This window comes from Carettochelys insculpta, chromosome 15 (genome assembly GCF_033958435.1).
Source record: "Carettochelys insculpta isolate YL-2023 chromosome 15, ASM3395843v1, whole genome shotgun sequence".
NCBI lineage: Eukaryota > Metazoa > Chordata > Testudines > Carettochelyidae > Carettochelys > Carettochelys insculpta.
In genome coordinates this window covers 1,716,371-1,785,183 of record NC_134151.1, presented here as the reverse complement: position 1 = coordinate 1,785,183, position 68,813 = coordinate 1,716,371, and the positions used below count along the sequence as shown (strand labels likewise).

The following is a 68,813-nucleotide window of genomic DNA, read 5'->3' as shown; positions in this document are numbered from 1 at the left end:
GTTACCTTAGCTTTCATTAAAGACCACCCCAGGGTTACACGCATTTGTATTTTATTAAAGGCCAGCGTTGGATTAAAGGAAAAGGGGGCCTAGCTTTCAAGTGCGTGCACGCACACACACACACACGCACGCACACACACACAGAGGTGGAGCTGCAGAGGAACTCAAGACATAGCGGGTCTAGTGGGTCTGACTCCAGTCATGCATCCAGGGCGGTGAGCTGACTCCCTGACCCTGCATGTCAGCTTGGTCTCTGCTCAGCATAGTACTCAGGAGCAGCCACTACCATCCACCCGAGGGGCAGGGGGTGGCCCTCAAATGCCCCTTTTGGCCTTCTGTTAATCTGCCACTGATGCCCTCCCCACTGGCCTCCAGAGATAAAATGATTGCTAGGTGTGAACCACACGCCCACTTTTCCTCCAAAATCCTCCTCGCTTTGGAGCTCTCTGCTCATATTGCCTCTCTGCCCAGGCTCAAGGTGTGCCATGTGGATGACCTCTTTGCCCTCATTTATCCTGTCTCCAGACTCCAGGTCCTTGCCTCAAACTCCTCCGTGTCCTGGTTTAGAAGCCTGGGGGATGTCATACCTGGTGATTTAAGACAAACCAGCCAGTGGAGGATTAACCTAAGAGCAAAAGGGGCAGTTGCCCCAGACCTTCCAGGAGTCACCCCAAGGCTCCATAGCTCTGTTTTGTTTAAACCGGGACAAAAGAACTGTGTTCTGTCATTCTTATTGTTAACTGAACGTCGGTGTACTTCTATTGTGCATCACGAGTACTAACAAGCGTGGCTAGATTTTCACGCATAAATGATGTTAAGTTAATATTTAAATATGTGGCGGCGGGGGGGTTGTGCTGCGTTGTCCCAGAGCCCCACCTGCTCTTAATTCGTCCCTGATAGCAGCCTAGGTGCCTGCTGCCACTGATCTCGGGGGGTGCAGGACAGACCCGTCTCCCCTGCGTGCCCAGGGCAGTGCTCGGCTCTAGCGATGTCCAGGACTCGGCCACCTTCGGCCCCTTTGACACGTGCAGAGCTCGGGCCGGAATCGCACAAGGGCCGTGCTGTGGAAGCGGGTCTCTCGGTTTTGCCGTGTGACTTGAAGTGTCTCTTCCGCCAGCGGGCACCGGATCCGCAGCTGCAGCCTCCCTCTGCTGGTTCAAAGCCGGGGTTGCAGCCGTTTCCTCCCAAGCCCATCAATAGGGCTGACGGGGGCACACATGACCCAGCCACCTCCCACCCCGTTCTCCCCAGCGCCAGCGGAACACGAGTCAGGCTTGGACACCCACGTGCGAGTTTACCGCTTTTAAATCCAAATCAGCCTCGCTGGTTATTGACCAGCCGAGGCAGAGCGCCGGCCGGCTAGATAAGCAGTAACGCAGCGTTGCGCTGCCAAGGAACCCCGCAAGGACACGCATTTAACCGATCCCGTTGCCTCCTGTGTGCATTGCGGGGACGTGTCTTTTGGGTCTGCGGGGGACTCAGCCGGAAACAAAACATTCCAGCCCTGCCATTCTGCGATTCTGTGAATGGACTGCGTCATGCGCTCTCATTTCATTTGGTCCCGCCTCCTTAAGCTGACAGGAGAGACGCCTGTGGCCTGCCCAATCGGAGAGCAGCAGGAGTGTGACGTAAGAGGAAGCCGCTGGCGGCCCCGCTTCCCATAACGCAGAGGCAGTGGGAAGTGGCGTCTCCGCTGCAAAACGTCAGTGCCGGTTCCGTGCAACATGCGCTAGAATGTGTCTAGCGCGTGCGCGCGCCTGCACACACACGTGTGAAACACACGGGCCCAAACCTTGAGCTCCTGAGTCAGTTTGCAGTCGTTGTTTATGCGAGCTGGGTGGGGGGTAAAGTTTGAAGTCAATGAGCTGTTGAGAGGGTGAAGACTGATTCAAAGGGGGATGAGGATGTGTGTATTTGGCCCCCTGGGTTTCATTGTACTGATCCTCTAACGGTTGCGAGACGGAGACGTCCTACTTCCCTGAGTGCTTGTGCATACACCGGAGAGCTCACAAATGAAGGTAATTTTTCTCCGGGAAGGGTTTTTTTAACAGTATTCATAGTATAACTTTTTTTCCTCGTGTCAGGGATAAAAACCAATTGAGAAGGCATAAAACAGTGTCTCTAGGTGAGTTGATTTGTAGACTGTAAATGTGCATTTGTTGGGAGACCAATACAGCAGCACACAGACAACCTAGGAAGTTTTTGGAGAATGCTGGGGATGACTTGTTGGTACAAGTGCTGAAGGAACCGACGTGGGGCTGTGCACAACTTGACCTCTTGCTCACAAACAGGGAGGAACTAGCAGGAGAAATAGAACTAGGTGGAAATCTGGGCTGCAGTGACCATGAGATGAAAGATTTCAGGATCCAGACAAAAAGAAGAAGGGTGAGCAGGAACATACAGACCCTTGATTTCAAAAGAGCAGACCAACTCCTTGAGAGAACTGATGGGCAGGATCCTTTGGCAAACAAAGATGAATGGGAAAAGAGTTCAAGAGAACTGGCAGTATTTTAAAGAAGTCTTACTGAAAGCACAGGAACAAACCATCCTGCTGCATAGTAGGAAATTTAGGCTACCAGCTTGGCTTAACAGGGAAATCCTTAGTCAGCTTAAAATCAAAAAGGATGCATACAAGAAATGGAAATGTGGACAGTTGACTAAGGAAGAGTGTAAACATGCGGCTGGAGAATGCCAGTGAGTAATCAGGAAAGCAAAAGGACAACTGGAACTGCAGCTGGCGTGGGATGTGAAGGGTAACAATAACGGTTTCTACAGGCATGTTAACAGTAAATGGGTTATCAGCGGTGTAGGGCCATAAGTGGATGAGGGAGGTAACCTAGTGATAGATGATTGTAGGAAAAGTTGAAGTCCTCAATGCTTTTTTTGCCTCAGTCTTCACGGACAAAGTCAATTCCCACACTACAGTGCAAGACAAGGCAGTATGGGCAGTCCTCTGTGGGGAGGGAACAAGTTCTGAAATATGTAGAAAAACTAGATGTGCATAAATCCATGGGTCTGGATTTAATGCACCCAATGGTACTAAGGGAATTGGCAGAGGTCATTGCTGAGCCTTTGGCCATTATGTTTGAAGACTCTTGGAGAGCGGGAGAGATCCCAGATGACTGGAAACAGGCAAACGTAGTGCCCATCTTTAAAAAAGGAAAGAAGGACAATCCAGGGAATATAAACCCGTCAGCCTTACCTCAGTCCCTGGGAAAATAATGGAGGGGATCCTCAAGGAATTCATTTTGGAGCTCTTGGAAGAGGGGAAAGTGATCAAAAATAGCCAACATGGATTCACCAAAGGCAGGTCCTGCCTGACCAATCTGATTAGCTTCTATGATGAGATAACAAACTCTGTGGATATGAGGAAGTCAGTGGATGTGATATACCTTGACTACAGCAAAGCTTTTGATACAGTCTCCCACAACATTCTTGCCCGTAAGTTAAGAAAATATGGATGGGATCCTTGGACTATAAGATGGATAGAAAGCTGGCTTGATGGTTGGGCCCAACGGTTAGTGGTCAAGTAATAAATATCTGGATGGCGGTTGGTTTCAAGCGGAGTGCTGCAAGGTTCAGTTCTAGGGCCGGTGTTATTCAACATCTTTATTAATGACCTGGATGAGGGACTGGGTTTCACCCGCAGCAAGTTTGCGGCTGACACAAAGTTAGCGGGAGAGGTAGATATGTTGGAGGGTAGAGCGAGAATGCAGAGTGGCCTGGATAAATTGGAGGACTGGGCCAAAAGAAATCCGATGCGGTTCAACAAGGAGAAGTGTAGAGTCCTGCACCTGGGGCGGAAGAATCCCAAGCATTGTTTCAGGCTGGGGACCAACTGGCTAAGCAGTAGTACAGCAGAAAGGGATCTTGCAGTTATGGTGGATGAAAGGCTGGATATGAGTAAACAGTGTGCTCTTGTAGCCAAGAAGGCTAATGGCATGTTAGGGTGCATTAAAAGAAGCATTTCAAGCAGATCTAGAGAAGTAGTTATTCCCCTCTATTTGGCACTGGTGACGCCACATCTGGAATACTGTGTCCAGTTTTGGGCCCCCCAGTATAAAAAGGAAGTGGATGTGCTGGAACAGGTTCAGCAGAGGGCAACAAAAATGATTAAGGGGCTGGAGCACATGATCTATGAGGAGAGGCTGAGGGATTTGGGCTTAGTAAGTTTACAGAAGAGAAGACTGAGGGGTGATGTAATAGCAGCCTTCAACTTCCTGAAGGGGAGCTCTAAAGAGGATGGAGAGAAACTGTTTTCAGTGGTGTCGGATGGCAGAACAAGGAGCAATGGTCTGAAGTTTCAGAGGGAGAGGTGTAGGTTAGAAAAACTACTTCACCATGAGGGTGGTGAAGCACTGGAATGGGTTTCCTAGGGAGGGGGTGGATTCTCCATCCCTGGAGATTTTTAAGTCCCAGCTTCATAAGGTCCCGGCTGGGATGACTTAGTTGCAGTTTATCCTGGTTGAAGCAGGGGGCTGGACAAGATGACCTCCTGAGGTCCCTTCCAGCCGTATGATTCTTTGAAAGCAGTGGGCTCCTGGGCTTGCCTTTGCCTGGTCAGCAATCAGGCAGGAGCTATGACAATTAATAGGGCAGGGCAGTTTCTTGCTTCCTATCCTGTGGACTGAAATGTAACATGAAATTTTTTTCCTGGTCTGGTTTGCTGCTGTGGCTGGGTTTTCAGCTGCCCTGGGGCTGGAGTGAGCAAGCGATGGGAATAAAATAATCAGCAAGAAAAATAGCTTTTAAATTCGAGGTAGGGGCTCAGATCCTCACTCCCTCCGATCCATCTTCCTTTCCCGTTTGTCTCCATAATGCTGAATGTTGGATGGACAGGGATGATTGATGGTGCCTGCTGATGCGGGGACAGCAGGGGATTGGACTTGATGGTATCTTCAGGTCCTTGCCAGTTCTACATCTCTATGAACAGAAGAGTGAGGGAAGATTTGATAGTAGCCTTCAACTTCCTGAATGTGGGTTCTAGAGAGGATGGCGACAGGCTGTGCTCAGTAGCGACAGACGACTGAACTAGAAGCAATGGTCTCAAGTTGCAGTAGGAGAAGCTAGGTTGGGTTTTAGGAAAAGCTATTTCACCAGGTGGGTGGTGAAGCACTGGGGTAGGTATCCTCAAGAGGTGATGTAATCTCCATCCCTAAAGGTTTTTAATTCCTGGCTTGACAAAACCCTGACTGTGATGGTTTAGTTGGGATTGGTCCTGCTTTGGGCAGAGGGCTGGACTCACTGACCTCCTGAGATCTCTTCCAGCCCTGTGATTCTATGTAACTGTTCACTCTGGCTGCCTTTCATTCTCACCTCCTTTGGTCACCATTATTCTACATTCCTCTACCACAGCAAACTCCTCCATCGGCATTACAGCCCTCCTTCTCGCTGAGCCCTAGGTGGCCTTCTCTGTCCTCATCCTTCCTGATTAGTCCTGTCAAAAACAGAACTGAGGAAAGCGAGATCTGCCTACTCGTCTTTTGCTTCCCAGGTTTTAAGGGCTCCTAGTCCTCCTCTTAGGTCACTGACTTCTCCTTTTGCATCTCTTTTACTAGCTCATCTTCCCTTGTTTAGTTACATGGCACTCTGGTCCCGATCACCTTTTTGCTCTTTCAAGTATTTTATCAACTGTCATGCCTTCAACTCAAGCTTCCAAAATTTGCTTATCAACCCAGACTTCTCTCTACTTCTCCAATCTTTGTAGCTCTCTGTCTGACATTATAAAGGTTTTTTCCAAATCAGATATTGCATTTCTCCTAACTTTTGATATAATCTCACACAATCTTCTCATTGACAAACTAGGAAATACCACCTAGATAGAGCTACTGTAAGGTGGTGCATAACTGGTTGGATAACCGTTCCCAGGGAGTAGTTATCAATGGTTCTCAGTCATACTGGAAGACCATAACACACAGGATTCCACAGAATTGCATATCTGGAATCAAATGGCTATGTCTATATTAGACATAAGAATTGACCGCCAATATGCAATTTTAGCTATGCCAATTGTGTAGCTGAAATTGACTTATCAGCGGTTGATGTCAATGTCTGTCTGTATGGAAGAAGGTTGATGGGAGCATTTCTCCTGTGTAACTTCCTTAATTCTTGCTGCTTGCAAGGAGTTCTGGGGTTGACTTTGATCCCAGAATGTGCCATTTCACACATGCAGGTAACAAAACCCTGGAAGATCAACCCTGAGCAGGTTGCTCTTCCAGAGTGGTATGGACGTAGCCAACAAACCTCAAGTCAAATTTACTGCACAGGCCTACTGCGGGATGTTAACAGGAGAAACTCTCCCATTGACTTCCCTTAATCCTTGCAACAGCAAGGTGTACTGCAGTTGAAGGGGCCACCATCAGGGTTCAATTTAGCATGTCCCTACTTAGACTAGCTAAATCAAATCCCAGAAGATAAACCACCAACGCATCAATCTTCACGTAAGTATAGATGTGCCCAGAGAGTACACTTACAAAGTTTATGGGCGTTACTAAGCTCAGAAGGGTTGCAAGTGCTTTGGAGGATAGAGGATTATAATGTTAAATGATCTGAACAAACTGGAGGAATGGTCTCAGGTAAATAGGATGACATTCAATAAGGACAAACGCTAAGTATTCCATTTTAGGAAGGGACGATCTGTTACACATATGCAAAATAAGAAATGACTGCCTGGGAAGTTCTGCGGAAAGGGACCTGAGGGTCATAGTGTACCACAAGCTAAATATGAGTCAATAGTGTAACACTTGCAAAAAACAAACAAACAAACATCACTCTGGGATGTATCAGCAGGAGTGCTGTAGGTAAGAAATGAGAAATAATTCTTCTGCTCTACTCTTCACTGATTAGACCGAAATGGAGTATTACGTTCTGGGTATCAGGTTTCATGAAATGTGAATAAGCTTGAAAAAGTCCAGAGAAGGCCAACAAAAATGGTTCAAGGTCCAGAAAACATGACCTATAAGGGAAGATTGAAATAATTTGGTTTGCTTCTTCTAGGAGAGAGAAGAGTGTGAGGGGAGAATAGGTTTCAAGTACCTAAAAGGTTGTGCAAGTAGAAGGGAGAAAAAATATTGTCCTTAACCTCTGATGACAGGACAAGAAGCAGTGGTCGTAAATGGAAGTGAAGGTGGCTTAGGTTGGACATTAGGAAAAACTTCCTGTCAGGGTGATTGAGCTTTGAAATAAATTGCCTGGGGTGGGTGGGGGGGTGGGGAATTGTCGCAGCAGTGACTTGGATAAACTCTTGAAGTGCTAATACATTTAATGACTTTGAAGAATAAAATTTAGATTCTAACTCAGCATAGAGTAGATATTGGGCAGAGGGAATTTTCGATGCAGATGTCAATGAATTATTGGAAAAATTACTGTGGAGATATGTAAGAGCAGGTTATATAAATACTTGTCAGGAATGGTCTAGAAGATGGTGCTCAATACTGCCCCGAGTATAGGGGACAAGACTTGATGACCTCTCAAAGATCTGTCCAGGCCTGTGATTCTGTCTTTCTAATTCCTTCCCTGCGTTACTTCTCCCTTTCCTGAAAACCTGGTAGTCCCTCCTCTCTCCCCAGACTCTCACTGTAATCTCTGACTCCTTCTATAGTGTCTCAGAAAATCCCATTGCGTCCTTTTTAATGACACCATACCACCCCTTGCCACATGTATCCCATTGCTGATCTTTTGTCTCAATATTAATAATCTCCTGCATTGATCAGTGCAATGTTCGGTGTGCCCTCATGCGCCGGTAACTCTTCCTACTCCTGTCTGTGCCAAATTTGGATGATAAAATCTTCTCTTCCCACATTTCCTGGCTCTGGGCTGCAGAGGGATAGCGGCCAGGGGACAGTCATTGTGCCAGCACATAATTTCTTTGAGGACAGTTGAGGATTCAGTAGCGATCTCACCAATTTCCTACGTGCCATGGGCGAGCACCCCTTAGCAGGTGAAAAATAGAAAAATGGGAATTACAACGTTAAACTGAGGAAGCTACTCATGGGACTCAGAACGAGGAGAGACATATACCAGAAGAAAGCCGGGGCAGAACAGACCTCTCTGTGAATTATCAACACCATGAAATGTTTGACTCTGTGAGAGAATGTAGAGCTCAGATAAAAGAATTAGCCCCTTTGTAACAATATTATTGGATCAGGAGGCGCGATCTGATGCACCATTCCAAGGCTGAAAAGACTGAGCGGTACAAAGCCAAAATGTGGTGATAAAAGTCAGGCTGAAGTTTGCCACTCTCAGCTGCACAAGCCTTGGTTCTGAAGGTCGCCGGCTGGCGCAGCATTCTCGTCTGTCGTTCATGTTATGCCCTGGAGGTCCATCACAGCAGTGACCCGGACAAACTGCTGCAAGTGCCTTCATGCACTGAATGAATGCGAAGAATGAAGTTCGGATTGTGCCGACCCCCAAAAGGAACTATTGGGTAGATGGATTTTCAGCACAGATGCCAATGGATTGTCGGGGAAAAGCGCTTTGTGGGCTCTCTGGATGTTTAACACTTGATATTGGAGAGCTGTGGCTCTTCCAGACGATGGTGACCGAAACGGAGAAGCGTATGTCCCTCTAAATATGAATATCAGCAAAACCAGAACATTAATGTGGCTGCTGCCCAGGATGGCGTTGAAAAACAGCCCCTACAGGCTGCAGCTAAGAGGTAGCGATTCCTCTGGAGATATGGAGCATTTGGTGGGTACAAGAGAGAATTAGTGGTATTCCTTCCAAAACATGGAAGCAGAGAGGGAGGGGTTAGAGCTTTCGTGGGAGGCCAAATCATCCACTCGTGGGCAAACATCCAGCGAACTGCCACAAAGAAGGCCAAGTGGCAGAGGGCGGGCCAGGAGCTGACAATGCTGCAAATAAAAAAACCCAGGGGAAAGAATCGTCTCACTGGAGGGTGACCTTTGCTGTGATGTAAAGCACAGAGATCACTGTCTTCTAAACACGGAAGCGCTGCTCGGAGACCTGGGAGGTTTGGCTTGCCCATAAATGGTGCACGGGCGGCTTCAGCAACAGAGGATACAATCTGGAAAAGCAGCCAGCAGCCGCGCGCTCTGCCTGCTGTGACCAGGCTGTCCGCTGCCTCGGCTGGTTTCTTGGCCTGTGGTCTGCAGAGGGTGTCTGAGCTCTGGCTGGTACTTGCAGGTACTGTGTGACGTTTAGTAGCCACATGTGGGAAAGGGTTAGTATCAAATGGCTCTTGGGCTACCGTGAAAGAGCAACATCCTTTGTGCCGGGCTGTGCGTGGGCTACAGCGGGTACCAAACGCGCTTGCCGATTGCTGAAAGCCAGACACGTGTTCAGCGTCTTAATTTGAAAACGGCCAAACCACCGTACGGGGATGTTGGCTGAGCCATTTGCACGGGTTGCGCCCGCCCGCCCGCTTGCAGTTCTCGGTTTGGACACTGCGTGTCGCTCTTGCTGTACTTTCTGGCTGCTGAGACTCCCGGAATTGTCAGGCAGGAGGCAGCCGGCTCCACGCAGCCCCGCTGATGTCATGCGGCTGTGCAAACCCCGCTGCGGTGCTGTGTTCCTATTTGACCGGCTCCCTTTGGAGAGCAGCTGAACGCGTCGCTGCGCCAGGCCGTGCGAGGACGTCTCTCTCCCGCGGAAGGAGACTAGAAATGGGGCCGGAGGCAGAAGCCAGGGAAGGGAGGGGGCTCCCTGTTCCTCTCTCTGTCGCCTGATTCCTGGTGACCTGGGAGCTCGCTGCCGAAGACCTGGAATGATTCATACCCAGGCGGCTGGACGGTAAGATCCGAGTTAGTGCCGGTACAATGCACTGTTCTGTTTACCAGCGGGAAAGGGGGGAAGGCGCGAGTGGAGCTCAATGAGGGTAAAACATGGGGACTCCGCGTCCTTTTCGTCTGCGGAGTAACGAGACAGAAACGCAGAAGCCCTTTTTCCAGCGCAGACGGCGATGCTGGAGGTCAGGACCCACGCTCCGCAGTTTCCTGCCGGTCGCATCAAGCTGCTTCCCAGCTGTCAGCGCTGTGGACTGGCCAGGCTGGGAGCCCACACCAGGAGGTGGTAACAAGAGAGAAAACAACACAGTTACACTGGGCTTTAATTCCTGCCTTGGATGATGGACGTCCCCACACCAGCGTAGACTCAAGCTGCCTGCGCAGCGCGGCTGGGGGAGTAGGTGAGCGAAATGATCTTTGCACAGTAAATACGATTGGTGTGAACGCGGGAGGCGGAAAGGAACCCGTGGCCATGGAAGGGATAGGAAGGCAGCGCGTGCTTTCTGCCCCGAGAAGGGAGCCGAGTAAAACCAGCTCCTGATGTAAATCCGGGCTAGGAGACGCCTAGGTGAAACTCACAGGCTGCAGAACACTGAAGACACTGGCTGTTCTTACGTGCAAACGGGGCCCGGAAAGGGTGGATTTTGCAAAGTGCTGGAAGCCCAGAATAATGCTGTTCTCAGAGAACACTGAGTGTGAGGCGCTAGTGTGAGTCTCTGTAATGCGAAGGGTTTACAGGAGACTTTCTATCAACACGTGAGGATCCGCCTCGGTGCTAGAATTCAGAACAAAACAAAAAATGCCCTGATACTCGAAAAGGCCTTTGGCGGTGAAAACCGTGTGTACATCCTGGGCATATTTTCAGTGGAGAAGAGCTCACCTAAAGGGTTTCTTTGGAAACGTTAACCCAGCAAATTGCCTCATTTAGTCACAATTTCTGCATATTTATTCAGCCCTCATGCGCCCTGCACTGGGGAAGAAGCAACGGCCCAGCTGTAGGGATGATGTGAATTCTGCTGTTCTAGGTTGGCATCAGAAAGCCAATGTTAAATACTAAATAGATGGCAAGGGAACACTCTTCTACTCCCGTAAACTCTACAATGGGGACCACTGTGTGCTAGGAACAATGGATTGAGTATATAAAATCTTGCTGCATTCAGAACTGCAGACACAGGATAGTCCCTCCCGTGAAGCTCTCAAGTCACTGTCTCAGTTGATGATTCAGGAAAATGACCTTGTTTCCTGTTGTAGACTCTGAAGAACGGCGACTTCATCTCTCAAATCAGCAAAGACGGTTATATAGTTATGAAATCGATGGTGCCCGTTGGTGGATAACACTTCTCAGAGGCTCCCCTTGTCACATCTGCCGCTGAGAATACCCCCCCCTTGGTCTGCTTACAGCGAGATCTTGTAATAGGGGAGTGAGAACTTCGAGGCCGTAATAAATACCTCAGTTATAGCCAAGCGGAGGTTTCTTTTTCTCTCTAAAGACGATAAGCAAGCAAGCTGGTCAGTGAACTTGACTCTACGTGTTTTCCAAGCTAATGGATTTTCATAACACATATGCAATTCACGTGAATAAGTATGAAGGGAAAACACATTCCCGGAGGAGTTAGTAATGTAATTGGTTTGCAATGTATTTATGTAGTTCTGTCATAGTGATGGCTGCAGATCTTTATCGTACAAGAATTTGGTCTTACTGTGCAACATCTAAAACCACAGCAGAGAGACAATCTAGCAGTTCATTTGGACTCCAATCTCGCTTGGTTAAGCTGCTGTCATGGTGGTAATAGTCAAGGAAATTCTGGACCAGACTCCGGCGATGGACGCATCTGGGCACGTTGCTTTCGTGCGTGTAACGTCCCCGGTAACTGTACCCACTTGACTGATCCCGCATCTCTGTCCTACCCTTGCAATCATGAAGCTTCTCTAGACGTTCGCTCAGGCATCAGTGAATTCAAGTTCCCCGAACCTCCGGACCGCGTTCAGCTGGTGAATAGAGTCCTGCTGGGTGCATCCTGCAGCCGCATGGCCCTTCCCAGAGAGAAGATGACAAAGTGTCAGTAACAAAGGTTCAGGGATTGAAAGGGACGTGACGTCTCATTCCATGTGAGCAACCGGCCTGGTCCTGTTTTACAGAAACTCCACGGCAGTGTCAGCGCAGTGGCTGAGCGAGGGAAAGACCCTTTCTCATCGCTTCCCGTCCTTGCCTGTGCCTGCGCGCGAACAGACTGCAACCGCCTGGGGAGCCTCTGCCTGGCGCGCGCGTGTGTTCGCCCCGGGGGTTCTTCCGGCGCTTGTTCAGACCGGGCCCAGATTCCGGTCCGACTAGTTTTTGGAGCCGCCGATTGACCGCTTGGTGGCGCTGTTGGCCAATCTGCTGCCGCGACGGCGGCTCAGGCACGTGGGCTCCCGGGGTCCGAAGGCGTCATTGGGCGAGGAGGAGAAGTGTCGGGAGAAGGGGGACCCGGCCTCACCGCTGCGGCCTGGGCTCCCCTGGAAGGGCAGCGCAGCGCAGAGCGGCGGGCCTGTCTGGCTTTTCGCTTGGCGCTGCGTGCGGGGTGGGACCGCGCACCTGGCTCGGGGTGCAGGGAAGCGCTCCGCTCCCTAGGCCAGGGTCGTCCCCGCTCGGTCCAGCCGCGAGCGGCTGAACGCCACCGGGGGGGGTGGTTCATCCCTTGGGGCGGGCAGAGCCCGGCAGTGGCTGTGCGGGCCCCTGGGCCCCGGCACTTTGCAGGTGGAATCGCTGCGGGAAGGTGAACCTCAGCGACAGCGGCCGGCGGCCCCCCCAGGACGCTCTTTCCTTCTGCCTCCGGGGAGCCGTCTCTGGCCACCCGCGCTGGGCGTAAGGATCGTCTTCATTGTCACTTCCGCGTGGCAGCGTTACTCTCTTCCTGATTCTCCCCCGGCCCAGAGAGAAGCTGCTCTGTTCGCTCGCCAAGACGGACCCGAGCGCTTTGCACAACGGGGCGGGGGCTGGCCGAAGCGGATGTGCCCACCTCAAATGCTCTTCGGGCAGCGCTGTTAGAATTCAGACTTGACACTACGAGTTTTGAAAGTGTACAGAATAGACCACGGGATCGAAGCAGGTGCTTTGAGATGTGTCTGCGGCTCAGACCAGCTTTCCAAAGGAAAGCCCCAGATCAGGAGCTGCGAACTCTGCTGGCAAGGTCTGACCCGCTGCAAAGAGAAGAAGAGGAGAGTCTGACCGAGAGGGTGCGTGTCATCCCGACCCACACCACACGGAGGTGACCACGGCTGTGGAAGTGGCCCGACTGCAGCCTCCGGCAGCTCAGGAAGAACGTGGCCTCTCATAACGGATGGCAACATTGTGGGTCAGAGAGACTGGCCGAGGAGACAGCAGTCAAGGCGGAAGGAGAAGCCAAGGAGAAAAGCCAGCAATGATGAAAGGCCCACTAAGAAGATTGGGGGGAGGGCACGCGGGAGGCTGATGGAAGCTCAAGCAATGCGAGTCAAAACACTGCACAGCAAAAGGGACTTCTCCATCCTTTTGAGTTAGTCTCTTTCCCCCCATATCACAAGGGAATGGGAGGAAGTTTTCCCAGTTTATAACGAGGCTGACTCTTTATCCGAGAGCACCTGTCTGTCTCGGAGAAACTAAATGGGAAGAACGGTCTTCCGCAAGATAAACCAATGCCGATCCTCCTAGCCAGAAAAGCTGAGCAGGTGAGGCAGGGCTTTGATGATAAAGAGGAGGTGTGTGAGTAATAAAGCTGAGAAGGTGAGGCAGGGCTTTGATGATAAAGAGGAGGTGTGTGAGTAATAATGTAAAGAAAATTACCCCGACCTGTAGACTGAAGAATCCTCAGAATGACTAAATGTCTGGCACGCGGGATATGTACATAAAACGGGTCGTTTTCTGAGACAAGGGAGAGCGGGAGTGCGGCCTGGAGGTGACTGTGGGAAGCTGATCTGGTGGCCCAGGAGAAGTTGTTGGAAATCGTTAGAGGTAGGGTGAATGCAGCCATGTGTGACAACTAGAGAATCCTCCTCTGTTTCTGAGGCTACAGAAATCACTGCTAAATGTCTTCAATCAGGAGCCCATCAAAAGTACAGCTCCCAGGGGAAAGAAAACCCCCGACATCCTCGCAAGGAAAACAAGAGAATGTCACTGACCATCACATACAGCCCCCACCTAAGGCCTCTCCAGCGCATCATCAGTGATCTGCAACCCCTCCTGAACAATGAGCTTTCACTCTCACAGACCTTGAGAGGCAGGTCTGTCCTCGCCTGCAGACAGCCGCCAACCTTAAACAAATCCTCACCAGCCACTACAAATCACGAACCAGTGGCTCTAGGCCTGGAACCAGCCCCTGCAACGGTCCTTGCTGCCAACTCTGCTCACATATCTATGCCAGTGACATCATCACAGGCCCTAACACCAACCAGACCATCAGGGGCTCCTTTACCCGCACATCTACTAGTATAATAGATGCCATCATCTGCCAGCAATGCCCCCCTGCAATTTACATTGGCCAAACTCTCTCCCTAACAGAATAAACCGGCGCAAATCAGACATCAGGAACGGCGACGTACAGAAGCCTGTGGGGGAGCACTTCAGTCTCCCTGGACACTCAGTGGCAGATTGAAGGGTGACAGTCCTACAACAAAGACATTTCAAAAATCAAATGGAGAGAGACATCTCTGAGCTGCAATTTACTTGCAAATTTGACTCCATTAACCAAGGATTAAGCAGAGACTGGGAGCGGCTCACAGCTTACAAAGGCAGCTTCTCTCTCTGGATGCGAACAGCTCCCGGTAAGACTCTGACAAAGGCTCACATCCCCCTGTCTGATCTGACTTGTTTTTTCCTATTTTGATAAGTACTGTTGATACTGGGCCATTTCCATCTTGCTGAATAGACCTTGTCCTCTGGCCCTCCCTCTTACTGGGACCCCACTCTTTAAATACCCCTCTGAACCCCCACCCCACTCATGCATCTGACCAAGCGGGTCTTTGCCCACGAAAGCTGATGCTCCAAAATATCTGTTCGTCTATAAGGTGCCACAGGACTGCTTGTTGTCCTAGAAGCTACAGACTAACACGGCTCCTTCTCTGACACATATGCCCCATATCCTGGCGACGAGGGCTCGATCGGCCATCAAGCTGAGCCCCACTTTGCTTTTAAACACCCTCTAGCGTTTAAACCCTCCCTGCCAAAAGGGAAGGCGAATATTCTGCCACCGCTGTGGGGCTCTGGCCATGTAAAATCGAAGTCCCTGAAAAACCCCCATGATCTGTGCTCCGCGCCCGAATGCAGATCACCACCGTGCGTGCAGAGGGGCGGGGCAAAGCCCAGTGAACCAGACGAGGGCTGGGTCTTGGCAGGGTGCGGCAAAGTTTATTAAAAGGCGGAGGTCAATGGCCGAGATCGTTAGGGCTGGCGGCGCCCAGCCGCTCAAGTCACTTTCATCGGGCAAAGTCCGGGGAGCGGCGGGGAGAGACAGAGTTCCTGGGAAACACTTCGGCCAAATGCCCCGGAATGGTGTCTTCGGGCAAGGGCTACTTCCTGCCGCAGTTTTCACTGACACGAACGGGCTAACCAGGGGTTAAAGCGAGTGTCAGAACTCAGCGCCAGGAAGCGTAAGGTTGGGAGCGCGGTGTGAGGACGTTTGAAATGCACTCGGGCAGGAACTTCTAAGCGAATTACTTGCAACTGAGGTGCCCTGTCGGACGCCGATAAAATCGCTGAAAGGCTGCTGGGGATGAAGGCCACTGGCTTGCCGGGGATGACGCGGCCCTACCAAACGGCGAGTAGCCGGGTTTATTCGCCAGGTGCGCGCCGAGCGAGGTCCCGTGTTCTTTAGCTAAGGGCCTGGGAGGTGGCTCCTCGGTCGCCCCTTGAGGTCCGCACTGTGTCTGAGTCCAGCATTTTGCTGAATCTAAACCCCGGCTCTGCCAATCAAAGAAGACCCGAGCCCCCAACATCTGCCCGCAATTCGGGGTCTGCAAAATCTTGGAACCCCCTTGTCTCCAGCCCCATCGGGCTGATGCAGGTGTCTGACACAGACGGTGATTCCCCGGCAATGAAATAGTTCTCGAGGGGCCGGAAAACACACGCTCTGGGTCCGGCTTCCCTCGGGCCTGGGGCCAGGATTCAGGAGCCATGGGGAGGCAATAGACTGACGAGCTACGCTCTGAGTTCCCGTGAGCATTTCTCCGTAGCTCTCAGGGTGACCAAGAGTGGCCTTGAAAGCTCAGAGCAGGGAAGGCATCTCCAGCTTCTCCTCGCGGCAGAAATGACTCTGAATTCAACACGAGCTGCGAGCCGAAGAGAGCCGCCCCCCGGGGCCAGGACAGCAAAGCGGCCTTATGTTTTAATCCTTTGCTCTCAGTCATGGCGAGGAGCCGCTGGCCGGTCGGGCTCTGGCCCCGGAGAGAACAGCGGAATGTAAATACACCCATCACTGCCGTGGACTCAGAGACTCCCAGCCTAGCCCCTCAGGTATCGGACACTGAATGACGCTTCTCGAGCGTTTCACCGGCCACCCGCCCGGCTGTGCTGACCGGCAATGCGGATGCCGGTGCTTCAGACCAGAGCAGGAGACGAACGGAAATATTCCCGAGCGCAGAGGCAGCTGAGCGAGCGGCCTGCGGTCCGCACACGCCTGGACACGAAGGGGCAAGGGCTCGCACCCCGGGCGTGGCTTGCAGTGCAGCGGTGGCAGCGTTGTGATAAGGGATAACAACACAACAGCCCCTCTCTCTCTCCGGCTCCTGGAGCAGCGGGGCAGACGTTGGGTTGTGGCTAACAAGGTGGCTGGGGATGGAGATTCGGGTCACAATTCTTGGCTTCCCCACCGGCCCCTGAGGGCCACAGACTCGCTTTCTTCTCTGTCGGGCGTCAACACTGAGGAGAAAAGCCCGAGAGACCCGCACGGAGCGAGCCCGCGCAGAGCCAAAGCCAGCGGGTGAAGGGGCACGAAGACCTGGTCACGCCAGTACTGGTGTCTCGATACCCTGAGTGGGTGACTTTCCAGAGGCGCATGTACAACTCCCGGCCGTGAGAGCGACAGGGTAGGGTAGCGAACAGCTACAAAGTAACCTCCGCGGGGCCGATTTCGCTTCTTCTTGTATCTGACCTAGGCCCTATCGCTGAACAACAGGTAACACAGGCACAGCGGGAGACTTCTCTCGTCTGCCTAGGGAGACACCCCGCGCCCACCCATAAGTGCCCGCAATACATTGGCCTGAAGAAGCGGGTCTGTCCCACCAACGCTCACCTAATAAATCATAGAGAAGCGGGGCTCCCTCTGTTGCTGTTCTACATTGGCTGAGATCACGGGCTGCCTTATGTTAGCGGAGCCACCAGGTGGCGCCATTGGCAAAGCCGAGGCTGCGGACTAGGCTGTGACGAGCCCAGCCGCGCAGGGCGGGGAGCTGCGCTCAGGCGTCTGAACGCCGCAGAAGCCGCGAGCTGTGCGCCGGGCGGGTGAGGAAGGATTGCGGGGAGCGGGCGGCTGGAATCGCTGCAGCCTGAGTCGGGGCGGAGCAGAAAGCGGTTCCCGGGAGGACGCTCCGGGAGCGGCTGTCGCGGCTGTGCGGAGAGGCCCGTGTTTGGGCTCGGAGCTGGGCAGGGCGGTGGCAATGGCGGCTCGGTGCAGGAGAAGGCAGGTTGTGTGCCTGTGTGTGGGTCTGTGGGTGTGTGTGGCGGGGGCCGAGCCGCTGCGCTACTCTGTGGCCGAGGAGAAGAAAAGCGGGTGGCTGGTTGCGAACGTGGCCAAGGATCTGCAGGTGCCTGCGGGGCGCTTGTCCGCCGGCGGGGCGCGGCTGGTGTGGAAAGGGGCCGATCGGTATTTGGAGCTGGACCGGCGCTCCGGGGATGTGCGAGTGAAGGAGAAAATGGACCGTGAGGGTCTGTGCGGGCAGCGGGAGCCGTGTTTGCTGCAGCTGGAGCTGGTGCTGGAAAACCCCCTGGAGCTGCACCGCGTGGAGGTGCGGGTCGAAGATGTGAACGACAATTCCCCGCAGTTCCCTGCCGCAGAATTCCTGTTAAAAATACCCGAACAGATCCCCGTAAACACCCGCTTCCCATTGCAGGCAGCCGAAGATCCGGACGTGGGAGCAAACGGCATCCAGAGCTACGCGATCAGCTCCAACGAGCACTTCCGCCTGGAGGTGCAAACCCGCGCGGACGGCGGTAAATACCCGGAGCTTGTGCTGCAGAAAGCGTTAGATCGCGAGGCGCAGGCGCAGTTGGTGCTGATTCTCAGCGCTGCCGATGGGGGTGTTCCGCAGAGAACCGGCACAGCCCAAGTCCGCGTGGATGTGCTGGACGTGAACGACAACTTGCCGCAGTTCAGCCAGGCCGTGTACAGGGCGCAGCTGCTGGAGAACAGCGCGAGAGGCACTTTGGTGTCGAAGGTGGAAGCCAGTGATCCGGACGAAGGTTCAAACGCAGAAATCACCTATTCCTACGGGCAGGTGCCGGCCAGAGTCCCCGAGTTATTCCAGCTCCATCCGACCAGTGGGGAAATCACTGTGCTGGGGTTGGTTGACTATGAAGAAAGAAGCAGTTACGAGCTGAATATCCAGGCCACTGACGGCGGGGGTCTCTCTGCGCACTGCAAAGTGGTGGTGGAGATCCAAGACACGAACGACAACACTCCGGAGGTGACAGTGACCTCCGTGAGCAGCACCATCGCCGAGGACTCGGCGCCGGGGACAGCGGTGGCCCTGATCAGCGTGAGAGACCGAGACTCCGGGGAGAACGGGCGAACAAGCTGCTCGATTGAGGGCCAGGTGCCGTTCGCTTTGAAGTGGAGCCTGGAGAACTATTACCAGGTGGTGACCCAAGAGCCCCTGGACCGAGAGAAGGTGTCCGAGTACAAGGTGAGCATCGCCGCGAGGGACTGGGGCGCTCCGAGGCTGTCGTCAGTGCGGGAGATCCGTGTGCGGGTGTCGGATGTGAATGACAACCCGCCGGTGTTCGCAGAGGCGTCGTACGTGCTGCGTGTGCAGGAGAACAACGTGCCGGGGCTGCTGATCTGGAGGGTCCAGGCCGCGGACGTAGACGCGGAGCAGAACGGCCAGGTGAGGTACTCGGCGGTGGCCGGGGCCGGGGGCGAGCTGCCGTTCTCCATCAACGCGGAGAGCGGGCAGGTGTACGCGCTGCGCTCTCTGGACTACGAGGAAAGGAGGGAGTTCGAGGTGCGGGTGCGAGCGTCGGACGGCGGGTCCCCTGCGCTGAGCGCTGAAGTGACCGTCCGCGTGGCGGTGCTTGACGCAAACGACAACGCCCCGTTCCTCCTGTGCCCTCTGCAGAACAGCAGCTCCCCCGGGGCGGAGCTGGTGCCCCGCTGGGCGGGGGCGGGTTACCTGGTGACCAAGGTGGTGGCTGTGGATGAAGACGCGGGTCAGAATTCGTGGCTTTCGTACCAGCTGCTGAAGGCCACGGAGCCGGGTCTGTTCGCCGTGGGTGTGCAGAGCGGGGAGGTGAGAACCAGGCGTCCTGTAGCGAGCCCGCCGGACGCGGTGAAACAGAAGCTCGTGGTGGTGGTGCGAGACAACGGCGAGCCGGCCCGGTCGAGCAGCGCGACGCTGCAGGTGCTGCTGGTGGATGGGTTCTCGGAGGCCCACGTGCAGCTGGTGGCTGCGCCCCCGGAGCAGGAGCCGCAGGACTCGCTCACCCTGTGGCTGGTCATTGCTTTGTCCTTCATTTCCTTCCTCCTGGTGGTGTCCGTGGTGTCAGCTGTGGGCATGCGGCTGTGCAAGGCCAGGCGCGGCCCCGAGCGGTACGTTGCAGCGTCCCGGAAGATGTGGTGCGCGCCCCAGTTGGGCGGGAACCCCGCGGAGCCGAGCGGCGCCGGGACTCTGCCTGAGTCGTCTTGTTCTGAGGTTTGCCTGAGCGCGGGGTCTGGCGCGAGCGAGTTTAAATTTCTGCGGCCGCTGTTCCCGTCTGTGGCGGCCGAGCGCAGCGCTGCGGGGGGGCCCGTTCTCGGCTCTCAGCTCAGCTCCCGGGTGAAGGGCGCGGAGGAATCGCCGCCAGAGGTGAGTGCTGATGTTTTTCACTTCCATTAGTTCTCTTCAATGGGTTTGTTTGTACTGGAGTGAAACTTACGTGGGTGTGGAATGTTGTTGTCTGTGGGGCTGGGAACTTCGGCTGAGGAACGGGGAGCCGGTGGCTGCGGGGGAATTACCGCTGTGCTCTGCAGAACGGGTGTGTGTGAGTGTGTGTGTGTGTGTGTGAGAGAGAGAGAGAGAGAGAGAGAGAGAGAGAGAGAGAGAGAGAGAGAGAGGCTGTTGTCCTTTCTCTGCCTTCGAATGGGCTCTTTGGGCTCTGCCTTGTCATAACGAGCATCCAACGAGTTCTTGCGCCTCTCTCTCTCTCACACACACACACACTTTTCCTTTGTCCTTCCGACGCTCCCCAACAGACGTTCTCCTAGGTGCCGCCCGGGAAGTTCGGGGACGGGGCTGGCAATCCGACAGGGTACCACTGGGGAGGTGGTTTTTGACAATTCTGCGTCATGTGTCACTTCGCCGCTCCCGGGGTCGCTGAGCCCCGTTCCCACAGCATCCGGCAGCAAATACGCCGTGGGGAAAGTGCCCGCTGGTGCACAGTTCCGTGTGCCGGTGAGTTACTGGTGCGTGTGGGGTCTGGTCACATCCGGAGCGTAGCGCGGAGACAGAATATGAGCGTCATTAGACCGTCCTGTGCTTTTAGAACGAAACACTGTTGAGTCACGATGGCCTTGGAGTCTTCCACCAACAGGGAGTCAGTTTTGATACGGACCTTTTTCCCTTTCCCCCCCCCTCTTTCCACATGTACGAAGCCGAAGCTCAGAATTTTGTGTTGAAGGATTTTTCTTTATGTTTTCCATATGTTGCAATTTGCTTCTCTGAAACACCATTTATCGAACTGTGATGTTGATCTCCGTGCAGCGTTTGTGATTTTTGTAGAGGAAGGTTGAAGCTTTTCAATGGAAAACTTGTAAGGCTCTTGGGATTTTTTAAAGAACTCAGCAGCAGGGAAAGCGTGTGACTTAGTCAGATCCCTGCAGACACTCTGTGGGACCCAAAATGTTACAAAGCAGAGGAATCTACCTTTGCTTGTTCATTAATGTTCTCGGAGGGTAATCTGTGTTGTATGTGAATGGCAGGGCTAGTTCACTCTCGGGAAACGTAGTAAGTATCCAACGAACGTCCATGTAACCCTTTTCAATGTGAGAAACCAGCAGAGGCTGAGGTTGCAATGAGGGAAGGAGCCATAGGAGGAAGACGCCATGTTTACTTAAATCCTATGAATGTATCTTCATTTTACAGCTTCTGAGATTTGTGAACTCATAACAATCAATACCCAAAGAGAAAGACCCCTATTAAATGCATGACAGTGTTATCGTGTCAACCCAGTTCAGGAATAACAATCTTAGAGGCGTCAAGTCATTGTGTAAGTTCTTGTTGATTAGAAGGACAGCCACCCCTTCATTCTGTGCCATTTTCAGATCATCATCTGCCTACTTTATAACATGATATGCATAGCAAAGGAACCCAAATGCCTTCTGACCGAGGTGGTTATTGTAAATGGGGGTTCTGGTTTAAATTCTTGACTTTCCTACCAATTATTGAAGGCCATAAGTGCATATCTCTTCCCTGTTGGACTGAAAATAGGAAAGAAAAACACCATACCACTTGGAGCATGAGTCCTTTGTCCAGAACCTTAATATTGTAAAAGACAACGGTCATTGCCCCAATGCACTCCTGTGATTCTCAGTTTTCACTAATTGAGTGGGTTTCAGTATGTATTTTTGCAACTGAGTGACATAATTACTGAAGAATAATATGATGCGTTAAGAAATCTCATCATAGTAATCTCTGTATTTTGTATTTTGTTGGGTTTCTCTTTATTTTTATTTGGCATGTGTTACCATAAAACGTAAACGCCAAAAAAAATGGGGGAAACGTACTGATGTACTTGTTTCCATAGGCAGGGGAGAGCCACTTTTGTGCATAAGTGTGTGGAGGCCAGGAGTGGGTCTCTTCCCCAAAGATGGTTATCTGAAGCTGGGCAACACACCAGCATCATCTGAAGGTGCTGGAACAATATCGTCAATGCTGCTTCCTGAAAATCCTAAATATCCCTTGGGAGGACAGGTGCAGGAACACAAGTGTCCTGGAGGGGTTGAACATGACCAGTACTGACTGCCCTTATGATTCATCAACAACTTAGCTGGACTGGTCACATGGTTCAGATGTCTGATCGGCCCCTCCCCAAACGGACTCTGTTTTCAGAGTTGAAGGAAGGACAGAAGAGGTTTGGGGGCCAGAGGAAGTGCCATAGGGACGTGCTGAAGTGCACGTGAAGAAGTGCAGCATCGGTGCCAAGAGGTGGAAGAACCCTGCCCAGGACCATCTCCAGTGGAGACGGGTAATCAGTGAGGTGGTGGGACAGTTTGAGAGGTCCTGTGGCAGTGCAGGTGAGGAGAGGGGGAAAGGAGAAGAGTGTCAGAAACTGCCCCATGGCCCTCCAAAAGCTGCCAACACCTGTGCCTTCTGTGCTAAGACCTCGGACTCCAGCATCAGGCTGGTGGCACATCAGTGGACTCAGGAATAGGAGAGTGACATGAGGACATCCTCCTCATTATCAAGGGAGCGCGAAGAGATGGAGTTGTGTGATGTTTCCTTACCCTCCAGGGGTATTGCTGTACTTCCGGGAAGATGGCTTTGCCGCGGTCAGTCTTCCGGAATTTGATTTTGCTGTGTGTTCAAACGTGCAGCAACATCGATGCCTCTGTGCTTAGACTTACACCCTTATACTGCATGTCAGGGTTATTGGTGCCCAAAGGCCCCGATCTACACAGGGGAAGAAAGTTGACACTGATGGAGTAGCTAAAATATACGGCCAAATCAATCGGTTATTCTTTAAGGTGCCACAGGACCCCTTGCTGCTTTGCAGAAAGAGACTGAGGGCTACTTCCCTGAGAAAAGTTCCTTCTACTTTATTAGGCCCCAGTTTCCATATTTCCGTTTGGGGAACTGTAATAAGTCAGGGACCCCTAAAACTAGAGATTTCCAAGCTCTCGGTGAGTACGTGGACAAAAGAGAAGCGGAGGCGGATGTGAAGGACTTTTCAGTTACTCCTTTGCTTAGCCAGCTGCGGGGGACAGAGAGAGAGGGAAATGTGGTGTGGAAAAATCACAATTCATTTGAATATTTAAGAATGCCCCTCTGTCGGGGTAATAACCTTCCGTAACATCTCACAAATTCCTATCACATTAGTAACGAGAATTTACACCAAACACAGAAATCGTTGCCCTGCAGATCATAACTGCACAAAGCAAATTGAAAAATCTAAACGTCAGAGGCTGCCTTATGTTAGCGGAGCCACGTGGTGGCGCCATTGGCAAAGCCGAGGCTGCGGAAGAGGCTGTGACGAGCCCAGCCGCGCCGGGCGGGGAGCTGCGCTCGGGCGTCTGACCGCCGCAGAAGCCGCGAGCTGTGCGCCGGGCGGGTGAGGAAGGCTTGCGGGGAGCGGGCGGCTGGAATCGCTGCAGCCTGAGTCGGGGCGGAGCAGAAAGCGGTTCCCGGGAGGACGCTCCGGGAGCGGCTGTCGCGGCTGTGCGGAGAGGCCCGTGTTTGGGCTCGGAGCTGGGCAGGGCGGTGGCAATGGCGGCTCGGTGCAGGAGAAGGCAGGTTGTGTGCCTGTGTGTGGGTCTGTGGGTGTGTGTGGCGGGGGCCGAGCCGCTGCGCTACTCTGTGGCCGAGGAGAAGAAAAGCGGGTGGCTGGTTGCGAACGTGGCCAAGGATCTGCAGGTGCCTGCGGGGCGCTTGTCCGCCGGCGGGGCGCGGCTGGTGTGGAAAGGGGCCGATCGGTATTTGGAGCTGGACCGGCGCTCCGGGGATGTGCGAGTGAAGGAGAAAATGGACCGTGAGGGTCTGTGCGGGCAGCGGGAGCCGTGTTTGCTGCAGCTGGAGCTGGTGCTGGAAAACCCCCTGGAGCTGCACCGCGTGGAGGTGCGGGTCGAAGATGTGAACGACAATTCTCCCCAGTTCTCTAAAAATGAATTTGTATTTAAAATACCCGAACAGGTCCCCGTAAACACCCGCTTCTCCCTACAAAGAGCCCAAGATCCGGACGCGGGAGCAAACGGCATCCAGAGCTACGCGATCAGCTCTAACGAGCACTTCCGCCTGGAGGTGCAAACCCGCGCGGACGGCGGTAAATACCCGGAGCTTGTGCTGCAGAAAGCGTTAGATCGCGAGGCGGAGGCGCAGTTGGTGCTGATTCTCAGCGCTGCCGATGGGGGTGTTCCGCAGAGAACCGGCACAGCCCAGGTCCGCGTGGATGTGCTGGACGTGAACGACAACTTGCCGCAGTTCAGCCAGGCCGTGTACAGGGCGCAGCTGCTGGAGAACAGCCCGAGAGGCACTTTGGTGTCGAAGGTGGAAGCCAGTGATCCTGACGAAGGTTCAAACGCAGAAATCACCTATTCCTACGGGCAGGTGCCAGCCAGAGTCCCCGAGTTATTCCAGCTCCATCCGACCAGTGGGGAACTCAGTGTGCTGGGGACAATAGATTTTGAAGACGCAGCGATGTATGAAATAGAAATTGAGGCCACTGACGGCGGGGGTCTCTCTGCGCACTGCAAAGTGGTGGTGGAGATCCAGGACACGAACGACAACGCTCCGGAGGTGACAGTGACCTCCGTGAGCAGCACCATCGCCGAGGACTCGGCGCCGGGGACAGCGGTGGCCCTGATCAGCGTGAGAGACCGAGACTCCGGGGAGAACGGGCGAACAAGCTGCTCGATTGAGGGCCAGGTGCCGTTCGCTTTGAAGTGGAGCCTGGAGAACTATTACCAGGTGGTGACCCAAGAGCCCCTGGACCGAGAGAAGGTGCCCGAGTACAAGGTGAGCATCGCCGCGAGGGACTGGGGCGCTCCGAGGCTGTCGTCAGTGCGGGAGATCCGTGTGCGGGTGTCGGATGTGAATGACAACCCGCCGGTGTTCGCAGAGGCGTCGTACGTGCTGCGGGTGCAGGAGAACAACGTGCCGGGGCTGCTGATCGGGAGGGTCCAGGCCGCGGACGTAGACGCGGAGCAGAACGGCCAGGTGAGGTACTCGGCGGTGGCCGGGGCCGGGGGCGAGCTGCCGTTCTCCATCAACGCGGAGAGCGGGCAGGTGTACGCGCTGCGCTCTCTGGACTACGAGGAAAGGAGGGAGTTCGAGGTGCGGGTGCGAGCGTCGGACGGCGGGTCCCCTCCGCTGAGCGCTGAAGTGACCGTCCGCGTGGCGGTGCTTGACGCAAACGACAACGCCCCGTTCCTCCTGTGCCCTCTGCAGAACAGCAGCTCCCCCGGGGCGGAGCTGGTGCCCCGCTGGGCGGGGGCGGGTTACCTGGTGACCAAGGTGGTGGCTGTGGATGAAGACGCGGGTCAGAATTCGTGGCTTTCGTACCAGCTGCTGAAGGCCACGGAGCCGGGTCTGTTCGCCGTGGGTGTGCAGAGCGGGGAGGTGAGAACCAGGCGTCCTGTAGCGAGCCCGCCGGACGCGGTGAAACAGAAGCTCGTGGTGGTGGTGCGAGACAACGGCGAGCCGGCCCGGTCGAGCAGCGCGACGCTGCAGGTGCTGCTGGTGGATGGGTTCTCGGAGGCCCACGTGCAGCTGGTGGCTGCGCCCCCGGAGCAGGAGCCGGAGGACTCGCTCACCCTGTGGCTGGTCATTGCTTTGTCCTTCATTTCCTTCCTTCTGGTGGTGTCCGTGGTGTCAGCTGTGGGCATGCGGCTGTGCAAGGCCAGGCGCGGCCCCGAGCGGTACGTTGCAGCGTCCCGGAAGATGTGGTGCGCGCCCCAGTTGGGCGGGAACCCCGCGGAGCCGAGCGGCGCCGGGACTCTGCCTGAGTCGTCTTGTTCTGAGGTTTGCCTGAGCGCGGGGTCCGGCGCGAGCGAGTTTAAATTTCTGCGGCCGCTGTTCCCGCCTGTGGCGGCCGAGCGCAGCGCTGCGGGGGGGCCCGTTCTCGGCTCTCAGCTCAGCTCCCGGGTGAAGGGCGCGGAGGAATCGCCGCCAGAGGTGAGTGCTGATGTTTTTCACTTCCATTAGTTCTCTTCAATGGGTTTGTTTGTACTGGAGTGAAACTTACGTGGGTGTGGAATGTTGTTGTCTGTGGGGCTGGGAACTTCGGCTGAGGAACGGGGAGCCGATGGCTGCGGTGGAATTACCGCTGTGCTCTGCAGAACGTGTGTGTGTGTGTGTGTGTGAGAGAGAGAGAGAGAGGAGAGGGGCTGTTGTGCTTTCTGTACCTTCGAATTGGCTGTTTGGGCTCTGCCTTGTCATAACGAGCATCCAACGAGTTCTTGCCTCAGACACACACACACACACACACACACACACACACACAGAGGCACACTTTTCCTTTGTCCCTCCGACGCTCCCCAACAGACGTTCTCCTAGGTGCCGCTCGGGAAGTTCGGGGACGGGGCTGGCAATCCGACAGGGTACCACTGGGGAGGTGGTTTTTGACAATTCTGCATCATGTGTCACTGTGCCGCTCCCGGGGTCGCTGAGCCCCGTTTTTACAGCACCCGGCACAAATACGCCGTGGGGAAAGTGCCCGCTGGTGCACAGTTCCGTGTGCCGGTGAGTTACTGGTGCGTGTGGGGTCTGGTCACATCCGGAGCGTAGCGCGGAGACAGAATATGAGCGTCATTAGACCGTTCTGTGCTTTTAGAACGAAACGCTGTTGAGTCACGATGGCCTTGGAGCTCTTCCACCAACAGGGAGTCAGTTTTGATACGGACCTTTTTCCCTTTTTTTCCCCCCGCTTTCCACATGTACGAAGCCGAAGCTCAGAATTTTGTGTTGAAGGAATTCCCTTTATGTTTTCCATATGTTGCAATTTGCTTCTCTGAAACACCATTTATCGAACTGTGATGTTGATCTCCGTGCAGCGTTTGTGATTTTTGTAGAGGAAGGTTGAAGCTTTTCAATAAAAAACTTGTAAAGTTCTTGGGATTTTTTAAAGAACTCAGCAGCAGGGAAAGCGTGTGACTTAGTCAGATCCCTGCAGACACTCTGTGGGACCCAAAATGTTAGAAAGCAGAGGAATCTACCTTTGCTTCTTCGTTAATGTTCTCGGAGGGTAATCTGTGTTGTATGTGAATGGCAGAGCTATTTCACTCTCGGGAAACGTAGTAAGTATCCAACGAACGTCCATGTAACCCTTTTCAATGTGAGAAGCCAGCAGAGACTGAGGTTGTAATGAGGGAAGGAGCCATAGGAGGAAGATGCCATGTTTACTTAAATCCTATGAATGTATCTTCATTTTACAGCTTCTGAGATTTGTGAACTCATAACAATCAATACCCAAAGAGAAAGACCCCTATTAAATGCATGACAGTGTTATCGTGTCAACCCAGTTCAGGAATAACAATCTTAGAGGCGTCAAGTCATTGTGTAAGTTCTTGTTGATTAGAAGGACAGCCACCCCTTCATTCTGTGCCACTTTCAGATCATCATCTGCCTACTTTATAACCTGATATGCATAGCAAAGGAACCCAAATGCCTTCTGACCGAGGTGGTTATTGTAAATGGGGGTTCTGGTTTAAATTCTTGACTTTCCTACCAATTATTGAAGGCCATAAGTGCAGATCTCTTCACTGTTGGACTGAAAATAGGAAAGAAAAACACCATACCACTTGGAGCATGAGTCCTTTGTCCAGAACCTTAATATTGTAAAAGACAACGGTCATTGCCCTAATGCGCTCCTGTGATTCTCAGTTTACACTAATTGAGTGGGTTTCAGTATGTATTTTTGCAACTGAGTGACATAATTACTGAAGAATAATATGATGCGTTAAGAAATCTCATCATAGTAATCTCTGTATTTTGTATTTTGTTGGGTTTCTCTTTATTTTTATTTGGCATGTGTTACCATAAAACGTAAACGCCAAAAAAAATGGGGGAAACGTACTGATGTACTTGTTTCCATAGGCAGGGGAGAGCCACTTTTGTGCATAAGTGTGTGGAGGCCAGGAGTGGGTCTCTTCCCCAAAGATGGTTATCTGAAGCTGGGCAACACACCAGCATCATCTGAAGGTGCTGGAACAATATCGTCAATGCTGCTTCCTGAAAATCCTAAATATCCCTTGGGAGGACAGGTGCAGGAACACAAGTGTCCTGGAGGGGTTGAACATGACCAGTACTGACTGCCCTTATGATTCATCAACAACTTAGCTGGACTGGTCACATGGTTCAGATGTCTGATCGGCCCCTCCCCAAACGGACTCTGTTTTCAGAGTTGAAGGAAGGACAGAAGAGCTTTGGGGGCCAGAGGAATTGCCATAGGGACGTGCTGAAGTGCACGTGAAGAAGTGCAGCATCGGTGCCAAGAGGTGGAAGAACCCTGCCCAGGACCATCTCCAGTGGAGACGGGTAATCAGTGAGGTGGTGGGACAGTTTGAGAGGTCCTGTGGCAGTGCAGGTGAGGAGAGGGGGAAAGGAGAAGAGTGTCAAAAACTGCCGCATGGCCCCCCAAAAGCTGCCAGCACCTGCGCCTTCTGTGCTAAGACCTCGGACTCCAGCATCAGGCTGGTGGCACATCAGTGGACTCAGGAATAGGAGAGTGACATGAGGACATGTGATGGGGTTCTGGGGTCCCCCAAGCTCTGCACCCCATCTGCAGGCAGGAGAGTCTCTCACTCAGCAGGAAAACAGCAGGTTTATTAGCCGACAGGACACAGCGTCGTACAGAGGAGTCAGTACAGCCGGCAGAGACAGCCAGTCCAATCCATGTTGGGGAGAGGAGGCCCCAAGGGGCCCCCAGAGCTGGGGCCTGGCCCCCTCCTTTGTCTCTCTCTCTCTCCCAGCCCAGACTAACTGCTTCCAACTCCCAGTTCCAATTCAAACCCCTCAGGCTCCACCTCCTCCTTTGTCTGCAGTACAAAGGTGTTACCTGGTCGTCAGGGTTACCCTCAGCAGGAGCCCCACACCCTCTGTGAGCCACACACACACACACAGTTATCCCCCACTCCATCACATCTCTCCCCTCTTCCAGACCGAACTGAGCGGGGTCACTCAACTGGTGACCTGGGGAAGTTCGGGGCTCTCCCCTTGTGACAGGGCATCGGCTGTACCCTCTGTTCTCCCCTTGATGTGCACCACCTCCACGTCATAGTCCTACTGGGGGAGGCTCCAAGTCAGGAGCTTGGTCTTGGCCCTTTTCATGTGATGCAGCCGGGCAAATCCCTTTAGTTCCCTTGGGTTGGTTGGTCTCGCTGCTTCGGCCCCGGTCCGTCAGCCACGTTCTCAAGTCGGGCGGGCAGAGCCCATACAGATGCTGCAGCACCAACAGATCAAACAGGTGTTTTGTGGTCTGGGTCCTGCCCCATCTGACCACCAGTCCATACAGCTGCTCCAGCCAATGTCTGGAATTCAGTTACAGTCCAGTAACGGAAGGTACAAATGCTTCCACCCTTGGCATTCAGCCAGACCACCACAATGGCTGTGTGCCTCAGTTTCCCCTTCCATGCCACACAATAGGTTTGGAATGTTCCTCCTCACGTGAGAGGTTGCAAGACTAGTTACAGGGAACAATGGTGACATTTCAGAGTTACAGACTCCTTCAACATACAACTCATGCTTCTACATCAATGTCATCATGTCACATGGCTCTTTCCAAACATTCAGTGCATGGTACAATTTTACAGCTTTTGGTAGCAGCACCCCTTGGTTACAGCAGTCAGCGTGAGTAACAGAACAACCCCATTGCAACTGTACATTTACGTTGCTCTTTGGTAGACCACAACTTTTGTGTAACCTCCTTGAGAATCTGGTATTTTGGGGATAAATGGCTGAGGCCATTCTTAGCACCATCAAGTTCTAATAGTCTCTCTTGCCCCCTGGGGTGGAAATTTGATCTCTCTGGCTGTGCCCTCCCTTCTAACAAGAGCTGGGCCATTGATGATCTCAGGGAGATGCCCCCTCCCAGCCAGTCTGGAAATTTGCAAACCAAACTGCTTTCTGAGAGTTGTTTTGTGAGTCCCAGACGCAGAATCCACATGAAGGAATCCCTGTTTATCCCTTACTGGCCCACCAGGCCCACAGCTCCTTCATCCTTCCACCTCCAACTACTGCCTCCCCATGGAATCAGAAGTTGAATCCAGTATGAGAATATAAGTGTTTCCACCATCTGGAGATGGGGAATTGCTGGTGCTCTCCTGCATCCTACAGAGATTGGCTGTGCAGCTGTTTTACTTGGTTCTCACAGGGCTGCTCACATTCCCTGATAGTTTTTACTTTACTTGCACCAGCTTCCAGTTCCTGAGAAACTTTTACCCTGCCTGCTTTGGACCCTTGCAGAGCACAGCCAGTGGTTTCACACTCAGGCAGGTCCTGGCCGTCAGGAGCTGAAACAAACTTCTCCCCAGGCAAAGGGCTGGCTCTGGTGCTTACAGGCAAGCACCTTTCCTGTTCACTCTCCTTCACCTCACTCCCATTTTCTGCAGTCCCCACAGATGGGTCAGGAAAAGTTTCAGGGAAATTCTCTTCCTCAAGAGCTCCCGCAAACAACAACTCACTCCTGTCTGGCTCCACAGGGGCACTGCTCCCTTGAGCCACAACCAGCTCCTGGGTTTCACCTACACCCAGGATTACTTCTGGCCCATTAGGCAGATTCCCATGTAATCCCCCTCCAGGCAGACAGCCAGTACCACCGGACAGAAGGTCAGGGTCCCTTTCCTCCCTTCTGCTACCAGCTCCTTTATCTTCATCAGTCAGCGTAACTCCATTGCCCGTCTGTTCTTGTGTCCTGGCGAGAGGATGACTCTGGTAGGACAGAGTCCTCTCACCCCCTCCCAGTAACACCTCAGCATCAGGCAAAGAACAAGTACCAGAATCGTCTGGTCTCTGGGATTCCCTGATGATACTAACTGGATTAGACCAAGTTAAAGCATCATCCCCCCTGAGAGACACAGAGGCAGGCTCACTTCCCATCTGGGCTTCAGCTGCCCTCAGATCCAGCTCTGGGATCTTGGCTCCATCTCGAGCCCCCACAGGCTCAGGCAAAGGATTCACTTCCCCAGAAGCAGAAGCACTTTTCCTGCACCAAGGACCAGTGTCCTTAGCAGGGATACCACTGCCCATCCCAGAGCCATTCCCTCTGCTCCAGCCCCCATGGCTGGATTCAGAGACACACCTGGAATGCTCTTTTCTGGTGGATCCTTCTCCAGCCACCCTAGGCTGAGGAATCCTCCTCAGACAATGGGCTAGTTTCCTCATTGGCACCTTTTCCAAACGCAGGCTCTGCTCTCTCCCCAGGCTGCTGCTGCTGTTCAACACAGACAGACAATGGGAGACACTCTCTCCTTTGTCCCAGCCCCCTGGCTGGTCTCCACACACACACAGAAGGTGGAGCAGCTTCTCTCACAGACAACTTGCCATTCCCAGTGGACAAGCTGCTTTCCTGCACAGACACACAGGCACCTTCCTCGGCCCAGGCCTGGAAAACTCTTCGCAGGTCTGTCTTGGCCACTAGTAGATGATGGGTTGGAATCGCTCCTTCCCTCCTTGAGCTGCGGCAGGCCACTCGGTTCAGAGCTCCAGGCAGTCCAGGGTTCCCTGCCCCGATCCGGGCTCACCTCTGCAGGATTCTCCTTAACCCTCAGCTCTGCCACTGCACATCCACGCTGCCTTGTCCAGCTCCTTTAATCTCGATTCGGTTTCCAGGTGCTGCCACTTCACAGCGGAGTTGCTCAGTGTGGTTGCAGGCTCTCAGGCTGATGCCCTCTGCACCCCACGATTCCTGGAAGAATCCCTTCAGTGTGCCAGGCTTCTTGCAGGTCACAAGCTCCCTGGGGTTAGGCCGTAGGCCCCTCCGCCCTCTGGGACCGACTCCAACAGACTCCCAGCGGAACCCCTTCTTCAGTGTGACACCCGCTCTCAGGGACCATGAGCACCCTGTCTTGGGAAGGACTCATTCAGCGTCAGCCTCCTCAGGGGTCACTTGTTCCTGGGGGTTGGGCTCTCGGCCCCTCCACCTTCTGGGACCGACTCCAACAGATTCCCAGGAGTAACCCCTCCTCGGGTGTGACACCCCCTCTTGAGAACCACGACCACAGTTGCTTGGGTTCGGCCGCAGGCCCCTCCGCCTTGGGGAACTGCACCTCACTGCCCGTCAGCACACCTGGGTCTCGCAGGCCCCACTTCTTCCGGGGCCCCAGTCACTTACTGCTGGATGCTCCATCCTTGGGGTGCAGAACATCCCACTCCTGACACCAGTGTGATGGGGTTCTGGGGTCCCCCAAGCTCTGCACCCCATCTGCAGGCAGGAGAGTCTCTCACTCAGCAGGAAAACAGCAGGTTTATTAGCCGACAGGACACAGCGTCGTACAGAGGAGTCAGTACAGCCGGCAGAGACAGCCAGTCCAATCCATGTTGGGGAGAGGAGGCCCCAAGGGGCCCCCAGAGCTGGGGCCTGGCCCCCTCCTTTGTCTCTCTCTCTCTCCCAGCCCAGACTAACTGCTTCCAACTCCCAGTTCCAATTCAAACCCCTCAGGCTCCACCTCCTCCTTTGTCTGCAGTACAAAGGTGTTACCTGGTTGTCAGGGTTACCCTCAGCAGGAGCCCCACACCCTCTGTGAGCCACACACACACACACACACAGTTATCCCCCACTCCATCACAGGACATCCTCCTCATTATCAAGGGAGCGCGAAGAGATGGAGTTGTGTGATGTGTCCTTACCCTCCAGGGGTATTGCTGTACTTCCGGGAAGATGGCTGTGCCGCGGTCAGTCTTCCGGAATTTGATTTTGCTGTGTGTTCAAACGTGCAGCAACATCGATGCCTCTGTGCTTAGACTTCCACCCTCATACTGCATGTCAGGGTTATTGGTGCCCAAAGGCCCCGATCTACACAGGGGAAGAAAGTTGACACTGATGGAGTAGCTAAAATTGCATATTTGGGACAAACTGTTGTCCCGAGTGTAGACCAGTCCCAGCTTTATCACTAGCGACCTGGGCAAAAAGAGCAAGGAGTCGTCTGGAACCTCAAAGGCTAACAGCTATGTAGGATATTAGCTTTTGTGTGTAAAAGCCACTCCCTGGGGTGTTTTTGAGCGAGTGTTCTTTATCCCCGAAAATATACGGCCAAATCAATCGGTTATTGTTTAAGGTGCCACAGGACCCCTTGCTGCTTTGCAGAAACAGACTGAGGGCTACTTCCCTGAGAAAAGTTCCTTCTACTTTATTAGGCCCCAGTTTCCATATTTCCGTTTGGGGAACTGTAATAAGTCAGGGACCCCTAAAACTAGAGATTTCCAAGCTCTCGGTGAGTACGTGGACAAAAGAGAAGCGGAGGCGGATGTGAAGGACTTTTCAGTTACTCCTTTCCTTAGCCGGCTGCGGGGGACAGAGAGAGAGGGAAATGTGGTGTGGAAGAATCACAATTCATTTGAATATTTAAGAATGCCCCTCTGTCGGGGTAATAACCTTCCGTAACATCTCACAAATTCCTATCACATTAGTAACGAGAATTTACACCAAACACAGAAATCGTTGCCCTGCAGATCATAACTGCACAAAGCAAATTGAAAAATCTAAACGTCAGAGGCTGCCTTATGTTAGCGGAGCCACGAGGTGGCGCCATTGGCAAAGCCGAGGCTGCGGAAGAGGCTGTGACGAGCCCAGCCGCGCCGGGCGGGGAGCTGCGCTCGGGCGTCTGAACGCCGCAGAAGCCGCGAGCTGTGCGCCGGGCGGGTGAGGAAGGATTGCGGGGAGCGGGCGGCTGGAATCGCTGCAGCCTGAGTCGGGGCGGAGCAGAAAGCGGTTCCCGGGAGGACGCTCCGGGAGCGGCTGTCGCGGCTGTGCGGAGAGGCCCGTGTTTGGGCTCGGAGCTGGGCAGGGCGGTGGCAATGGCGGCTCGGTGCAGGAGAAGGCAGGTTGTGTGCCTGTGTGTGGGTCTGTGGGTGTGTGTGGCGGGGGCCGAGCCGCTGCGCTACTCTGTGGCCGAGGAGAAGAAAAGCGGGTGGCTGGTTGCGAACGTGGCCAAGGATCTGCAGGTGCCTGCGGGGCGCTTGTCCGCCGGCGGGGCGCGGCTGGTGTGGAAAGGGGCCGATCGGTATTTGGAGCTGGACCGGCGCTCCGGGGATGTGCGAGTGAAGGAGAAAATGGACCGTGAGGGTCTGTGCGGGCAGCGGGAGCCGTGTTTGCTGCAGCTGGAGCTGGTGCTGGAAAACCCCCTGGAGCTGCACCGCGTGGAGGTGCGGGTCGAAGATGTGAACGACAATTCTCCCCAGTTCCCTGCCAGCGAGTTCACGTTGGAGTTGCCGGAGCAGATCCCCGTAAACACCCGCTTCCCATTAGAAGAAGCCCAAGATCCGGACGCGGGAGCAAACGGCATCCAGAGCTACGCGATCAGCTCCAACGAGCACTTCCGCCTGGAGGTGCAAACCCGCGCGGACGGCGGTAAATACCCGGAGCTTGTGCTGCAGAAAGCGTTAGATCGCGAGGCGCAGGCGCAGTTGGTGCTGATTCTCAGCGCTGCCGATGGGGGCGTTCCGCAGAGAACCGGCACAGCCCAAGTCCGCGTGGATGTGCTGGATAACAACGACAACTTGCCGCAGTTCAGCCAGGCCGTGTACAGGGCGCAGCTGCTGGAGAACAGCCCGAGAGGCACTTTGGTGTCGAAGGTGGAAGCCAGTGATCCGGACGAAGGTTCAAACGCAGAAATCACCTATTCCTTCTGGAAGGTGGCTGAAGAAGTTCTCGAGTTATTCCAACTACATCCGGCATCGGGGGAAATCACTGTGCTGGGGTTGGTTGACTATGAAGAAAGAAGCAGTTACGAGCTGAATATCCAGGCCAAAGATGGCGGGGGTCTCTCTGCGCACTGCAAAGTGGTGGTGGAGATCCAGGACACGAACGACAACGCTCCGGAGGTGACAGTGACCTCCGTGAGCAGCACCATCGCCGAGGACTCGCCGCCGGGGACAGCGGTGGCCCTGATCAGCGTGAGAGACCGAGACTCCGGGGAGAACGGGCGAACAAGCTGCTCGATTGAGGGCCAGGTGCCGTTCGCTTTGAAGTGGAGCCTGGAGAACTATTACCAGGTGGTGACCCAAGAGCCCCTGGACCGAGAGAAGGTGTCCGAGTACAAGGTGAGCATCGCCGCGAGGGACTGGGGCGCTCCGAGGCTGTCGTCAGTGCGGGAGATCCGTGTGCGGGTGTCGGATGTGAATGACAACCCGCCGGTGTTCGCAGAGGCGTCGTACGTGCTGCGGGTGCAGGAGAACAACGTGCCGGGGCTGCTGATCGGGAGGGTCCAGGCCGCGGACGTAGACGCGGAGCAGAACGGCCAGGTGAGGTACTCGGCGGTGGCCGGGGCCGGGGGCGAGCTGCCGTTCTCCATCAACGCGGAGAGCGGGCAGGTGTACGCGCTGCGCTCTCTGGACTACGAGGAAAGGAGGGAGTTCGAGGTGCGGGTGCGAGCGTCGGACGGCGGGTCCCCTCCGCTGAGCGCTGAAGTGACCGTCCGCGTGGCGGTGCTTGACGCAAACGACAACGCCCCGTTCCTCCTGTGCCCTCTGCAGAACAGCAGCTCCCCCGGGGCGGAGCTGGTGCCCCGCTGGGCGGGGGCGGGTTACCTGGTGACCAAGGTGGTGGCTGTGGATGAAGACGCGGGTCAGAATTCGTGGCTTTCGTACCAGCTGCTGAAGGCCACGGAGCCGGGTCTGTTCGCCGTGGGTGTGCAGAGCGGGGAGGTGAGAACCAGGCGTCCTGTAGCGAGCCCGCCGGACGCGGTGAAACAGAAGCTCGTGGTGGTGGTGCGAGACAACGGCGAGCCGGCCCGGTCGAGCAGCGCGACGCTGCAGGTGCTGCTGGTGGATGGGTTCTCGGAGGCCCACGTGCAGCTGGTGGCTGCGCCCCCGGAGCAGGAGCCGCAGGACTCGCTCACCCTGTGGCTGGTCATTGCTTTGTCCTTCATTTCCTTCCTTCTGGTGGTGTCCGTGGTGTCAGCTGTGGGCATCCGGCTGTGCAAGGCCAGGCGCGGCCCCGAGCGGTACGTTGCAGCGTCCCGGAAGATGTGGTGCGCGCCCCAGTTGGGCAGGAACCCCGCGGAGCCGAGCGGCGCCGGGACTCTGCCTGAGTCGTCTTGTTCTGAGGTTTGCCTGAGCACGGGGTCTGGCGCGAGCGAGTTTAAATTTCTGCGGCCGCTGTTCCCGTCTGTGGCGGCCGAGCGCAGCGCTGCGGGGGGGCCCGTTCTCGGCTCTCAGCTCAGCTCCCGGGTGAAGGGCGCGGAGGAATCGCCGCCAGAGGTGAGTGCTGATGTTTTTCACTTCCATTAGTTCTCTTCAATGGGTTTGTTTGTACTGGAGTGAAACTTACGTGGGTGTGGAATGTTGTTGTCTGTGGGGCTGGGAACTTCGGCTGAGGAACGGGGAGCCGGTGGCTGCGGGGGAATTACCGCTGTGCTCTGCAGAACGGGTGTGTGTGTGTGTGTGTGTGTGTGTGTGTGAGAGAGAGAGAGAGAGAGAGAGAGAGAGAGAGAGAGAGGCTGTTGTCCTTTCTCTGCCTTCGAATGGGCTCTTTGGGCTCTGCCTTGTCATAACGAGCATCCAACGAGTTCTTGCGCCTCTCTCTCTCTCACACACACACACACTTTTCCTTTGTCCTTCCGACGCTCCCCAACAGACGTTCTCCTAGGTGCCGCCCGGGAAGTTCGGGGACGGGGCTGGCAATCCGACAGGGTACCACTGGGGAGGTGGTTTTTGACAATTCTGCGTCATGTGTCACTTTGCCGCTCCCGGGGTCGCTGAGCCCCGTTCCCACAGCATCCGGCAGCAAATACGCCGTGGGGAAAGTGCCCGCTGGTGCACAGTTCCGTGTGCCGGTGAGTTACTGGTGCGTGTGGGGTCTGGTCACATCCGGAGCGTAGCGCGGAGACAGAATATGAGCGTCATTAGACCGTCCTGTGCTTTTAGAACGAAACACTGTTGAGTCACGATGGCCTTGGAGTCTTCCACCAACAGGGAGTCAGTTTTGATACGGACCTTTTTCCCTTTCCCCCGCCCTCTTTCCACATGTACGAAGCCGAAGCTCAGAATTTTGTGTTGAAGGATTTTTCTTTATGTTTTCCATATGTTGCAATTTGCTTCTCTGAAACACCATTTATCGAACTGTGATGTTGATCTCCGTGCAGCGTTTGTGATTTTTGTAGAGGAAGGTTGAAGCTTTTCAATGGAAAACTTGTAAGGCTCTTGGGATTTTTTAAAGAACTCAGCAGCAGGGAAAGCGTGTGACTTAGTCAGATCCCTGCAGACACTCTGTGGGACCCAAAATGTTACAAAGCAGAGGAATCTACCTTTGCTTGTTCATTAATGTTCTCGGAGGGTAATCTGTGTTGTATGTGAATGGCAGGGCTAGTTCACTCTCGGGAAACGTAGTAAGTATCCAACGAACGTCCATGTAACCCTTTTCAATGTGAGAAACCAGCAGAGGCTGAGGTTGCAATGAGGGAAGGAGCCATAGGAGGAAGACGCCATGTTTACTTAAATCCTATGAATGTATCTTCATTTTACAGCTTCTGAGATTTGTGAACTCATAACAATCAATACCCAAAGAGAAAGACCCCTATTAAATGCATGACAGTGTTATCGTGTCAACCCAGTTCAGGAATAACAATCTTAGAGGCGTCAAGTCATTGTGTAAGTTCTTGTTGATTAGAAGGACAGCCACCCCTTCATTCTGTGCCATTTTCAGATCATCATCTGCCTACTTTATAACATGATATGCATAGCAAAGGAACCCAAATGCCTTCTGACCGAGGTGGTTATTGTAAATGGGGGTTCTGGTTTAAATTCTTGACTTTCCTACCAATTATTGAAGGCCATAAGTGCATATCTCTTCCCTGTTGGACTGAAAATAGGAAAGAAAAACACCATACCACTTGGAGCATGAGTCCTTTGTCCAGAACCTTAATATTGTAAAAGACAACGGTCATTGCCCCAATGCACTCCTGTGATTCTCAGTTTTCACTAATTGAGTGGGTTTCAGTATGTATTTTTGCAACTGAGTGACATAATTACTGAAGAATAATATGATGCGTTAAGAAATCTCATCATAGTAATCTCTGTATTTTGTATTTTGTTGGGTTTCTCTTTATTTTTATTTGGCATGTGTTACCATAAAACGTAAACGCCAAAAAAAATGGGGGAAACGTACTGATGTACTTGTTTCCATAGGCAGGGGAGAGCCACTTTTGTGCATAAGTGTGTGGAGGCCAGGAGTGGGTCTCTTCCCCAAAGATGGTTATCTGAAGCTGGGCAACACACCAGCATCATCTGAAGGTGCTGGAACAATATCGTCAATGCTGCTTCCTGAAAATCCTAAATATCTCTTGGGAGGACAGGTGCAGGAACACAAGTGTCCTGGAGGGGTTGAACATGACCAGTACTGACTGCCCTTATGATTCATCAACAACTTAGCTGGACTGGTCACATGGTTCAGATGTCTGATCGGCCCCTCCCCAAACAGACTCTGTTTTCAGAGTTGAAGGAAGGACAGAAGAGGTTTGGGGGCCAGAGGAAGTGCCATAGGGACGTGCTGAAGTGCACGTGAAGAAGTGCAGCATCGGTGCCAAGAGGTGGAAGAGCCCTGCCCAGGACCATCTCCAGTGGAGACGGGTAATCAGTGAGGTGGTGGGACAGTTTGAGAAGTCCTGTGGCAGTGCAGGTGAGGAGAGGGGGAAAGGAGAAGAGTGTCAGGAACTGCCCCATGGCCCTCCAAAAGCTGCCAACACCTGTGCCTTCTGTGCTAAGACCTCGGACTCCAGCATCAGGCTGGTGGCACATCAGTGGACTCAGGAATAGGAGAGTGACATGAGGACATCCTCCTCATTATCAAGTGAGCGCGAAGAGATGGAGTTGTGTGATGTTTCCTTACCCTCCAGGGGTATTGCTGTACTTCCGGGAAGATGGCTTTGCCGCGGTCAGTCTTCCGGAATTTGATTTTGCTGTGTCTTCAAACGTGCAGCAACATCGATGTCTCTGTGCTTAGACTTCCACCCTCATACTGCATGTCAGGGTTATTGGTGCCCAAAGGCCCCGATCTACACAGGGGAAGAAAGTTGACACTGATGGAGTAGCTAAAATTGCATATTTGGGACAAACTGTTGTCCCGAGTGTAGACCAGTCCCAGCTTTATCACTAGCGACCTGGGCAAAAAGAGCAAGGAGTCGTCTGGAACCTCAAAGGCTAACAGCTATGTAGGGTATTAGCTTTTGTGTGTAAAAGCCACTCCCTGGGGTGTTTTTGAGCGAGTGTTCTTCATCCCCGAAAATATACGGCCAAATCAATCGGTTACTGTTTAAGGTGCCACAGGACCCCTTGCTGCTTTGCAGAAACAGACTGAGGGCTACTTCCCTGAGAAAAGTTCTTTCTACTTTATTAGGCCCCAGTTTCCATATTTCCGTTTGGGGAACTGTAATAAGTCAGGGACCCCTAAAACTAGAGATTTCCAAGCTCTCGGTGAGTACGTGGACAAAAGGGAAGCGGAGGCGGATGTGAAGGACTTTTCAGTTACTCCTTTGCTTAGCCGGCTGCGGGGGACAGAGAGAGAGGGAAATGTGGTGTGGAAGAATCACAATTCATTTGAATATTTAATAATGCCCCTCTGTCGGGGTAATAACCTTCCGTAACATCTCACAAATTCCTATCACGTTAGTAACGAGAATTTACACCAAACACAGAAATCGTTGCCCTGCAGATCATAACTGCACAAAGCAAATTGAAAAATCTAAACGTCAGAGGCTGCCTTATGTTAGCGGAGCCACGTGGTGGCGCCATTGGCAAAGCCGAGGCTGCGGAAGAGGCTGTGACGAGCCCAGCCGCGCCGGGCGGGGAGCTGCGCTCGGGCGTCTGACCGCCGCAGAAGCCGCGAGCTGTGCGCCGGGCGGGTGAGGAAGGCTTGCGGGGAGCGGGCGGCTGGAATCGCTGCAGCCTGAGTCGGGGCGGAGCAGAAAGCGGTTCCCGGGAGGACGCTCCGGGAGCGGCTGTCGCGGCTGTGCGGAGAGGCCCGTGTTTGGGCTCGGAGCTGGGCAGGGCGGTGGCAATGGCGGCTCGGTGCAGGAGAAGGCAGGTTGTGTGCCTGTGTGTGGGTCTGTGGGTGTGTGTGGCGGGGGCCGAGCCGCTGCGCTACTCTGTGGCCGAGGAGAAGAAAAGCGGGTGGCTGGTTGCGAACGTGGCCAAGGATCTGCAGGTGCCTGCGGGGCGCTTGTCCGCCGGCGGGGCGCGGCTGGTGTGGAAAGGGGCCGATCGGTATTTGGAGCTGGACCGGCGCTCCGGGGATGTGCGAGTGAAGGAGAAAATGGACCGTGAGGGTCTGTGCGGGCAGCGGGAGCCGTGTTTGCTGCAGCTGGAGCTGGTGCTGGAAAACCCCCTGGAGCTGCACCGCGTGGAGGTGCGGGTCGAAGATGTGAACGACAATTCTCCCCAGTTCTCTAAAAATGAATTTGTATTTAAAATACCCGAACAGGTCCCCGTAAACACCCGCTTCTCCCTACAAAGAGCCCAAGATCCGGACGCGGGAGCAAACGGCATCCAGAGCTACGCGATCAGCTCTAACGAGCACTTCCGCCTGGAGGTGCAAACCCGCGCGGAGGGCGGTAAATACCCGGAGCTTGTGCTGCAGAAAGCGTTAGATCGCGAGGCGCAGGCGCAGTTGGTGCTGATTCTCAGCGCTGCCGATGGGGGCGTTCCGCAGAGAACCGGCACAGCCCAGGTCCGCGTGGATGTGCTGGACGTGAACGACAACTTGCCGCAGTTCAGCCAGGCCGTGTACAGGGCGCAGCTGCTGGAGAACAGCCCGAGAGGCACTTTGGTGGCGAAGGTGGAAGCCAGTGATCCTGACGAAGGTTCAAACGCAGAAATCACCTATTCCTACGGGCAGGTGCCAGCCAGAGTCCCCGAGTTATTCCAGCTCCATCCGACCAGTGGGGAACTCAGTGTGCTGGGGACAATAGATTTTGAAGACGCAGCGATGTATGAAATAGAAATTGAGGCCACTGACGGCGGGGGTCTCTCTGCGCACTGCAAAGTGGTGGTGGAGATCCAGGACACGAACGACAACGCTCCGGAGGTGACAGTGACCTCCGTGAGCAGCACCATCGCCGAGGACTCGGCGCCGGGGACAGCGGTGGCCCTGATCAGCGTGAGAGACCGAGACTCCGGGGAGAACGGGCGAACAAGCTGCTCGATTGAGGGCCAGGTGCCGTTCGCTTTGAAGTGGAGCCTGGAGAACTATTACCAGGTGGTGACCCAAGAGCCCCTGGACCGAGAGAAGGTGCCCGAGTACAAGGTGAGCATCGCCGCGAGGGACTGGGGCGCTCCGAGGCTGTCGTCGTGTGCGGGTGTCGGATGTGAATGACAACCCGCCGGTGTTCGCAGAGGCGTCGTACGTGCTGCGGGTGCAGGAGAACAACGTGCCGGGGCTGCTGATCGGGAGGGTCCAGGCCGCGGACGTAGACGCGGAGCAGAACGGCCAGGTGAGGTACTCGGCGGTGGCCGGGGCCGGGGGCGAGCTGCCGTTCTCCATCAACGCGGAGAGCGGGCAGGTGTACGCGCTGCGCTCTCTGGACTACGAGGAAAGGAGGGAGTTCGAGGTGCGGGTGCGAGCGTCGGACGGCGGGTCCCCTCCGCTGAGCGCTGAAGTGACCGTCCGCGTGGCGGTGCTTGACGCAAACGACAACGCCCCGTTCCTCCTGTGCCCTCTGCAGAACAGCAGCTCCCCCGGGGCGGAGCTGGTGCCCCGCTGGGCGGGGGCGGGTTACCTGGTGACCAAGGTGGTGGCTGTGGATGAAGACGCGGGTCAGAATTCGTGGCTTTCGTACCAGCTGCTGACGGCCACGGAGCCGGGTCTGTTCGCCGTGGGTGTGCAGAGCGGGGAGGTGAGAACCAGGCGTCCTGTAGCGAGCCCGCCGGACGCGGTGAAACAGAAGCTCGTGGTGGTGGTGCGAGACAACGGCGAGCCGGCCCGGTCGAGCAGCGCGACGCTGCAGGTGCTGCTGGTGGATGGGTTCTCGGAGGCCCACGTGCAGCTGGTGGCTGCGCCCCCGGAGCAGGAGCCGCAGGACTCGCTCACCCTGTGGCTGGTCATTGCTTTGTCCTTCATTTCCTTCCTCCTGGTGGTGTCCGTGGTGTCAGCTGTGGGCATCCGGCTGTGCAAGGCCAGGCGCGGCCCCGAGCGGTACGTTGCAGCGTCCCGGAAGATGTGGTGCGCGCCCCAGTTGGGCGGGAACCCCGCGGAGCCGAGCGGCGCCGGGACTCTGCCTGAGTCGTCTTGTTCTGAGGTTTGCCTGAGCGCGGGGTCTGGCGCGAGCGAGTTTAAATTTCTGCGGCCGCTGTTCCCGTCTGTGGCGGCCGAGCGCAGCGCTGCGGGGGGGCCCGTTCTCGGCTCTCAGCTCAGCTCCCGGGTGAAGGGCGCGGAGGAATCGCCGCCAGAGGTGAGTGCTGATGTTTTTCACTTCCATTAGTTCTCTTCAATGGGTTTGTTTGTACTGGAGTGAAACTTACGTGGGTGTGGAATGTTGTTGTCTGTGGGGCTGGGAACTTCGGCTGAGGAACGGGGAGCCGATGGCTGCGGTGGAATTACCGCTGTTCTCTGCAGAACGGGTGTGTGTGTGTGTGTGTGTGTGTGTGTGAGAGAGAGAGAGAGAGAGGAGAGGGGCTGTTGTGCTTTCTGTACCTTCGAATTGGCTGTTTGGGCTCTGCCTTGTCATAACGAGCATCCAACGAGTTCTTGCCTCAGACACACACACACACACACACACACACACACAGAGGCACACTTTTCCTTTGTCCCTCCGACGCTCCCCAACAGACGTTCTACTAGGTGCCGCCCGGGAAGTTCGGGGACGGGGCTGGCAATCCGACAGGGTACCACTGGGGAGGTGGTTTTTGACAATTCTGCATCATGTGTCACTGTGCCGCTCCCGGGGTCGCTGAGCCCCGTTTTTACAGCACCCGGCACAAATACGCCGTGGGGAAAGTGCCCGGTGGTGCGCAGTTCCGTGTGCCGGTGAGTTACTGGTGCGTGTGGGGTCTGGTCACATCCGGAGCGTAGCGCGGAGACAGAATATGAGCGTCATTAGACCGTTCTGTGCTTTTAGAACGAAACACTGTTGAGTCACGATGGCCTTGGAGCTCTTCCACCAACAGGGAGTCAGTTTTGATACGGACCTTTTTCCCTTTTTTTTCCCCCGCTTTCCACATGTACGAAGCCGAAGCTCAGAATTTTGTGTTGAAGGAATTTCCTTTATGTTTTCCATATGTTGCAATTTGCTTCTCTGAAACACCATTTATCGAACTGTGATGTTGATCTCCGTGCAGCGTTTGTGATTTTTGTAGAGGAAGGTTGAAGCTTTTCAATAAAAAACTTGTAAAGTTCTTGGGATTTTTTAAAGAACTCAGCAGCAGGGAAAGCGTGTGACTTAGTCAGATCCCTGCAGACACTCTGTGGGACCCAAAATGTTAGAAAGCAGAGGAATCTACCTTTGCTTCTTCGTTAATGTTCTCGGAGGGTAATCTGTGTTGTATGTGAATGGCAGAGCTATTTCACTCTCGGGAAACGTAGTAAGTATCCAACGAACGTCCATGTAACCCTTTTCAATGTGAGAAGCCAGCAGAGACTGAGGTTGTAATGAGGGAAGGAGCCATAGGAGGAAGATGCCATGTTTACTTAAATCCTATGAATGTATCTTCATTTTACAGCTTCTGAGATTTGTGAACTCATAACAATCAATACCCAAAGAGAAAGACCCCTATTAAATGCATGACAGTGTTATCGTGTCAACCCAGTTCAGGAATAACAATCTTAGAGGCGTCAAGTCATTGTGTAAGTTCTTGTTGATTAGAAGGACAGCCACCCCTTCATTCTGTGCCACTTTCAGATCATCATCTGCCTACTTTATAACCTGATATGCATAGCAAAGGAACCCAAATGCCTTCTGACCGAGGTGGTTATTGTAAATGGGGGTTCTGGTTTAAATTCTTGACTTTCCTACCAATTATTGAAGGCCATAAGTGCAGATCTCTTCACTGTTGGACTGAAAATAGGAAAGAAAAACACCATACCACTTGGAGCATGAGTCCTTTGTCCAGAACCTTAATATTGTAAAAGACAACGGTCATTGCCCTAATGCGCTCCTGTGATTCTCAGTTTTCACTAATTGAGTGGGTTTCAGTATGTATTTTTGCAACTGAGTGACATAATTACTGAAGAATAATATGATGCGTTAAGAAATCTCATCATAGTAATCTCTGTAGTTTGTATTTCGTTGGGTTTCTCTTTATTTTTATTTGGCATGTGTTACCATAAAACGTAAACGCCAACAAAAATGGGGGAAACGTACTGATGTACTTGTTTCCATAGGCAGGGGAGAGCCACTTTTGTGCATAAGTGTGTGGAGGCCAGGAGTGGGTCTCTTCCCCAAAGATGGTTATCTGAAGCTGGGCAACACACCAGCATCATCTGAAGGTGCTGGAACAATATCGTCAATGCTGCTTCCTGAAAATCCTAAATATCCCTTGGGAGGACAGGTGCAGGAACACAAGTGTCCTGGAGGGGTTGAACATGACCAGTACTGACTGCCCTTATGATTCATCAACAACTTAGCTGGACTGGTCACATGGTTCAGATGTCTGATCGGCCCCTCCCCAAACGGACTCTGTTTTCAGAGTTGAAGGAAGGACAGAAGAGCTTTGGGGGCCAGAGGAATTGCCATAGGGACGTGCTGAAGTGCACGTGAAGAAGTGCAGCATCGGTGCCAAGAGGTGGAAGAACCCTGCCCAGGACCATCTCCAGTGGAGACGGGTAATCAGTGAGGTGGTGGGACAGTTTGAGAGGTCCTGTGGCAGTGCAGGTGAGGAGAGGGGGAAAGGAGAAGAGTGTCAAAAACTGCCGCATGGCCCCCCAAAAGCTGCCAGCACCTGCGCCTTCTGTGCTAAGACCTCGGACTCCAGCATCAGGCTGGTGGCACATCAGTGGACTCAGGAATAGGAGAGTGACATGAGGACATCCTCCTCATTATCAAGTGAGCGCGAAGAGATGGAGTTGTGTGATGTGTCCTTACCCTCCAGGGGTATTGCTGTACTTCCGGGAAGATGGCTGTGCCGCGGTCAGTCTTCCGGAATTTGATTTTGCTGTGTGTTCAAACGTGCAGCAACATCGATGCCTCTGTGCTTAGACTTCCACCCTCATACTGCATGTCAGGGTTATTGGTGCCCAAAGGCCCCGATCTACACAGGGGAAGAAAGTTGACACTGATGGAGTAGCTAAAATTGCATATTTGGGACAAACTGTTGTCCCGAGTGTAGACCAGTCCCAGCTTTATCACTAGCGACCTGGGCAAAAAGAGCAAGGAGTCGTCTGGAACCTCAAAGACTAACAGCTATGTAGGGTATTAGCTTTTGTGTGTAAAAGCCACTCCCTGGGGTGTTTTTGAGCGAGTGTTCTTTATCCCCGAAAATATACGGCCAAATCAATCGGTTATTGTTTAAGGTGCCACAGGACCCCTTGCTGCTTTGCAGAAACAGACTGAGGGCTACTTCCCTGAGAAAAGTTCCTTCTACTTTATTAGGCCCCAGTTTCCATATTTCCGTTTGGGGAACTGTAATAAGTCAGGGACCCCTAAAACTAGAGATTTCCAAGCTCTCGGTGAGTACGTGGACAAAAGGGAAGCGGAGGCGGATGTGAAGGACTTTTCAGTTACTCCTTTGCTTAGCCAGCTGCGGGGGACAGAGAGAGGGAAATGTGGCGTGGAAGAATCACAATTCATTTGAATATTTAAGAATGCCCCTCTGTCGGGGTAATAACCTTCCGTAACATCTCACAAATTCCTATCACGTTAGTAACGAGAATTTACACCAAACACAGAAATCGTTGCCCTGCAGATCATAACTGCACAAAGCAAATTGAAAAATCTAAACGTCAGAGGCTGCCTTATGTTAGCGGAGCCACGTGGTGGCGCCATTGGCAAAGCCGAGGCTGCGGAAGAGGCTGTGACGAGCCCAGCCGCGCCGGGCGGGGAGCTGCGCTCGGGCGTCTGACCGCCGCAGAAGCCGCGAGCTGTGCGCCGGGCGGGTGAGGAAGGCTTGCGGGGAGCGGGCGGCTGGAATCGCTGCAGCCTGAGTCGGGGCGGAGCAGAAAGCGGTTCCCGGGAGGACGCTCCGGGAGCGGCTGTCGCGGCTGTGCGGAGAGGCCCGTGTTTGGGCTCGGAGCTGGGCAGGGCGGTGGCAATGGCGGCTCGGTGCAGGAGAAGGCAGGTTGTGTGCCTGTGTGTGGGTCTGTGGGTGTGTGTGGCGGGGGCCGAGCCGCTGCGCTACTCTGTGGCCGAGGAGAAGAAAAGCGGGTGGCTGGTTGCGAACGTGGCCAAGGATCTGCAGGTGCCTGCGGGGCGCTTGTCCGCCGGCGGGGCGCGGCTGGTGTGGAAAGGGGCCGATCGGTATTTGGAGCTGGACCGGCGCTCCGGGGATGTGCGAGTGAAGGAGAAAATGGACCGTGAGGGTCTGTGCGGGCAGCGGGAGCCGTGTTTGCTGCAGCTGGAGCTGGTGCTGGAAAACCCCCTGGAGCTGCACCGCGTGGAGGTGCAGGTCGAAGATGTGAACGACAATTCCCCGCAGTTCCCTGCCGCAGAATTCCTGTTAAAAATACCCGAACAGATCCCCGTAAACACCCGCTTCCCATTAGAAGAAGCCCAAGATCCGGACGTGGGAGCAAACGGCATCCAGAGCTACGCGATCAGCTCTAACGAGCACTTCCGCCTGGAGGTGCAAACCCGCGCGGACGGCGGTAAATACCCGGAGCTTGTGCTGCAGAAAGCGTTAGATCGCGAGGCGCAGGCGCAGTTGGTGCTGATTCTCAGCGCTGCCGATGGGGGTGTTCCGCAGAGAACCGGCACAGCCCAAGTCCGCGTGGATGTGCTGGACGTGAACGACAACTTGCCGCAGTTCAGCCAGGCCGTGTACAGGGCGCAGCTGCTGGAGAACAGCGCGAGAGGCACTTTGGTGGCGAAGGTGGAAGCCAGTGATCCGGACGAAGGTTCAAACGCAGAAATCACCTATTCCTACGGGCAGGTGCCAGCCAGAGTCCCCGAGTTATTCCAGCTCCATCCGACCAGTGGGGAACTCAGTGTGCTGGGGTTGGTTGACTTTGAAGAAAGAAGCAGTTACGAGCTGAATATCCAGGCCACTGACGGCGGGGGTCTCTCTGCGCTCTGCAAAGTGGTGGTGGAGATCCAGGACACGAACGACAACGCTCCGGAGGTGACAGTGACCTCCGTGAGCAGCACCATCGCTGAGGACTCGGCGCCGGGGACAGCGGTGGCCCTGATCAGCGTGAGAGACCGAGACTCCGGGGAGAACGGGCGAACAAGCTGCTCGATTGAGGGCCAGGTGCCGTTCGCTTTGAAACGGAGCCTGGAGAACTATTACCAGGTGGTGACCCAAGAGCCCCTGGACCGAGAGAAGGTGTCCGAGTACAAGGTGAGCATCGCCGCGAGGGACTGGGGCGCTCCGAGGCTGTCGTCAGTGCGGGAGATCCGTGTGCGGGTGTCGGATGTGAATGACAACCCGCCGGTGTTCGCAGAGGCGTCGTACGTGCTGCGGGTGCAGGAGAACAATGTGCCGGGGCTGCTGATCGGGAGGGTCCAGGCCGCGGACGTAGACGCGGAGCAGAACGGCCAGGTGAGGTACTCGGCGGTGGCCGGGGCCGGGGGCGAGCTGCCGTTCTCCATCAACGCGGAGAGCGGGCAGGTGTACGCGCTGCGCTCTCTGGACTACGAGGAAAGGAGGGAGTTCGAGGTGCGGGTGCGAGCGTCGGACGGCGGGTCCCCTCCGCTGAGCGCTGAAGTGACCGTCCGCGTGGCGGTGCTTGACGCAAACGACAACGCCCCGTTCCTCCTGTGCCCTCTGCAGAACAGCAGCTCCCCCGGGGCGGAGCTGGTGCCCCGCTGGGCGGGGGCGGGTTACCTGGTGACCAAGGTGGTGGCTGTGGATGAAGACGCGGGTCAGAATTCGTGGCTTTCGTACCAGCTGCTGACGGCCACGGAGCCGGGTCTGTTCGCCGTGGGTGTGCAGAGCGGGGAGGTGAGAACCAGGCGTCCTGTAGCGAGCCCGCCGGACGCGGTGAAACAGAAGCTCGTGGTGGTGGTGCGAGACAACGGCAAGCCGGCCCGGTCGAGCAGCGCGACGCTGCAGGTGCTGCTGGTGGATGGGTTCTCGGAGGCCCACGTGCAGCTGGTGGCTGCGCCCCCGGAGCAGGAGCCGCAGGACTCGCTCACCCTGTGGCTGGTCATTGCTTTGTCCTTCATTTCCTTCCTCCTGGTGGTGTCCGTGGTGTCAGCTGTGGGCATGCGGCTGTGCAAGGCCAGGCGCGGCCCCGAGCGGTACGTTGCAGCGTCCCGGAAGATGTGGTGCGCGCCCCAGTTGGGCGGGAACCCCGCGGAGCCGAGAGGCGCCGGGACTCTGCCTGAGTCGTCTTGTTCTGAGGTTTGCCTGAGCGCGGGGTCTGGCGCGAGCGAGTTTAAATTTCTCCGGCCGCTGTTCCCGCCTGTGGCGGCCGAGCGCAGCGCTGCGGGGGGGCCCGTTCTCGGCTCTCAGCTCAGCTCCCGGGTGAAGAGCGCGGAGGAATCGCCGCCAGAGGTGAGTGCTGATGTTTTTCACTTCCATTAGTTCTCTTCAATGGGTTTGTTTGTACTGGAGTGAAACTTACGTGGGTGTGGAATGTTGTTGTCTGTGGGGCTGGGAACTTCGGCTGAGGAACGGGGAGCCAGTGGCTGCGGGGGAATTACCGCTGTGCTCTGCAGAACGTGTGTGTGTGTGTGTGTGTGTGTGTGTGTGTGTGTGTGAGAGAGAGAGAGAGAGAGAGAGAGAGAGAGAGAGAGAGAGAGAGAGGCTGTTGTCCTTTCTCTGCCTTCGAATGGGCTCTCTGGGCTCTGCCTTGTCATAACGAGCATCCAACGAGTTCTTGCGCCTCTCTCTCTCTCTCTCTCACACACACTTTTCCTTTGTCCCTTCGACGCTCCCCAACAGACGTTCTCCTAGGTGCCGCCCGGGAAGTTCGGGGACGGGGCTGGCAATCCGACAGGGTACCACTGGGGAGGTGGTTTTTGACAATTCTGCATCATGTGTCACTGTGCCGCTCCCGGGGTCGCTGAGCCCCGTTCCCACAGCACCCGGCAGCAAATACGCCGTGGGGAAAGTGCCCGCTGGTGCACAGTTCCGTGTGCCGGTGAGTTACTGGTGCGTGTGGGGTCTGGTCACATCCGGAGCGTAGCGCAGAGATAGAATATGAGCGTCATTAGACCGTCCTGTGCTTTTAGAACGAAACACTGTTGAGTCACGATGGCCTTGGAGCTCTTCCAGCAACAGGGAGTCAGTTTTGATACGGACCTTTTTCCCTTTTTTCCCCCCTCTTTCCACATGTACGAAGCCGAAGCTCAGAATTTTGTGTTGAAGGATTTTTCTTTATGTTTTCCATATGTTGCAATTTGCTTCTCTGAAACACCATTTATCGAACTGTGATGTTGATCTCCGTGCAGCGTTTGTGATTTTTGTAGAGGAAGGTTGAAGCTTTTCAATGGAAAACTTGTAAAGTTCTTGGGATTTTTTAAAGAACTCAGCAGCAGGGAAAGCGTGTGACTTAGTCAGATCCCTGCAGACACTCTGTGGGACCCAAAATGTTGCAAAGCAGAGGAATCTACCTTTGCTTCTTCGTTAATGTTCTCGGAGGGTAATCTGTGTTGTATGTGAATGGCAGAGCTAGTTCACCCTCGGGAAACGTAGTAAGTATCCAACGAACGTCCATGTAACCCTTTTCAATGTGAGAAGCCAGCAGAGACTGAGGTTGCAATGAGGGAAGGAGCCATAGGAGGAAGAGGCCATGTTTACTTAAATCCTATGAATGTATCTTCATTTTACAGCTTCTGGGATTTGTGAACTCATAACAATCAATATCCGAAGAGAAAGACCCCTATTAAATGTAGAACAGTGTTCCAGTATCAACCAAGTTCAGGAATAACAGTTTTAGAGGCATCAAGTCATTGTGTAAGTTCTTGTTGATTAGAAGGACAGCCACCCCTTCATTCTGTGCCCTTTTCACATCACCATCTGCCTACTTTATAACCTGATACACATGGCAAAGAAACCCAAATGCCTTATGACTGAGCTGGTTAGTGTAAATGGATATTCTTGTTTGAATTCTTGGCTTTCTTACCGGTTGTTGAAAGCAGATCTCGTCACTGGTCCACTGAAAATAGGGAAGAAAAACACCACACCTTTTGGAGCATGACTCCTTTGGCCAAATCCTAAATATTGTGAATGACAATGGTGATTGCCCTAATACACTACTGTGATTCTCAGTTTACTGCTATTGGGTGGGTTATAGGATGTATTTATGCAATTCAGTGGCATAACTACTGAAGAATAATATGATGCGTTAAGAAATATCATCATAGTAATCTCTGTGGCTTGTATTTTGCTGTCTTTCTCTTTATTTTTATTTGGCATGTGTTACCATAAAACATAAAAGACAGAAAATGGGGAGAAACGTAATGATCTACTTGTTTCCATAGGCAGGGGAGACCACTTTTTTGCATAAGTGTGTGGAGGCCAGGAGTGGGTCTCTTCCCCAGTGCTAGTTATATGAACCAGGGCCACATACTAACGTGATCTGAAGGCGCTTGACCAATATTGTCAGTGCTACTTCCTGAGGATCGTGTCTATCTGTTGGGAGGACAGGTGCAGGAACACTCGTGTCCTGGAGGAGTTGAACATGACCAGTACTGACTGCCCTTATGATTCATCAACAACTTAGTTGGACTGGTCACATAGTTCAGATGTCTGATCAGCACCTCCCCAAACAGACTCTGTTTTGAGAGTTGAAGGAATGACAGAAGAGAGTTGGGGCCAGAGGAAGTGACATAGGGACATGCTGCAGCAGACATGAAAAGGCGTGGGAGAGCCTTGCCCAGGACTATCCCCAGGTGGAGACTGGTAATCAGTGAGGTGGTGGGACAGGTTGATACGTCCTGTCACAGTACAGATGAGGAGAGGGGTAAAAGAGATGCCTGTAAGAGTGTCAAAAACTGCCCCATGCCCCTCCAAAAGCTACCAACACCTGCCCCTTCTGTGGTAAGACCTGGGACTCCAGAATGAGGCTGGTGGGGCATCAGTGGACTCAGGAATAGCAGGGTGACATGAAGACATGCTACTCAATATCAAGTGACCACCAAGAGATAGAGTTATATCGTGTTTGCTTAACCTCTAGTGGTATTGCTATACTAATGGGAAGATGGCTTTACCACGGTCTGTCTTCCGGAATTTGATTTTGCTGTATCTTCATACATGCAGCAAAATCAATATCTCTGTGTTTAGACTTCCACCCTTATATGCTGCGCAAGGGCCATTGGTGGGAATCCAAGACCCCAATTTACACAGGCTAAGAAAGTTGATACTGATGGTGTAGCTAAAATTGCATATTTGAGAGAAACTTTCTTCCCGAGTGTAGACCAGGCCCAGATTTATCACGAGTGACTTCGGCAAAATGAGCAAGAAGTCATCTGACACCTTAAAAACTAACTTATGTATATATATGAGCATGAGCCTTTTTGTATCAATACCACTTTCTCAATCTGTTCTCATGTGGCGAGAGATGCCCTCTGCAGCAGTTTGGAAGGCATATTTGAGCAAAGCTGCAAAGAAGATGCTGAACAGTGTTGGAGCCAGCACACACCCCTGCTTCACTCCGCTGAGAATCTCAAAGGGTTCGGATGTGGATCTGTCATATATGACGGTCCCCTTCATGGAAGGCCCTAACAACGCTGAGCAGAGTTGGGAGACAGCCGATCTTAGCCAGAATCGTGAACAGACCTTTTCTGCTGACGAGGTCAAATGCCTTGGTCAGGTCAATGAAGGCAATATCCAGAGGTTTGTTCTGCTCCCTGCACTTTTCTTGTAGTTGCCTAACAGAGAAAACCATGTCTATGGTGGACCGTTCAGCTCTGAACCCACACTGAGACTCAGGGTAGACTCTCTCCGCAAGAACATTGAGCCTCTTGAGAACAACACGTGCAAATAGCTTCCCCATGGTACTGAGAAGGGAGATGCTGCGATAGTTGTTACAATTGCTTTTGTCACCCATGTTCTTGTAGACAGTAACGATGTTAGCATCCCTCATATCTTGCGGTACGCTGCCTTCTCTCCAGCATTGGCAAAGTAGTCCATGCAGCTCTGAAACTAGGGTACCATTGGCACATTTGAGGATTTGTGGGGGAATACCGTCTTTCCCTGGGGCTTTTCCAGAAAAGAGTGCTTTTAGCACGTCGCTGAGTTCCTCCAAGGTGGGCTCAGCATCGAGTTCAGTCATGGTGGGCAGAGGCTCGATGGCATTCAGGGCTCTCTCTCTAACTACGGTCTCTCTGGTGTACAACTGTGAGTAGTGTTCCACCCAGCATTCCATCTGCTTGGTTCTGTCCTTCAAGACCTCGCCTGTGGCCGACTTAAGTGGGGAAGTCTTTCTTTGTGATGGACCGATGGCCTACTTGATCCCATCGTACATTCCTTGCATGTTACCAGTGTCTGCGGCCTGCTGAGTCTTGGAGCAGAGTTGGAGCCGGTAATCGTTGGCACACTGCCGAGCAACCTGCTGCACTTGACTCCGAGCAGACCGGAGCACCTGCAGGTTCACCACACTGGGAGAGGGCCTGTATGCAGCCAGTGCCTGTCTCTTTTTCTCAATCAGGGGCATCAGCACTTCAGTGTGGGCTTCAAACCAATCAGCAGACTTGACTGTCTTCTTCCCAAATGTAGATATGGCAGTATTATAGATAGCGTCCCGTAGTTGTTCCCATCTCTTGCTGATATCAGTGTTGTCCGGGCGGGGCAAGGCCTCTTCAAGTGCTTGGACAAACTCACATACTTTTGAAGGGTCACGAGTCTTGCCAGTGTCAATGTGCCGCCTCCCTTCCTTTTTGGAGCGAAAGAATCTTCACAGCTGGATGTGCACCTTACTACACACGAGCAAGTGGTCAGTGTCACAGTCTGCGCTGTGGTAGCTACGTGTCACCCTGACATTGCCAAAACGGCTGCGTTTGGTGAGGATGAGGTCAAGCTGGTGCCAATGTTCCACTCTTGGGTGTCGCCATGAAACTTTGTGCTGGGGTTTGACGTTGAAGAAGGTTCCTTTTTGCTGACAATGCAGCTATTGCTGCTCACACTCAGCAGGGACTGCAGTCACGCCTAACTCGCTTTGCGGATGCATGTATGGCATTTGGCCTCAGAATCAGCTTAAAGAAGACCCAGGTGATGGGCCAAAACGAGGGTAATGAGCCATCTATCAATGTGCTAGACTACGAACTGGAAGTCGTCCATGAGTTCGTGTACCTAGGCTCGACGATCTCGGACAACTTTTCACTTGATAGCGAGATCAACAAGTGCATTGGAAAAGCCGCCACAACGTTCTCCAGGCTGACAAAGAGAATATGGGCTAACAATAAGCTCACTGTACACACCAAGGTGCAGGTCTACACAGCCTGTGTTTTGAGCACACTGCTGTACTCCAGTGAAACATGGACTTTGCGCTCAAAACAAGAGCAGCGGCTCAGTACATTCCACATGTGCTGCCTTAGGCGCATACTGGGTATCTTATGGCAGGACAAGGTCCGCAATAGCGCAGTGCTTGAGAGGTCAGGCACCGCCTCCATGGTCGCCCTTCTCAAACAGAGGCGTATGCGCTGGCTGGGCCATGTCTGGTGCATGACGGATGGCCGAATACCGAAGGACCTCCTCTTCGGCGAACTGGCGTCTGGAAAGAGGCCGAAAGGGTGACCTAAATTGCGCTACAAGGACACGTGCAAGCGTGACCTCAGCGCTCTCTCTATCAGTGTGAACACCTGGCATTTGCTCACCTCAGACAGGCATGCCTGGAAACGGAGTGAAAGAAGCTCTTGTTATATATGAAACTACCTTGGTGAAGGACCCGGAAGACAGGAGAGCCCTGAGGAAGATCCTTGCCCATGGTACGAAAGCAACATCTGCCTACTGCCGATCACAGTGCAGAAAGGACTGCCACTCCCGCATTGGATTGCACAGCCACAGGAGATGCTGCTCGAATCAGCCCAACTGGGGCGCAAACTCGTGATCCCTTGGGATGGAAGGATGCCTACTACTACCACTTTCTCAGATGCATCTGACCAAGTGTTCTTTATCTACGAAAGTATACGGCCAAATCAATCGGTGATTGTTTAACTTGCCAAAGGACCCCTTAGTGCTTTGTAGAAACAGACTGAGGCTACTTCCCTGACGCTAGTTCCTTCTACTTTACTAGGCCCCAGTCTCCTAATTTCCCTTTGAGCAACGGTAATAAGTCAGGGACCCCTAGAACTAGAGATTTCCAAGCTCTCGGTGAGTACCTGGACAAAAGGGAAGCGGAGGCGGATGTGAAGGACTTTTCGTTACTCCTTTGCGTAGCCAGCTGCGGGGAAGAAAGATCCTGGGAACAGAGAGAGGGAAATGTGGTGTGGAAGAATAGCAATTCATTTCAATCTTTAATAATGCCCCTCTCTTGGTTCCGGAGGGTAATAACCTTCCGTAACATCTCACAAATTCCTATCACATTAGTAACGAGAATTTACACCAAACACAGAAATCGTTGCCCTGCAGATCATAACTGCACAAAGCAAATTGAAAAATCTAAACGTCAGAGGCTGCCTTATGTTAGCGGAGCCACGAGGTGGCGCCATTGGCAAAGCCGAGGCTGCGGACGAGGCTGTGACTAGCCCAGCCGCGCGGGGCGGGGAGCTGCGCTCGGGCGTCTGACCGCCGCAGAAGCCGCGAGCTGTGCGCCGGGCGGGTGAGGAAGGCTTGCGGGGAGCGGGCGGCTGGAATCGCTGCAGCCTGAGTCGGGGCGGAGCAGAAAGCGGTTCCCGGGAGGACGCTCCGGGAGCGGCTGTCGCGGCTGTGCGGAGAGGCCCGTGTTTGGTCTCGGAGCTGGGCAGGGCGGTGGCAATGGCGGCTCGGTGCAGGAGAAGGCAGGTTGTGTGCCTGTGTGTGGGTCTGTGGGTGTGTGTGGCGGGGGCCGAGCCGCTGCGCTACTCTGTGGCCGAGGAGAAGAAAAGCGGGTGGCTGGTTGCGAACGTGGCCAAGGATCTGCAGGTGCCTGCGGGGCGCTTGTCCGCCGGCGGGGCGCGGCTGGTGTGGAAAGGGGCCGATCGGTATTTGGAGCTGGACCGGCGCTCCGGGGATGTGCGAGTGAAGGAGAAAATGGACCGTGAGGGTCTGTGCGGGCAGCGGGAGCCGTGTTTGCTGCAGCTGGAGCTGGTGCTGGAAAACCCCCTGGAGCTGCACCGCGTGGAGGTGCGGGTCGAAGATGTGAACGACAATTCTCCCCAGTTCTCTAAAAATGAATTTGTATTTAAAATACCCGAACAGGTCCCCGTAAACACCCGCTTTTCCCTACAAAGAGCCCAAGATCCGGACGCGGGAGCAAACGGCATCCAGAGCTACGCGATCAGCTCTAACGAGCACTTCCGCCTGGAGGTGCAAACCCGCGCGGACGGCGGTAAATACCCGGAGCTTGTGCTGCAGAAAGCGTTAGATCGCGAGGCGCAGGCGCAGTTGGTGCTGATTCTCAGCGCTGCCGATGGGGGCGTTCCGCAGAGAACCGGCACAGCCCAAGTCCGCGTGGATGTGCTGGACGCGAACGACAACTTGCCGCAGTTCAGCCAGGCCGTGTACAGGGCGCAGCTGCTGGAGAACAGCGCGAGAGGCACTTTGGTGGCGAAGGTGGAAGCCAGTGATCCGGACGAAGGTTCAAACGCAGAAATCACCTATTCCTACGGGCAGGTGCCAGCCAGAGTCCCCGAGTTATTCCAGCTCCATCCGACCAGTGGGGAACTCAGTGTGCTGGGGACAATAGATTTTGAAGACGCAGCGATGTATGAAATAGAAATTGAGGCCACTGACGGCGGGGGTCTCTCTGCGCTCTGCAAAGTGGTGGTGGAGATCCAGGACACGAACGACAACGCTCCGGAGGTGACAGTGACCTCCGTGAGCAGCACCATCGCCGAGGACTCGCCGCCGGGGACAGCGGTGGCCCTGATCAGCGTGAGAGACCGAGACTCCGGGGAGAACGGGCGAACAAGCTGCTCGATTGAGGGCCAGGTGCCGTTCGCTTTGAAGTGGAGCCTGGAGAACTATTACCAGGTGGTGACCCAAGAGCCCCTGGACCGAGAGAAGGTGTCCGAGTACAAGGTGAGCATCGCCGCGAGGGACTGGGGCGCTCCGAGGCTGTCGTCAGTGCGGGAGATCCGTGTGCGGGTGTCGGATGTGAATGACAACCCGCCGGTGTTCGCAGAGGCGTCGTACGTGCTGCGTGTGCAGGAGAACAACGTGCCGGGGCTGCTGATCGGGAGGGTCCAGGCCGCGGACGTAGACGCGGAGCAGAACGGCCAGGTGAGGTACTCGGCGGTGGCCGGGGCCGGGGGCGAGCTGCCGTTCTCCATCAACGCGGAGAGCGGGCAGGTGTACGCGCTGCGCTCTCTGGACTACGAGGAAAGGAGGGAGTTCGAGGTGCGGGTGCGAGCGTCGGACGGCGGGTCTCCTGCGCTGAGCGCTGAAGTGACCGTCCGCGTGGCGGTGCTTGACGCAAACGACAACGCCCCGTTCCTCCTGTGCCCTCTGCAGAACAGCAGCTCCCCCGGGGCGGAGCTGGTGCCCCGCTGGGCGGGGGCGGGTTACCTGGTGACCAAGGTGGTGGCTGTGGATGAAGACGCGGGTCAGAATTCGTGGCTTTCGTACCAGCTGCTGACGGCCACGGAGCCGGGTCTGTTCGCCGTGGGTGTGCAGAGCGGGGAGGTGAGAACCAGGCGTCCTGTAGCGAGCCCGCCGGACGCGGTGAAACAGAAGCTCGTGGTGGTGGTGCGAGACAACGGCGAGCCGGCCCGGTCGAGCAGCGCGACGCTGCAGGTGCTGCTGGTGGATGGGTTCTCGGAGGCCCACGTGCAGCTGGTGGCTGCGCCCCCGGAGCAGGAGCCGCAGGACTCGCTCACCCTGTGGCTGGTCATTGCTTTGTCCTTCATTTCCTTCCTCCTGGTGGTGTCCGTGGTGTCAGCTGTGGGCATGCGGCTGTGCAAGGCCAGGCGCGGCCCCGAGCGGTACGTTGCAGCGTCCCGGAAGATGTGGGTCGCGCCCCAGTTGGGCGGGAACCCCGCGGAGCCGAGCGGCGCCGGGACTCTGCCTGAGTCGTCTTGTTCTGAGGTTTGCCTGAGCGCGGGGTCTGGCGCGAGCGAGTTTAAATTTCTGCGGCCGCTGTTCCCGCCTGTGGCGGCCGAGCGCAGCGCTGCGGGGGGGCCCGTTCTCGTCTCTCAGCTCAGCTCCCGGGTGAAGGGCGCGGAGGAATCGCCGCCAGAGGTGAGTGCTGCGTTTTCTCTACTTGTATTTTTCCACCCTTTGATTTTTTTTCTGAAGATGACGTCGGAGCGGGTCAGAGCTGCTAACAGGCAACGCTGCTCTGCCCGGCGGTGGGAACCCAGCCCCGCGCTCGGTGAGTTCGTGTTTGGGGCGGAAGACGATGAGGGGATGTTGTGTGCAGAACACGTGGCCGGTGTGTGCGGGGAGGGCTATTGCCTTTCTCCCTCCTGAGCAGTTCCTAGGCTGTGTGTGAACTTACAGAACTTACCCACACATTGTTTTCCAAGACCAAGACGGGCTTTCTGTCCCCTCCCCCCAGGTTCCTGTCGCAGCTTCCCGTTCTACCCCCTTCCCACATTTACCTGAGTTTCACAGGCCTGTCAATCTGTTCGGACACGGCCGTAGAGAAGAGGCTGGTAGACCTGCGTCCCGTGTTCCCATCCCTGCTGTCTGCTCACGGTGTACACTTCCAAAGCACCCCCTAGGCAGTTGCCCAGTGGGATGGGTCCCCCGGTGCACCTCTGTCTGTGTCCATGAAAGCGCGTCGTCTGCGAATGTGTCCGGATGACAATCAGAAGCGAAATGTGGAGGGGCAGGGGCAGTTCCTGGAATCCTCACAGCTTTTTTCCACAAAGCTCTGTGGTGCGGAGACCGCCTGAGCTCACCTCCGGAAGAGTCTAGGGGATTTTGTGGGGATTTGCTTTTCCGTGCTTTATGTTTTCCCCGTGCCTGCTTTTCGAGGTGACACACTTCTGTTAAGAACGCTTCGTAATGTGTTCCCGTGCGATTTTCCTCTCTGACAGGGCAGCTAAGAAACTTTGCTGTTGGTCTTTGTGCAGAGCTGGGGATTTTTGCAGAGGAAGGCTAACGGTTCTCGATGGAACATTTAAAAAGTAATTGCTTTTGGGTGTTTTCAATAACTCAGCCGCCGGTGAAGTATGTGCCTTATTTCGAAGCTCCTGCAGAACGGTCTGTGGAATCTGAAATGTTGCAAAGAATCGGAGTCTGTTTTTGCTTCTTCGTTTGTGTTTTCCGACAGTAATGGGAATGAGAAGGAAGTTGCGGGGATAGTGCGCCAATGTGAAAGGAGAAAAGGGAGAAACATTAAACAGAAGTATGTGAGGACAATGTAGACTGCGCTTGATATGTGCTTGTCACCCTTCCCCTTGTGAGAAGCCGGCAGAGGCCGAGGTTTCATGACTGAGGTACTCATAGGAGGAAGAGGCCATGTGTACTTACATGCGTCATTTTACAGTTTCTGCAGTTTGTGAACTCACAGCAATCAGCACATAAGAGAAGGGCCCCTGTTCCATGTCTACCGGTGACATAGGGGCAGCCTATAGCCTCCAGCGGCTTTTCCCAGGCAGCCAGTCATTGCTAAATTCTTGTCGATTAAAATGAGAGCGGCCTCTCCATTTCGTACCGTTTTCGGAGCATCATCTGCCCATTTCATAAGCTGCTTGGCAGAACAAAGACATCAGGCACCGTCTCACCAGCGCGGGGCCCACAGATCGAGATTCTGGTTCTAATTCTTGGCTTTCCTGCCAACTGCTGAAGGCCACCGACCCAGATCTGTCGTTTAGGTCCGCCAGGGAAACCCCCGAGACCGCTAACAGTGGGAGAGCCTCACTCCTTTGAGGAAAGCTAAAGATCGTTGAAGACAATGTTCACTGTCCCCACGCGCCCCCGGGAGACCCGATTTACTGCTACTGGGCGGGATTGCGGACACCCTTCTGCAATTCAGTGACATAACCGCGGAAGAGGAATGTGGTGGGATATTAATTATTAACTAATTAGTCTCTTTGGCTTCAATTGCTTTTTGTTTGTTTGTTTGTTTTGTTTTTTGTTTTTTTTTTCTGTTTGGCCTGTACTACCATGAAGTAGATCAGACAAGAAAATGGGTAGCCAGTTACTAGTCTGTTTCTCGCAGTTGCCAAGAGAGCAACAAGTTTTCGCATGACTGTGTACAGACCAGTACTGGACCGCTTCCCAACAAATAGTTATTTGAGTGCCTGAACCGCGTGGTGTATCATTCCTTATTTTTAGCTTATTCGTCCCCCGTTTCCTGGTTTGTCTTTTGGGCGCCAAACAGCCAGGGAATGGATACTTTGAGATTTCCAAACTATCGGTGACTTCCTGGAGAGAAGCGGTGGCAGAGGTGATTCAATTCTAGTGACTCGTTTACTTACCTAGCTGCGAGAAATAAGGTTACTGGAAGGTCAGAGTAGACAATAGGGTGTGGAAGAATAACAGTTCAGTTGTTTTCGAATGTTTGCAACCCTACGCAGTCCAAACGCTGAATAACCTTTTTGACGATCAGACCGTTCTTGCCGTGGAATGTTATTAGCACGATTTATACAGCGTAGGGAAATATTTGCCACGCAGGTATTAATGGCACGCAACAAATCGTCACTTTAAAATCACGGGCTGCCTTATGTTAGCGGAGCCACGAGGTGGCGCCATTGGCAAAGCCGAGGCTGCGGAAGAGGCTGTGAGGAGCCCAGCCGCGCTGGGCGGGGAGCTGCGCTCGGGCGTCTGACCGCCGCAGAAGCCGCGAGCTGTGCGCCGGGCGGGTGAGGAAGGATTGCGGGGAGCGGGCGGCTGGAATCGCTGCAGCCTGAGTCGGGGCGGAGCAGAAAGCGGTTCCCGGGAGGACGCTCCGGGAGCGGCTGTCGCGGCTGTGCGGAGAGGCCCGTGTTTGGTCTCGGAGCTGGGCAGGGCGGTGGCAATGGCGGCTCGGTGCAGGAGAAGGCAGGTTGTGTGCCTGTGTGTGGGTCTGTGGGTGTGTGTGGCGGGGGCCGAGCCGCTGCGCTACTCTGTGGCCGAGGAGAAGAAAAGCGGGTGGCTGGTTGCGAACGTGGCCAAGGATCTGCAGGTGCCTGCGGGGCGCTTGTCCGCCGGCGGGGCGCGGCTGGTGTGGAAAGGGGCCGATCGGTATTTGGAGCTGGACCGGCGCTCCGGGGATGTGCGAGTGAAGGAGAAAATGGACCGTGAGGGTCTGTGCGGGCAGCGGGAGCCGTGTTTGCTGCAGCTGGAGCTGGTGCTGGAAAACCCCCTGGAGCTGCACCGCGTGGAGGTGCGGGTCGAAGATGTGAACGACAATTCCCCGCAGTTCCCTGCCGCAGAATTCCTGTTAAAAATACCCGAACAGATCCCCGTAAACACCCGCTTCCCATTAGAAGAAGCCCAAGATCCGGACGCGGGAGCAAACGGCATCCAGAGCTACGCGATCAGCTCCAACGAGCACTTCCGCCTGGAGGTGCAAACCCGCGCGGACGGCGGTAAATACCCGGAGCTTGTGCTGCAGAAAGCGTTAGATCGCGAGGCGCAGGCGCAGTTGGTGCTGATTCTCAGCGCTGCCGATGGGGGCGTTCCGCAGAGAACCGGCACAGCCCAAGTGCGCGTGGATGTGCTGGACGTGAACGACAACTTGCCGCAGTTCAGCCAGGCCGTGTACAGGGCGCAGCTGCTGGAGAACAGCGCGAGAGGCACTTTGGTGTCGAAGGTGGAAGCCAGTGATCCGGACGAAGGTTCAAACGCAGAAATCACCTATTCCTTCTGGAAGGTGGCTGAAAAAGTTATCGAGTTATTCCAACTACATCCGGCATCGGGTGAAATCACTGTGCTGGGGTTGGTTGACTATGAAGAAAGAAGCAGTTACGAGCTGAATATCCAGGCCACTGACGGCGGGGGTCTCTCTGCGCACTGCAAAGTGGTGGTGGAGATCCAAGACACGAACGACAACGCTCCGGAGGTGACAGTGACCTCCGTGAGCAGCACCATCGCCGAGGACTCGGCGCCGGGGACAGCGGTGGCCCTGATCAGCGTGAGAGACCGAGACTCCGGGGAGAACGGGCGAACAAGCTGCTCGATTGAGGGCCAGGTGCCGTTCGCTTTGAAGTGGAGCCTGGAGAACTATTACCAGGTGGTGACCCAAGAGCCCCTGGACCGAGAGAAGGTGTCCGAGTACAAGGTGAGCATCGCCGCGAGGGACTGGGGCGCTCCGAGGCTGTCGTCAGTGCGGGAGATCCGTGTGCGGGTGTCGGATGTGAATGACAACCCGCCGGTGTTCGCAGAGGCGTCGTACGTGCTGCGTGTGCAGGAGAACAACGTGCCGGGGCTGCTGATCGGGAGGGTCCAGGCCGCGGACGTAGACGCGGAGCAGAACGGCCAGGTGAGGTACTCGGCGGTGGCCGGGGCCGGGGGCGAGCTGCCGTTCTCCATCAACGCGGAGAGCGGGCAGGTGTACGCGCTGCGCTCTCTGGACTACGAGGAAAGGAGGGAGTTCGAGGTGCGGGTGCGAGCGTCGGACGGCGGGTCCCCTCCGCTGAGCGCTGAAGTGACCGTCCGCGTGGCGGTGCTTGACGCAAACGACAACGCCCCGTTCCTCCTGTGCCCTCTGCAGAACAGCAGCTCCCCCGGGGCGGAGCTGGTGCCCCGCTGGGCGGGGGCGGGTTACCTGGTGACCAAGGTGGTGGCTGTGGATGAAGACGCGGGTCAGAATTCGTGGCTTTCGTACCAGCTGCTGAAGGCCACGGAGCCGGGTCTGTTCGCCGTGGGTGTGCAGAGCGGGGAGGTGAGAACCAGGCGTCCTGTAGCGAGCCCGCCGGACGCGGTGAAACAGAAGCTCGTGGTGGTGGTGCGAGACAACGGCGAGCCGGCCCGGTCGAGCAGCGCGACGCTGCAGGTGCTGCTGGTGGATGGGTTCTCGGAGGCCCACGTGCAGCTGGTGGCTGCGCCCCCGGAGCAGGAGCCGCAGGACTCGCTCACCCTGTGGCTGGTCATTGCTTTGTCCTTCATTTCCTTCCTTCTGGTGGTGTCCGTGGTGTCAGCTGTGGGCATCCGGCTGTGCAAGGCCAGGCGCGGCCCCGAGCGGTACGTTGCAGCGTCCCGGAAGATGTGGTGCGCGCCCCAGTTGGGCGGGAACCCCGCGGAGCCGAGCGGCGCCGGGACTCTGCCTGAGTCGTCTTGTTCTGAGGTTTGCCTGAGCGCGGGGTCCGGCGCGAGCGAGTTTAAATTTCTGCGGCCGCTGTTCCCGCCTGTGGCGGCCGAGCGCAGCGCTGCGGGGGGGCCCGTTCTCGGCTCTCAGCTCAGCTCCCGGGTGAAGGAAGAGGAAGACGCTCCTAGAAGGGTGAGTGTTGAGTTTTGTTGACTCACATTAACGCTTTGCTTGAATGAGTTTGTGTTTACTGGACTGAAAAGTAATTGCCTGGGATATTTCGAAATATTTAGAATATATTTGGCTAAGGGTCTGGTGACCTGAACTGCGGGCAGTAGAATGGAATTAGGGGTATTGGAAATGGAAGTAGGGCTCATTAGCATATTTCTTGCTGGCAGAGGCTGCTACTGGCAGTAAACAAAACAGTCTAAACGTGGTTCTTTCGGTGGAACTCCCTTCCCCTCCTCTGCCCCATTTGTGGACAGCCTTTTATGCCTGAGAAAGTTAGGCATAATAAACTGTGGTTACACTAGCAAGTTTTGTCGACAAAACCAGGGTTTTGTCGAGAAGCTTTGTGGCGGGTGCGCACACAGATGCGTTTTGTCAACAGAAACTGTTAACAAAAAAGCTGTGTAGCCTCTCTAGGGGGCCATTTGGTCAATAAAGCAAATCAAAAGATAGATCACTTTTATATGTAGATGCAGTGTGTCAACCCAAGTTTTGTCAGAAGAGCTCTTCAGACAGTAACTTCTGTAGACAGATGGCTGTCATGTAACTGTAGCCCGAAGCTGCTGACAAAGAGGCGTATGTCACCAGCAGAACCACTTTTACACTGCTTTTTTGTGCCAGCAAGCAAATATGCAAATGAGTGGCAATTTCCATTTTTGAGACTGCTCATTTGCATACTGCTGCTGGCAGTTTGGCTCAATGTAACCATGGCCTTTGTGTCTAGGAGTTTTTCTCTTTATAGTCAAATGTTTTGTTCAAGTTTTACTCTAGTAATGGTGCAGAAGAGAGTTTGCCATCTCAGTTCTGATCTTGTGTTGTCTGTGATATGTACCAAGACAGAGTGAAGTTTGTCAAAAAAATAGTTTGGATGTTATTTATTAAGTACTTATTAACCTCTGAATTATCTAACTGTTTTCAATATTTCAGAGAGGGGGCCCTATGGTATAAGGGACTGGTGACAGAGGGGGGTTTAGCCAGCAGAGGCACGTCCACCCAGCATATTTACTGCTGGCACCATGCTCTGCTGAGCGGGAAATTGTGCACAGCTATGCTAATTAGCTGCATGATTATGCAAATGGAAGCCATTTGCAGTTTCCAGAAATCAGTTTAGCATAATTCTGCTGGCAGCGGGGCTGAAGACCAAGGCTGTGTGGAAGTGGCCACCATCAGTTAGAGGTTCATGGGTTTATGTACTCATGGCAGTCAATGTGGATGTTGTAATATAAAAAGGAAAAAAAAGAACAACCCAGGAAACTACAGATCAGTCAGTTTAGCTTTTGTGCCAACAAAGATAATGGAGCAAATAATTAAGGAATTCATCTGCAAACATCTGGAAGAAAGTAAGGTGGTAGGTACCGGCCAGCATGGATTTGTAAAGAAAAAAACATGCCAGAACTATCTGATAGCTTTTTTGACAGGATAACAAATCTCATGGATAAGGGAGAAGTGGTTGATGTGGTATACCTAGACTTTAGCAAGGCATTTGACACAGTCTCGCATGATCTTCTTATCAATCAGCTTAGCAAATACAACTTAGAAGGGGCCACTATAAGGTGGGTGCATAAATGGCTGGATAACTGTTCTCAAAGAGTAGTTATTAATGGTTTGCAGTCATGCTGGAAGGGCATAACAAGTGGGGCTCTGAAGGGATCTGTTTTAGGACTGGTTCTATTCAATATCTTCATCATCGATTTAGATATTGGCATAGACAGTACATTTATTAAGTTTGCAGATGATACCAAGATGGGAGAGATTGCAACTGCTTTGGAAGATAGGGTCATAATTCAGAATTATCTGGACTGCCTGGAGAAATGATCTGAGGTAAAAAGGATGAAGTTTCATAAGGATAAATGCAAAATACCCCACTTAAGAAGGAACAATCAGCTTCGTACATATAGAATGGGAAATGACCATCTAGGAAGGAGCACTGTGGCGAGGGATTTAGGGGTCATAGTGGACCACAAGCTAAATGTGAGTCAACAGTGTGATGCTGTTGCAAAAATGCAAACATGGTTCTGGGGTGTATTAACAGGAGTGTTGTGAGCAAGACACAAGATGTCATTCTTCTGTTCTATTCAGTGCTCATTAGGCCTCAGTTGGTGTATTGTGTCCAGTTCTGGGCACCGCATTTCAAGGAAGATATGGAGAAATTGGAGAAGGTCCAGAGAACAGCAACAAAAATGATTAAAGGTCTAGAGAACATGAGCTATGAGGGAAGACTGAAAGAACTGGGCTCGTTTAGTTTAGAAGAGAGAAGACTTAGATGAGACATGATAGCAGTTTCCAAGTACCTTAAAGAGGGTTACAAGGAGGAGGAAGAAAAATTGTTCTCATTAGCCTCCGAGGATAGAACAAGGAGCAATGGGCTTAAACTGCAGCAAGGGAGGATTAGGCTGGACTCTGGAAAAACTTCTTAATTGTCCGAGTGATTATAGATTGCCTAGGGAGGTTGTGGAATCTCTCTCACTGGAGACTTTCAAGAGCAGGTTAGCAAGATACCTATCGGGGTGGTCTAGACAGTGCTTGGTCCCCCCGAGAGGGCAGGGAACTGAACTCAATGACCTTTTGACATCCCTTCCAGTTCTAGTGTTCTATGGTTCCATGATTCTCTACATACCAGGCACAGTTGGGGTCAGCTGGATTTTTATAGGCAAGTGTGTGTGAAATGAGTGAACAATGTCATATGTTGCAGAGTCCAGGAGAGGCAAAAATCTAGGACAATGAAGGAAAATCAGAGTGCGGAAGTGGTGTCTGACTGCGGATGTGTAGAAATACCACTGGCTAGTAACTTGTCCAACAATACTAAAAATAAAGGGTCAGGTCTGCAGCTGCTGAGAAACTCCCACTGGTGCAACTGATGGTGGGAAGAGGTATAAGTCAATATAAAAAAGCAGGTTTTGGTACCCCTTGGATGTTGGTTTGGGGTTTATTGGATGGAAGTTTATAGCCCATGGGAATTAGTAACTGTATTAATCTTTTTAATTATGAAATGGAATGTGTTCAGTGTTTGTATCGTAACACACAGGAATGGTATCCAAACAATCCCCTGACATTACACTTCTTCCTGAGTAATACTTATGTTCTCTGGGGTGATGTGGCATTGGCTCATTTTATACTTTCTGGAGGCAAACCTACATGAAGAGAGGGCCTGGGAGATTCCAGTTCATGAAGAGAGCTACCAATCTTCTTCTCAGGTGGGGAGAGTGTTGCAGGAGAAGGGGAAAGTGCACACAGAACACGTGTGGATCAGGGTGTGTGCGTCAGAGAGAGAGAGCGAGAAATCTGACACCTCAGAGAGGACGTCCCCATGTTCTTGTTATCAGTTTCTCTCCCACCTTTCTATGTGGACAGAGGACATTCGGAAGCCAAATCTGGTAGAACAGTTACCTCATGATGTTCTTGCTTGAAGTGTTTCTGCTGGTTCAGGAGGGAAGCAGGCATTAGAATTAGCTCTAAAGGTGGAGGACTATGGTGTGACCAATACCCCACGTTCTATCTTCAGTGTCCAAATTCCATTGTTTTCTTCTCTCTTTCACCAAACGAAGGGGAAGGGTCATCTGATCTGTAGTAAGTATAGAAGGTCAGCTCAAGAGTAAGTGTTGCCTTAATTCTTGCTCTTCACTTTCTGGACAATGGATACAACTAAAATGAGGTTTATGGACCCAGAGTTTGCAAAGACTTTACAGTGTGTCCTGGCCCCAAGAGACAAAGTGTTACTATGAGTCAGCAATATTTCACATAGAATTCCTTATCTGAGAATAATTTTGGGACACCAGTTACATCACGTGTTTTGAATCTAGGAACTTGAAGTTTTGTGACTGTTAGTAATGGCTAATTGGTGAAGTTATTATTGTTGTTTTATGTTATTATTGAATATGTGTATAGCTATTCAGAATTATAGATATAATGACATATATTTTTCTATAAAATGAATTGACGGTTTTAGAGTTCTTAATGTACTGCCATGAACTCTGAATTAATTCAAACTGAGATCACTATCTGTGACAGTAAAAGATAGCCCCAGAGACATTTTAGAATAAATGATCATTCCTTATTATTACCCAAAGATAAGCTGGAGATCACCATAGTTAACGAAATATTTGATTACAGTAATTTTTCCGATAGAACGATCTGGATTTGCATGCCTAATAATCCAATGGCAGAGTGCTCCAAAAGTGATCTTGGACTTCCCCTTCCTGAGCTGTAACAACGAATACAAAACTAATAGCAAAGGCATTGGTGTGCCAGTTGATGTAAATGGACGTCACCTCTGAAGTAAATGGTGAGGAGATTCCAAAGTTGCACCGTCTGATCATCTGCCACTTTGACAGCCCTGATCTTCAACAAAATCCCAGTTTAAGGTGGCGCCTTATAACGGTTACTCAGCGTTCCTGCCAGAAGTATGAACCAACAGTTAATTAATGATTTGTCAAAAACAAGTTATTTTTAACTCTGACTAATCTAGTTTAAGAAATGAAGCCGCCTCTAGTTGCTTATTATTACTGCTAATGCTCCTGGCCAAAGTGTATACAATTGGCTCAGAATTTGGAAGCCTGCATTTTGGTGCCCAGTATGAGACACTCAGATCCTGGTTTTTTAGGGCTTTTGAGAACTCCTGTCTCCCATTGTGCTAAGTGGGAGCTCTGGATAGTAAACAGTTCTGAACACGAGGCCCAAGAGGTCTGGAACTGGGCTCACAGAACCAATGAGAACACTTGAACATTCTTGCTTCAACAAGCAGCAAGATAATGATCTTTTTTGAAACAGTCACCTAAATTACCATAAAGATTTTCCAAATTTGTAATTGCAAGCCCCTCACCAGGAATGTCAGATGCTCCATATGGTTTTTGGAAACAGCAATACAACTGGAAACACAAAGAAGTGGATTTGGCTTATCATATAGATTTACTTCTGAATGTTTACATTGTAAAATGTCTCTGTAAGTTATATAGAGACAGGGTGGCATCCTTTTGGATTTGCTCAGATACGAGCATTTGTGCTATAAGTGGTAGGTACAGGAGAGATCCTGCTCCCATTGCAATAAATGACAAAATTTCCACTGACATAAATAGAATGGTATCTCAGCCATAGTTCTGTAAGCTGCCACCAGATTGCATGTCCTCCGATGCACAGTAATGCCCCTGTTCTTCATACCAACCGATAATGACACCCCATCATTCTGTATTGTTTACAGGGCAGAGCTGCTGTCTCTGAAGACTCCATACCAAGAACTTCAGGTGCAGGCTTTATTGTTAACAAGGTGATAGGGATAAATGAGGACTGTGGTCAAAACAATTGGCTTTCCTACCAATAGATGAGAACAACAAACTCTCCTCTGTTCAACTATCAGACACCGTAAATAAGAATTGAGAGTCAAGAGGTTTGTCACCCTCCAGCAAGCCTGCGAGAAGGTACAGACCCTTTCTGTAAGAGACCAAGGATATGAATTTCTATATTATGTAGCTGTTTATTCCTAGTTTGTAGGTATTTCGCGTAGATCTTTGCATTTGTGGTATGGCTGTTGAAGATGACCAAGAGCTCATACAGCATGCTTTCTTTATAGATTCTGTCTAGGCCTTAGTTTATTCTGATCACTAGAGCTTAGCAAATTCTACTTTATCTAGATATAAAGAAAACATAATAAGTCAAACCTAAATATTAAGGCTATGTTTACACCAGAGGCTTTTTCTGGCAAAACTAGGCTTTTGTCAGAAAAAAAGGTGGAGTGTCTACACACAAAATACTTTTTGTTGACAGTTTGTCAACAAAACCCAGCACATCTGCTGGCAGCATTATACCTCTCTCCGTTCAGGTATATCACCTCTCTGAGCAGTATTCTGGCAAGAAAGCAGCTGTGTATATGCTCCAGGGCCCGTTTGTCAACAGACAGGGCTTCCAGTTCAGTGGGCAGCCCTGCTTGCAAAGCTCTTGGTCATCCGTTCTGTTGAGAGAGGGTCACCTGTTCTGTCGAGAGAGGGCTGGGCAGTCTGGCTGCTCTCTGTCAACAGAGTAGCTTGCTCTTGCAATCCACCTTGATATGTAGATGCACTCTGTCGACAGAAGTTTTGCCAGGAAATCCCTTCTGACAGTCACTTTTGTTGACAGATGCTTCTTATGAAAACAATGAGAAGTCCTGTGGCACCTTAAAGGCTAACACATTTTTTTGGAGCACAAGCTGTTGTGAGCAAATACTCATTTCATCTGCTGAAGTGGGTATTTGCCCACACAAGCTTATGCTCCAAAAAGTTTGTTAGTCTATAAGGTGCCACAGGACTTCTCGTTTTTGTGGATACAAACTAAGACAACTACTCCGCTGATATTTGTCAGCTGCTTCTCATGTAGATATAGCCTAAATAACTTATCATAAACCACCTTTCTTATGACTCTCCCTTATTAAAATGATTATGTAATTGTGTGTTGATTTTCTGCAACCTCTTTTCAATGTACACATTAAATGTTCAATGAAAATTATGGATGAATTTCACATACAA

General features: G+C 53.3%; 6 protein-coding genes across 6 annotated transcripts; all 6 read left to right on the top strand.

Annotated features, from left to right (window-relative positions):
* The first annotated feature begins 17,159 nt into the window (after window positions 1–17,159).
* Window positions 17,160–19,893, top strand: LOC142021117 (protocadherin beta-15-like). Its single transcript, XM_075009601.1, has one exon. It carries the CDS (start codon window positions 17,352–17,354, stop codon window positions 19,782–19,784), a length of 2,433 nt encoding a protein of 810 aa, XP_074865702.1. The 5' UTR covers window positions 17,160–17,351; the 3' UTR covers window positions 19,785–19,893.
* A 3,406-nt stretch (window positions 19,894–23,299) lies between these two features.
* On the top strand, window positions 23,300–25,802 carry LOC142021361 (protocadherin beta-15-like). Its single transcript, XM_075010071.1, has one exon. The coding sequence runs from the start codon at window positions 23,370–23,372 to the stop codon at window positions 25,800–25,802; it is 2,433 nt and encodes an 810-aa protein (XP_074866172.1). The 5' UTR covers window positions 23,300–23,369.
* A 7,614-nt stretch (window positions 25,803–33,416) lies between these two features.
* Window positions 33,417–36,150, top strand: LOC142021118 (protocadherin beta-15-like). Its single transcript, XM_075009602.1, has one exon. The coding sequence runs from the start codon at window positions 33,609–33,611 to the stop codon at window positions 36,039–36,041; it is 2,433 nt and encodes an 810-aa protein (XP_074865703.1). The 5' UTR covers window positions 33,417–33,608; the 3' UTR covers window positions 36,042–36,150.
* Window positions 36,151–39,606: 3,456 nt separating this feature from the next.
* LOC142021121 (protocadherin beta-1-like) lies at window positions 39,607–41,266 on the top strand. Its single transcript, XM_075009604.1, has one exon. It carries the CDS (start codon window positions 39,805–39,807, stop codon window positions 41,116–41,118), a length of 1,314 nt encoding a protein of 437 aa, XP_074865705.1. The 5' UTR covers window positions 39,607–39,804; the 3' UTR covers window positions 41,119–41,266.
* Window positions 41,267–45,408: 4,142 nt separating this feature from the next.
* On the top strand, window positions 45,409–48,702 carry LOC142021119 (protocadherin beta-15-like). Its single transcript, XM_075009603.1, has one exon. It carries the CDS (start codon window positions 45,987–45,989, stop codon window positions 48,417–48,419), a length of 2,433 nt encoding a protein of 810 aa, XP_074865704.1. The 5' UTR covers window positions 45,409–45,986; the 3' UTR covers window positions 48,420–48,702.
* Window positions 48,703–54,002: 5,300 nt separating this feature from the next.
* LOC142021360 (uncharacterized) lies at window positions 54,003–68,500 on the top strand. Its single transcript, XM_075010070.1, has 3 exons — window positions 54,003–57,155; window positions 59,695–62,286; window positions 67,517–68,500. Exons 1-3 carry the CDS (start codon window positions 54,753–54,755, stop codon window positions 67,634–67,636), a joined length of 5,115 nt encoding a protein of 1,704 aa, XP_074866171.1. The 5' UTR covers window positions 54,003–54,752; the 3' UTR covers window positions 67,637–68,500.
* The last annotated feature ends 313 nt before the right edge of the window (window positions 68,501–68,813 follow it).

Excerpts from the sequence above, each read along its gene's own strand:
- LOC142021360 (XM_075010070.1), top strand. The coding sequence starts at position 54,753 with ATGGCGGCTCGGTGCAGGAGAAGGCAGGTTGTGTGCCTGTGTGTGGGT. Across the intron at positions 57,156-59,694 it reads CGGAGGAATCGCCGCCAGAG|CCGCCGCAGAAGCCGCGAGC; the intron begins GTGAGTGCTGCG and ends TCGGGCGTCTGA. Across the intron at positions 62,287-67,516 it reads AGGAAGACGCTCCTAGAAGG|GGCAGAGCTGCTGTCTCTGA; the intron begins GTGAGTGTTGAG and ends TATTGTTTACAG.
- LOC142021361 (XM_075010071.1), top strand. The coding sequence starts at position 23,370 with ATGGCGGCTCGGTGCAGGAGAAGGCAGGTTGTGTGCCTGTGTGTGGGT.
- LOC142021118 (XM_075009602.1), top strand. The coding sequence starts at position 33,609 with ATGGCGGCTCGGTGCAGGAGAAGGCAGGTTGTGTGCCTGTGTGTGGGT.
- LOC142021121 (XM_075009604.1), top strand. The coding sequence starts at position 39,805 with ATGGCGGCTCGGTGCAGGAGAAGGCAGGTTGTGTGCCTGTGTGTGGGT.
- LOC142021117 (XM_075009601.1), top strand. The coding sequence starts at position 17,352 with ATGGCGGCTCGGTGCAGGAGAAGGCAGGTTGTGTGCCTGTGTGTGGGT.
- LOC142021119 (XM_075009603.1), top strand. The coding sequence starts at position 45,987 with ATGGCGGCTCGGTGCAGGAGAAGGCAGGTTGTGTGCCTGTGTGTGGGT.